General features: G+C 48.4%; 1 long non-coding RNA gene across 1 annotated transcript; it reads left to right on the top strand.

The window, feature by feature from the left end:
- Nucleotides 1–6,449: 6,449 nt before the first annotated feature.
- Nucleotides 6,450–26,802, top strand: LOC102553989 (uncharacterized). Its single transcript, XR_005505825.2, has 5 exons — nt 6,450–6,661; nt 14,221–14,336; nt 17,360–17,436; nt 19,092–19,114; nt 20,413–26,802. It is a non-coding gene; the product is annotated as an uncharacterized LOC102553989 (long non-coding RNA).
- The last annotated feature ends 38,432 nt before the right edge of the window (nt 26,803–65,234 follow it).

Genomic DNA, 65,234 nt, shown 5'->3' with positions numbered 1-65,234 from the left:
CTCTCCACATTACTTTTTGAGACATTTTTTTTTTCTGGTCACCAAACCTATTGCTCACAATTGACTAGAGTGACTAGCCAGCATGCCCCAGTGACCCTCTCAGCTCTCTGCCTCTCTGGTGCTGGGATTACAGAGAGTCACAATCCCAGGCTTTGTGGGGCAGTAGGAATCAGAACTCAGATCTCACGCTTGTTTGACAGGCACTTTACTGACGGAGCCATCTTCTCAGCCCATCATGCTAACCATAATGCTAACCAAGAACCCAGTGCAAAGGACATGCTCACTGAGCAAACACCCTTAGCTGCCTTCCATCCCACAGAGAGAACACCAGGGCTGGGAAGAAGGCAGCCACTGGAGCTCAGATGGCATTTCACGGAAGTTCCGGGCTCCTTGTGAATGCTTGCCCTCTGTGTTCTCCTAAAAGACAGTGGTCATACCTGGGGGTAGTCGAGGCAATGGGCTGGGCCCTCGTGCCCCATCCTAATAGAAACATCTATGCAAGAGCTTTGTGTCAGGTACACCGGACACAGCTGTTTGCACAGTACCCCACTTGTGGTCACCAAGCTCCCCCCATGTCTCCCCTCCTCCTTGTTCCTTTGATCCTTATGAACTCTCAGAGAAAGCGCCTGGTGAAGGGTTCTTGAGGTCTAGCAAATCCAGGAACAAAGAACAACTCCTCCAGAGAAGGGCTTAGACCATCCTAAGTGTGAGAGGTTTCCTGTAGCCGGAGAGCCCCCTCTGGCTTATCACCCGTCCTTACCCCACAGTTGGGCAACCGGATCTTTTCAAAGCCACTTATCTGAGGGATATAAAGCCGGGGCTAAAAGTTTCCAGTGTCAAATCTGAAACTGGAAAACATGGTCACTTTCCATCACAGGCCTACCCAAAGGAGAGTCAAACTTCTCTTGAAGAACCACGACTGTGCAAGTCTACGTGTGCCACCAGCCGGCTGCTGTCCCGTGCGCTGGGCTCCCTGGAATAGCTCACTTGTGTTCTTCCTTAGGTGGAAGGCATCCCCAAGCCTCCTTTCAGAAAAGATTTGGAAGTTAATTAGTTTTCACGAAATAACTGTCTATATGAGGCGGTGGTCAGGTGGATGCTCTCTGACTAGGAGGCCTAACAGTGGCTGTCACTGCATGATGGTACTCGGCCTCCAGGCCTGAATGGCAGTGCAGATATCAGTTCCCAAGAGATGAAGATTCAATGCCAACCCCTTCTCCACCCCTGCCCTAGGCTGGAGGACTTTGAAGCAGCTCTCCCGATGATGAGACGTAGACCCTTTCAGGCCTGGATCCTTCTCTTCACTCCCTCTATTGATTTTGTAAATAAATTCCCTGCAGCGGAGACTTTGCTGACTAACATACCTAGAGTGGTCTCCTTTTCTTCCACAACGAGCTCTGCCTGCTCCATCGACTCTAAGGTCATCAGATCCAGACAACTGGCCCCATGGAAAACCTGTGAGTCTCTTTACTCTTCCCTAGGCTCTGCAACCGGGTCTTACTCACAGCAAGGGGTGCTGATTCTCTCCTTCACTGGCTTCTCATCAGGGAATACCAAGAGCTAGGCTGTGCTGGGCTTCCTCTCACACACAGCAGATTCATCAAAATCATGCTACAGTTTGATCCTCTGTTGAGGAAGGTCTTAGGGGCTTATAAGCTAAAGTGCACCCCAACGTTGGTTGACAACAAAAAGTGCTGGGGTGCCACTCTCCCTCTACAAAATCATGTGACATAACTTCAAAGACAGAAGAAGGCCAGAGACTTCTGTCCCTGATCAATAGAACAAGCCTTAGCCAGGACATTTCCCTTCTCAGGGTCACTATGGGTCACTTGCTGAGTCAGGAAAGAGGCAGAGCCAATGCTGACCAGGACAAGTAAAGAACCAGAACCTCTTTGAACACTATCCAGGTTTGCGGGGGTTCACAGGCCTCCCCACCCGGGCTACCATACACAGTGAGATCACCCTTGGGGCGGGGGAGGGGGGAGCGCAACTACACGTCTCTCAGCCCGTCTGATTCTGTCCCGTCATCTGACTCAGGGACTAATTTCAGATCATCTTCCCATTTCTGCCTCACGCTGTGTCGTCAGAGACACATGCTGGTCAGCTGGCAGAATTAGAAGCGTATGTCAGTATGTCAGCCCCAATAGCAGAGCACATGGGGGTTTCCTGAAGACTTCATTTCAACACCACTTTCTGGATGAGGCAGCGTGAAAGCAGTGACGGCTCGGTGAGCAGATGTTCAAGAGTTGTCTCCTTCCCCCCATCGGACTCCCCAGCTTTCTGCTTCACCCCCTCCCCCCCAACCCCGCAATGGCCTCCACAAGCCATATTCACATGCTCAGCCTTGCCCAGGCTCTAGGATATACCTAGAGAGCCAGCAAGAGGTCCCCTCAACTCCAGTGCCAGCCCAGAACTGTCCCGGTTTGCTGCCCACACACCCACAAGCTCACCACAAGACCTGTGCTCCCCATGCACAGGATTCCCCAGGCACACTCTCCTGAGTGTGCTCCCTTCACCTGGATGTCACACATCCCCCATTTTGCCAAGCTGAAGTATGTCTGTCTGTCTTTCTTTCTTTAAATTGACCACCTTTTCTTTTTTATCATTGAAAAAAAATCAGATAACTGTGCACAGCCAGCTACAAGAACATCATCCCACAAAGGTTATATAATAAAAACACAAGACGCTGTTTTTTCCCAGAGCCCCACATCCTATGCAACTGCTGCCCAGAGTCCCCAGGTCCCCTTCCCAAAAGTCCTCTACATGCACAAGCTGACCAGTGGCTAACTGAGCCAGTTTTTACAATCTCTCCACCCAGGCTTTCATGGCTACCTTCTTGCTCTCCTGGCTTTTCCTTACACCAAGGGATCTATCTTGCCAAAGAGGCATAGAGATGACTTAGACTAGATGGCAGACTTTGGTTTCCTTGTCGGAGGGGAAGGGGTCGAGGAGGAAGAGAAAGGAAGAAGGGGAAGGGGTGGGAATAGAGAAGGAGAGATTGGCCATGCTTGCCTCTCTCCTTATACTCAGGCACGATTGTGTGATTTGGGGTTACAGCAGCCATTTTAGGACAATGAGGGGGAAAGATGAAATGAGAGAAAACAGAATAAAACAAAACAAAGACAAAACAACAGCAACAACAACAACAACAAAACATGTTTCATGGACAGATAGCAGAAGAACCTGAACTTTGAAGATCTTATTAAACAGCAAAACTATGCCCTGACTGCCTGCCTCCAGATGGCACTGCATAAGAAAAACCAATCTTTATGTTCCCTGTCAATCACGGCCCATCAGGTTTTCTGTTAGCCTACATGATGACTACACTGGTTTGAATGAGACTGTCCCCCACAGGTTGTGTGTTTGTATACTTGGTTCCCAGCAGGTGGCGCTGTTTGGGAAGGCTTAGGAAGTGCAGCATTGTTGGAGGAAGGACGTCACTGGAGGGTGGCTTGGAGCATTTGAAGACATGCGCCATTTCTAAGCCACTCTCTCCGCTTTGTGTTAGTGGTTCAAAATATAAACTCTCAGCTTCCTGCTTCACCTGCCATGCCTGCCATTCCCCTAGCATGACAGACTCTTATCCCACTGGAACCTTAAGCCCAAATAAACCCTTTCTTTTATAAGTTGCCTTCTATACGTTATCTATAGTGTTTTATCCCAGTAATAGAAAAGTAACAACAGAGTGGCCCACCCCATGTGAGATGATTGTACTCTACCATATGTGTGGATTCCCCCTTCTAAATGGGGTTTTATTCACTCATCAGTGGGACCTTCAAGTATTTTCTACACAAGCCTATCCACCTCTGTTGTACATCCTCAGAGTATCCCACTATGCAGCTATCTGTCCTAAAGCAAATGGGCAGACATCCTCACTGCCTCCTTGCAGTGTTGACCTGCCATAGGGCAACAGACTTGTCTGGGTCTACGTGTCCATGCTTGTGTGCACTGCCTGAAACAGAAGGAGGCCAGGACCATGCCCTTTCACCTGTCCATATCCCTTACTGTTTACCAGAGGACTCCTCCCTAACTCTCCTGGGAGGAACACGTCTGTGGGCTCATGATCTGAGTTCCCTTTTCCTCTACTCAATCCCATGTCTAACTGAGTCCTGAGACACCCTTGCTTCTGCCCGAGCCTTGGCATTCCCTAACCTGGATCCCACCTGGACTAAGCGGTTTTAAGCTTCTTTCTCCAGGACAGAACCCCATGCTTGCTCTGCTCAGGGCCGCTCTAGCCCCATCCGACTGAACACCCAGGTATGCTCTCCTGTTGTGCCCCTTTACAACATTTCCAGAACCTGCCCCTTCCTGCTCTGGTGGAACTGGCTTCCATCACGTGGAAGGAGACCGAGACCATGACAATTCCTGCAGGAAACAATATGCCCCTCCACATTCCACCATCAGTCAGACTCTGGCTTCTGGTTTCAGTACCTGTAACTAAGCTGGAAAATTCACACCAGAAAACTAAACTGACACCCTAACCTAAATCCCACTCGGTGACAGAAGTTGACGGTTGCCACTGCTGGGAGGGGAGGAGTACATGAGAGACAGATGTCTCATAGCAGTGGGCAAACATGCCGATTTGCCTACCCACAAAGGCAAGGGAGTTAGCACACCATCAGATCAGCCTGGCTTCTTACCACTGGCCTGTGCTCAGTCAGCCTGGTTATGCAAAAAACCTAAGCTTCCAGCAAAGGGCATTGTCTCCAAAGGTCAGTTTCAGGGTATAGTCCTCTCTCCCAGGGAAAATGACATCTTTCCTACCTGCAGAATTACAAAGCCGATTCTAGCCTGTGGCCTTCTTCCCAGCTGCCTCTGTTCTTCACTCACCCCTCTGGGCAATCGTGCCTGGTACTGCCTGGAACATCAGGAAAGAGAGAGGCTTCAAAGCCCATCTGGTCTAATCTAGGTCACAAAAGATCAAAAAGTTACCCAGTCACTTAATCTCAGGACCAAAAACTGGCAGATCCCTAGAGCTCGCTGGACACCCAGCATAGCTTACTGGATGAGTTCTGGGAGATGTTAAGACACCCTGTTTTAAAATACAAGGTAGATGGCTCCTGAGAAATGACGCTAAAGGTTGACCTCTGACCTCCACACACACATCAGAGGCTGCTCCTGAATGCATAGCTGGGGAGGGACAGAAGCAGAGTCCAAAGTTGGCCACCTGGCTGCTCCCTGCCTTCGGTACCCCATGACGCTACTGTTAGGACAAGAGTGAAGACCATGGGTCTGAGAGGAAGAGAGGTGAGGTGTGTTTGGGACAGGGATGGGTAATACCGAAAATGCAAATAAAAGACCCAAGCAGGTGTTCAGCAAAAGTGCCTTTCCCTTGAGTGAGGAAGTGTTCAGAAAGAGAAAGGACCAAGACGTCAGCAGGACCCAAACCCAAATCTGGAACAGTTAGAGGAATGAATAGGGCAAGGACTGTATTCTAGCCCAGAGTATAAAATAAACACCTAGGAACCCATGTCCATGGATATAAACTATTGATAAGTACACAACGGGGAGCGGACCATGTGACTGTCCATGTTTTAGGTGGCTTTGCTCTTCCCTCTCAGGGGTGGAGACCGGCCACCCCCAGCCCCAGCTCAACATTACTTGGCCTCCGGAGAACATATGGAGGGAAGGTTGTGCTACAAGGGAGCTCTGGACTGTGGGGAAATCTGATGAACATGCACAGCTAAGAGACGGAGGTCAACACCAACAGCGATAGGTCACTGGGACGTTGTGTGCTCCCACAGTGATAGGTGACCATGACAGTGTGTGCTCCCTTCATGCTGCAGTGAAGACGTCTCTCCTGTAAGAAAAATACCTGATCAATGCTCCCCCAAACCCTTGCACCATCCAGGAGGACAAAGAAAATCTGAGAAACTGTCACAGGCCAGAGGTCAGGTGATGATACAACCATGGAGGGGGATTCTGGGACAGAAGAAACACTTACGGGGAAATAAGTGAAGTTGAAATAGACTGCCCGATGTTGTCGTGGGTTCCTTGGTAACAGATGTGCTTCAGTGATGGGCTAGAGTGGTGGAGGGTTCCTACCCATCCTCCCTCTCATTCTATAGCTGCGTGACTATTTTGAGAAATGGGTTTGTGGTAAATAATCATTCAGAATAGCAATGTCTCACAGTCACCAGGGAATGGCTGTGTAATTCCTGGAGATACCCTGGGCCTGAGCCTGAGTGTCTGGATGCTGAAAGGCTCCTTCCTGGAGTCAAAGGGAATCAGGAAGAACTCTAGAAGTCTCGGTAGGATGCCAGAGCGCTGCCCTAAACAACCACTGACTCCCTGCCCACTAACCCCAGGCACTTCTACCTAGCCACGGGTGTAATCCGGTGGGCCAGGGGTTCAAATTTCCTCCGGGGTGTGAAAATGCAAAGTGACCTGGGCCAGCAGGTGTACTCTTTCATCCAGCTGGGGTCACTGTCCCCTAAGAGGCCCCAAGGCAGGCCCTTCTGGTCACATGAAGCCTCTTAAACCTCAAACTCCTAGGGACCTGAATGCATTCCAAGAGGCTGACCCAGCAACACTGGAGCTCCAGCTGAGGGCCTGGCAGTCCCAGCCCTACTTTGCTGGGCAGAGGACACAGGCATTTCCAAGGCACCCTGGACTCCTGCCAGTGAGTCCCCAGATGCCATGCAAGACACACCTGACCGAGGTAAGAGAATAGGTGTGTGTAAACAGTGTTTGAAAAAGAAAATAGCTGAACAAATACAGCACTTGTTAACACAGGTGTTTACAGGTGGAATTATTTTTCCTCGGCTGCTATCTCCCAAGCTGCTTTGTGTGGTTCTGTGCACCTGCACCGACTTTCCCATACGGGGAAGGAACAGGGGGAAGTGACTGGTTCAGATCGATTGTACCACACAGGAGGTCAGTGATCAGCCTTGGCCTGAGCTAGTGTGCAGTTTCTGTGACGGAACTTTCTTTTTCTTTCTTTCTTTCTTTTTCTTTTTTTTTTTTCTCCCCCAACGTGCTGGAACAGGGTCCAGCCTGTTCACCACTTCCTGCTCGGCCAACGCAGCTGTTCTGCTGGCCCCAGGGCAGTCACAGTAAGAGGCCCATTTCCGGGGGTAGGAGCCAGCCACTCTCTGGGCATGACAGTCTGACTCTCTGACTCTCTCCTCTCCCCCAAGGGGAGTCTCATGATTTGCATTTTTACAGACGGAAACTGAAGACACTCTTCCCAAATCACAGAAAGTGAAGAGGGATGGAGGTGCAACCAGAAGATTCGGTTGAGCCTTCCAAAGTGTCCCTGAGGGGACGCTGGGGAGCAATGGTGTTCTCTGTGGGACACCCAGAAATATAGATGCATTTGATGTGAAGCAGGCAGAGGGCAGCACCCCAAGGAGATAAGGCATTCAAAACAAAAAACAAAAAAACAAAACAAACAAACAAACAAAAAAACCTATGGAAAGGGTACATAAAGTCACAGACCATAGCACTTCTAAATGGTTACAGTAGTAAACTTTGCTATGTGCATTTTATCAAAATTTTAAATCTACTCATTTAAAAAATGCACAGAAGAGAGGCCTGGTGCCACATAGCCATGTAGGACATGCAGGGGCTACATAGTGAGAGCCTGGAGAGAGTGGAATAAAAATACCAGACCAAAGGTTGGGGATTTAGCTCAGCGGTAAAGTGCTTGCCTAGCAAGCACAAGGCCCTGGGTTCGGTCCCCAGCTCCGAAAAAAAGAAAAAAAGAAAAAGAAAAGAAAATACCAGACCAAGAGATTAGAAAGTCTATACGTAGACCCAACATAAAGCTGGCTAGTTCTGTCATAATTAGATGGTTTCGGTCAACAGCCCAGTTGTCCCATTTTGAAGCAGTCCGGTGAGAGCACTGTGAGGCAGCGTGAGGATTTCCGTCTTGTTTGTGAACGCCTGAAAAGGTGACATGCCCCAAATGCAGATTCATTCATAATGTGTTAAGTCCAAGTAAAAAGTAGGAGGGAGGTGGGCAGGACAGAGAGCAGGCCCTTGACTGAGGGGCAGCAAAGATACGCCCCGCACCAGGACTCTCTGCAGAGAGTATCAGAGGATCCAGGAGAGGCAGGCCGGCTTCCTCCCATGCCTCAGTAAAGCCATAGACACTTGAGATGCAAGACGGGATTCTGTCCCACTTGGAGAAAGCTGGCCAGAGAAAAAAACAAAGAGAACATGGGCAGCCACTGGGAGTCCTCAGAGAGACCTAGGAGGGTCACAGTGTCCTGCAAGAGGGCTGGTCAACTGAAGAAGCAGCCTAACTGTTGACAGTTCGGACGTCAACAACAAGGAGAAAAGAGCATTTCTCAATTTGGGCAGGAAGTGGTCCTGTGCAAGATGAGGAACAATAAGGTTTTCTGGAAACTTCCTCCCAGGACCTTTGCTCCGGTCCAGCCTCCTTTTCACAGACCAGCATAGCCCACTCTGTATTTCATAGGTCAGAGAGAGACTTGTCTCTCTGTGTCTGTCACTCAGAAGTTAAGCTGGGTTTTAATACAGGTGCACTGGCTCTGGCTCTGGCTCTGGCAGTTCCGTCTATGGCACTACCAGAAGAAGAAGGCTCACAGTCAGGAAGGAAGAACCTGACTACCTTCCTAACTCCTCCTGTCTTTTCCAAGAGGCCATATCAGCCCACTTCAACTCCTCACAAAATAAAGGATTCCAGGGCAGACCACCATGGAACAGGAGCAAGGGAGGAAGAAGGGAGAAGGGGGAGGAGGAACCCAGTGGAGAATGAGATTGGAAAGTATGCAACTGAGAAGCTGAAAGGTTTTCTGTCTGAACTCTGACAAGTCTCTAAAAGACGGGACCGTATCAAATTAGACATGCTCATCGTGTCTTTCTAATGAAGATGACCTCATGTCATAACTGCAGATCAGCGCCTTTCGTTGGAAGTAATTAGAAAGACCCTGCTTTCTGCCAGCTAGTTTGGAAGCTCTAGGCTCCCTAAGGACCCCTTCCTTGGCCCTCCACCCTGAAGTGAGGGTGCAATGCAGTTAAGACAGAGCAGGAGGAGCCCAGCTCCACATACATGCCCTCGGTCCGGCGTGCGAAAAAGTGTCCTTTCTCCAAGCACTTAATCCTGTTCTCTTTCCATGGGACTAACAGACCACCAGAGTTACTGCTCGGATCTGAAATGTACTTCACAGGCTTGTGTTTTGAATGCTTATTACCTGGGGAGGAGGAGGAGGAAAATATGGGAAGTATAGAGCCTTTTGTGAGGTAGGTCACAGGGTTAGGGCCACAGGCCTTGGAAGGTTACACTCAGTTCAAGCCAGAAGTCTCTGTGTCCTCCCCATTGCCATGTGAACACACCACAGCTCACCATGCCTTCCCTGCTTGAGGGACTGTGTCCCCCAAAACTGTGAGCTAATATAAACCCTGGCTCCCTTAAGGCTCTTTGTCACATCAATGGGAAAAATGACAAGTACAACCATCAATGTGAAAAATGTTTCCCCTAGAGTAGCAGCCATGTATGTACTGTACACACACACACACACACACACACACACACACACACACACACACAGAAGTTCAATGGCAAGGCTGTTTAGGGGTGAGGCTGATGGTCAGGGTGTGAGTGTATGATGTTGCCTACATACATATAAGTTTACACATGTGATAGTGTATGTGTGTGCATATATGTGTGTAGAGGCCACAAGTTTGTGTCAGGTACCTTCCTTCTTTATTCTCTACTTTATTTACTGAGGCAGCATCTCTTGCTGAACCTAGAGCTTGTCATTTTGACTTGTCTAGCTAGGTCTCTTGTCCCAGAAAGCCTTTCCATGCCCCTCCACCTTCCATGTTCTGGGACTATAGATGGCTCTCCATGGTTGTATATGAATATTAGGAATCACTGAGCCAACATCTCCAGCCCCTCTTGTGCTCAGTTTTAAGTACCTGCACCTACCCAAATATATTAGGCCTGGGCTTCTGACTTATGCCTCTCTCCCCACTGCAGCATATCACCTGACACATCCTAAATGCCTGTAGATATTGATTTGACTGTCAAAGCCTGAAACAGGAGAGTATGTGGGCAAACTTTTGTCCCAATGACACGTCCTTTGCCTGGACACAGGTTCGACGACCGGATACTCATCCTCTCCTGCAGTTTCACCGGAGTTGGCAGGATATGCATTGGCTGCTGCTCAGTGGTCCGCCCATAGCGAACAGGCCCCAACTCTCAGGCACAGCCTGGTGGTCTACCTGACACTTCTTCCTCTCAGTGGTAACTCTATCCCCTGCTCTTGACTTCTCAGGAATGGCCTGAGTGCCCAGAAGCAATCATGAAACCGAGGGAAATAATTGATATTTAGCGCTGCCAGGGGGGAAGTTCAGCACTTAGAGGAAGGCCTTCAGTCCGAGGGCCGATAGCTCATTAGCTGGAGGCAGGCCAAATTAGATGTCCTTGAGGGTTATGGTGACAAGAGCTGAAGAACAGCTTGTCAGCTCCAAAGTCACTTGTCACATGGTGATGCACAGATGCCAAGCCCTGAGGATAATGCTGGGCCTGCTCAAAGGGACACCGTTGTTCCCTGCTCAAGCTTTGGGCTTTGAGAACTTGTGGTTGATCAAGTTTAGAGCCAGGAGATTCCCAGGCCCTTCCTGTCTCTCGTTCCTTTCTCTGAGCTTGCAGTTCCCTTCAGATCATGGTTTCAATCAGCTGGATAGGGCCATGTGAGTGGTGCTCTAAATGCTCCATCTAAGATACTATCTCATTGGGGTTAGATCCCCCACTCTAGCAATGGGGGCTCACTTCCACACCTTTAGCTGTGGGACAATAGAAAGGCTTAAAACGTTAGCCTCCCTAAGCTTTCATTCAAAGGCCCTTCAGCATCACACCCACCCCTTGCCTCTAACCTGCGGCCCACTGCCAGGAGGAAGGGTCTCAGTGCACACGACCATCCTACCTAGAAGCCAGATCGCACACTACACTCCTTTCCACCCTCACCCTCACATGTGCTCTGTCACAGCCTGGAGAACCTGTCATCCTCATTGCCACCAATGAATCCCTTCTGGCTTTCTGCAGTGGTCTCGCTGTGCTCTGTCCTCTGCTCCTTACTATGCATCTCTTCTTTGCCCCCAGATACAACCTCCACATGCCTCTCTACATGCACTTTCCAAAAACACACTTGACTGTATACTTTGTACAGCAAGCTTGAAGCATCCATTTCATGCCAGCTGCATCTTGTCATGGGTCTTTCTGCCCTTTGGGACAATGACCAGGAGCCTTACCACTGGCTTCTGTGTCCCATACTTGGCCCAAATACCAGTCTTCAGTCTTCAATGTCTGTATCTTTATCCTTCTACCAGGAAAGTGACTGACAGGGAGACTTCTGAGACAAGTCACTGCATCCCTTTCAAGGCTCAATTTGCTTCTGGGGGCTATAAGACCTCAAAGGAAAAACTGTGTATGACATCCTTGGGACACCTAGCATATGCAAAGAATTTGTAAAAGATTTGTTTCTTTCCTCAAACACACACACACACACACACACACACACACACACACACGCACAGACACACACACACATCCAGAGAGATCAGCTAGAAGATTTGATGCCCAACACTCACATGGTAGCTTGCAATCATCTCTAACTCCAGTTCCAGGGGATATGATGCCCTCTCCTGAACTCTGCACTCACTGGGCATGTACAAGGAGCATAGACGTGCACACAGGCAATGCACCCATGCATAATGAATAAAATTACATCACAATTTTAAATAATAGCCATGGATATGTTGTGAAGATGGAGTTTATGTCGGGGGAGGGAGATGAAGGCAAGAACTTTGGATGGGGTGGGCAGGGTCAGGAGAAGAGCCAAAGAGCCATTTCCATGAGCAGAATGTTCTGCAAACTCTCACGGAGACTAAGTCACCATCTGATGCTCAGGGAGTTTCCATAGCAAGTGTACTAGAAACAATAGTAAACCCCTTAGACCTGTGTGTCCAACACAGCACCAAATTCAGGCTGCCTCAAAATAAGGAGGAACAAGATAGTGGTTTTCCTTTCCTATAGCCCCATCACTGAAATATGTACCATAGAACAGCAAGCTGTGGGGGGGGGGTGCACTTCAGACACAGCACCTATGGAGACACTTTCCAGGGCTGAGCCACCACCCAGAGGAAAAGGCCTTCTCCAGTGGGAAGTCTCCTTGCTCTTGTTTGCTCCAGTGTTGAGAATCATTAGGAGGTGCCTCTTCCACCACAGTGAATGGTGTCCATGTGCACCCATGTGGAGCTGTCCCTCTCCCAAGGACCCACTCTCTGGGAAAGGAGTATAGGGAAGGTAAGAGATAGGATGAGGGGACTGGGGGAGGGGGGAGCCAGGGTCAGGAAATAGAAGTTGAGAGAGAAAGGGGGAGGGAGAGGGAGGAACCAAGAGAAACTGAGCAGCAGCAAAGAAATAGATTGAAACCAAATAATGGGCTAAACTAGAGGCCCAGAAATATAGACAGAGAGAAAGAAAGAAGTATGAGGTAATGCTTGCTCTTACCCTGGATGACCCTTGCATACATGAAATAAAGGTAATTACAGCTTGAACTCCACTCATCAAAGCAGTAGGCAGTGATACCAAACAGCACTCCATTCTTCCCTGTCACACACATCAGTACCCAACTAGAGCCATGCAGACAGTCCTTAATAAAAAAAAAAGTATTAATTTCACTCTTAATTGCACTTTAATAGTTTGTATTAGAAAATGGAAAAGGAATCCAGGCACTTCTGTTATTCTCTAACATGAGAGGCTGCCTGAGGGAAAACAGTCATTTGAGTTGCAAGCTAAACTAGCCATTTTCATCTCACACAATACCATTTTTACTCAGTATCTTACAAACTATGACTCTTCAGACTTAGGTGTTTGGCAGAGATCCCCTTGAAAATGAACAAAGTGAGCCTAGTAGTTTAGGGAAAACATCTTGTCAATGATAAAATCTGTGATTTCAAGTAAAAAAAAAAATCCGAATTTTGGAAAACTTCTACCCATCACCATGTGCTTGACTGAGTGCTTTCCAAGGCTTTTCTAATGAGATCGATGGTGATGTTAATAAATATGGTTCCTGGATGCTGTACAGTAAAATGTGTCAACATTTGGAAGATTTGCATAACTCAATAAATTAATATTTTCCAAATGATAATCTAAAATCATGCATGGTAAAAAAAAAGACCCTAAGAGCCAAGAGACATTAGACTAAGAAACGTCAAGGATCCTTCTGAAGATCAGATTTTTCTCTGGACAGTAGAACAGCTTCACAAGAAGGTGGTAGTGAAGGACTGGAGAAGTCTGTTATTAAGACTATAATGATGGAAACATACTATAAGGACCTTTATTTAAATGCACACACGTGTGATGACACACTGCCCAGTCTGCCTCAAACATCATCTCAACCCTGTCGGGCTGATTGCCAGAGCCCATTTCAGGGTAGAATTTCAATAGCACATGGTTGAATATCTAAGAATCTTCACTCACAAATGAGTAAGCAACTGACATTTAACTTATCGATGGTAACACTTCAAGGATCGGGCCAGGTGCCCAAATACTTACATTTGGATAAAATGTCTGAGTGCATTTGTCACATTTGAGGAGTTGGGGCCGTGTTTATGCCTGACTACAGAGAACCAAGCTGGATTGTCAAATCTGCTCTGTTAGCAATTTTTAAATTTTTAAGTGAATTGTTATTTATCATAGCCATCATTCTGGGTAAAAAGGAAAAATATGAGATAGCAGACCATTGGTGAGCTCGACCTAATCGCTCTATGATGTAACTATACTCAAAATGTCACGTGGTACCCCCATAAATATGCACAACTGTGACTTTCCAATTAAATTTTTTTTAATATAGAAAGCTCGTAGAGCACACAGAAGGGAGCATTTTTATTAGCCTGGCCTACTTAATCCTCTCATAAGAGATGCTGAGAAATGACCACAGTGTCTTCCTCAAAGCTGCCTCCCTGACGAGGCAAGGACCCAAACCAAGGAACATCCCTTACTTCAGTCAGCTAAGAAGACAACCCAGAGAGTTCATCTACCCCTTCCCCCATGCTCTCAGAAGTCTGGGAAATAGATATTCTGCCCCAGGACATATTTCTACCTTCTAGAGGTAACAGTGTAGGTTAGAACAGGCCACTTTGTAATACCCTGACCCTCAAGAGCAGGGATGTTTGAGCAGAGACAGAAACCATGCCACTCAAGGGCAATGGGTGCAGACTCCACTAATGACACTTTGACCTTAGACTTCCAGCCTCCAGAACTGCAAGACAGTGGATTCCAATGTTTAAACTACTCTCTCCTGTTTCAACAATGGCTCCTGGAAAATGGCATAACTGTCAGGGGTACACCTTTTTATCAGGTAAGCAAACTGAAGTTTGCCCAAGGGTCACATGACTACAATATAAACACACTGGAGTTGGAGCTGGTACCCTACTTAGCAGTTCCTCCTGTACTACCTCACCCTGAAGCACACGAATGGACAAATGGTGATTTATTCTCCATAAACTCCAAGGTCCACTGTAGCATTTCTACCTTGTTGGTTATTCTGCCTTAGCCTGGGCAAACCCAGTGTACTCATGAAGGAGGGAGCTCCCCACCTTTGAACTTAGGCTTTACAAACACGGGCAGCCTCAGAGCCCTGGATTTATATCCTGGATCAGCTTCTTTCTGAAATTGGGGCTCTCCCATTGGTTGTTTGAACTTCTTTCTCTGCATTCCAGTGTCCTCACTGGTCAAACGACGATGCTGATGCTTGTGATGAAGGTGACAGGAGACTGTGGCATAGTCAGGTCCTGTAAGTGGTACTGTAGCTGTTTTTACTATTCTCTCTACAGTATCAAATGTATTTATAATACAGTTACACCCAGCCAGGCAGGTAGCTTCTTGGGAGACTGTGGTGGGGAGATCAAAAAGTTCAAAGCCAGTCTGGACTACACAGTAAATTTAGTGACGGCCTAGGCAATGTCTGAAGATTTAAAAACAAAACAAAACAAAATGTGGGGGGGATGTATGTAGTTTAGGAGTAGAATACTTACCTAGGACGCTTTAAACCCCAAGTTCAAACTCTATTAGTATTGCTCAAAGCCTCTACCAGCTCCAGCTTCCCAGAACCACTTCTGTCCTTTACACAGGACCCTCATGATAATGAAGGTGGGAAGGGAGCCCTCTGGAAAGGACTTAAGGATGGGGCCTAGAAACTAGCCTGCCCTACTGCCCATTGAGGGGCCTTCTTTCTGGGTACTCCCTATCTGAAAATAAGGCTCCAGTGGTTGTGGCCAAGCTGGAGAAATAAGTGTAACAGAGGAAGGGGACTTAATGAATGCTCAAGGTCAGGAGAGTGAAGCCCTGGGTCCAAATCTTTGTTCTGAAAGGAATAAAGAAGAGACACAAATATCAGCCTCCTTCTTCTGGAGTTGGGGTCTTCGCAAGTACCTTCAGTTCTTATGGAGAATGCATTCAGATAGACAAATCATCTAGGGAGCTACTTCTGTTTCCAGGGAAAAAAGTCTTTGCTAAATTCCACCACTAATCAATGAAATCCAAGCAAGCAAGCACCACAGTGTATTAACAGCCATTCCCAGGTGAAACTGTCGTTACCTACCCAGAAGCCCCTCATAAACAGCAAAGCTCCAGGATAGGCCATCATCATACCACTGATTACAAACTCAGGCATGCCATTTGTCACTTGACCTCCAAAAGCCTTGGTCTCTAAATAGGAAGCATAAAAGGCAGCTGGGAAAAGCAATTGACCCCTGACCAGACTCAGTACACCCGCCACCACCAGCAGCATTTGCAAGCTGTAGAAAGAGCTGAGTCAGCAGTGAGGAGGAGGGGTCTGGAGGGGAAACCTGGGTCTCTCTGAAAGGGGTGGAAAGGGAGACAGAGGCCAAGAGCCCACAACACCATTTGAGCAAGAGAACTGGGAACTAGAACCCCAGCTGTGAGACTTCAACTTTGACTACTTCCCCACTTGTCTCCCTCCCCACCCTTCTACCCTGTGTGGCAGATGATTAACCCTTCCAGCAAGCAGGGCATCCAAGACACCAGCTAGGGAAAAGTTCTCCTTAGACTAAACCACCGAAAGAGAGAGAGAGAGAGAGAGAGAGAGAGAGAGAGAAGGCTCCAGGCAGAGAACAGGCTGGACCCCTGCTTCTAAGCTCCCTTAGGGCTCCTGAGAACCAAGTAGCACTGCACAGCAAAGGCTTATTGAAAGACTGTCACAGCCTCAAAGAAAAAAAGAGGTGTGGCTTTGAACCAAGACTTCTGCTTTGCTGAGTCATGCTGTCTCTTAGGTAAAAGCCCTTGCCTCCTTCATCTATGTCCACTTGAGTAATAAGCTGGAGAGACCAAGGCTATGGGGAACCACTCACATGGCTCCTAGTCTGATGTGGGAAGGGCCTGTGAGAGGTGGTGAGCTCAGGGAGGGCACAGGGACATTGAGAGGTTCCTCCAGGCTCAGAATATCAGGTCCTGTATGCACCTGCCTGGGAGGCAGCACGTGCGCGATGTTTCGAACTGAAAATACATTTCGTTTTGTTTACCCACATCATTCGCCCCCATGAAGTAGACGCTCTGTGTCAATAATTCAGATAGAGAAACTGAGGCTCAGACTGGCTCAGGACCTAGACATGATTCTTCCCCCCAGCCTACGGGGCTCCAAGGATCACCTCCAGACATCACGTGCTCTTCAAGACTGGCCAAGGCAGCACCCACCTAACTCCAAAAGTTTGACAGTAGCATTTATGAGGCAGCTGTTTTGCATGATGAACCCTCTCCTTCAACAGGGGAATCTTCTTTCTGCCCTCTGGTTTGGAGGCCTCAGCCTGTGGACTGAGCCACCTTCCTGATCTTTGTTCAGAACCCAGAGAAAGGGGCAGCTGGTAAATACCATTCTGAAAAAGTAACAATCCAAGAACACATTCAGACCTAACACCTGTTCGCATCTCCCCTCCCCAAATTCTCCTCTGCCGTCCATGTTTTCCACTTTCTCATCTCTGGGCTGACAGCCTGGGGCAGAGGGCTCAGCGCTGCTGTTGAGGTTGTCTTTGACCTATACCAGTCCAACCTCCACCTTTGGTAGATGGAAGGAGAATATCTACAACCCAATCTAGTGCTGGGCAATTAAAGGAAGGGAGGGAGACAAGAGGGAGGGAGGAAGGGAGGTAGGAGGAAGAGATGGAGGGGGGGAGGGGAAAGGAGGGTGTAGGAAGAGAAACAAGCGCTCCAGACTACAGTGCCCTGGGCCCCTTATTGGGTTCCATATACTATTGCTTCTATGGACTCCTTAGACAACATGGGTCAGGATGCTCTGTCTTTGCTGAACCCTTTCCCCATCACCCTGGTTGGGCTCAAAGTCTGATAGTTCCTTATTCTCTGTCCCAGGCTCGATGACCCCATCAACTAACCCGAACTTCAGGAGACCACTCTGTGAGCCTTCTCTGTGCGGGTGGGCATTTGAGGTGCTTGTCTATGCCAGCTTGTGATCCAGAGACTTGGACAAATCTCTCCCATTTCTGGGCTTGCGGGAGGAAGGGAGGTCTCTCCCCAAGAGTGAACAACGGCCTAACGGAACTCAAGATAGGTGACAACTATCGATGCCTCGAATCTACACCCTTGCCACTCTGTCTACGAAGATTAGATAGTGAGAGCTTGGTCACTGGACTCCAGACACTTAATATCTCCTTCCCCCTTGTCTGTGTTCACAGTGTGTGAACAGTGTTTGTGATACAAATGACTGGCCTGTTCTCAGCCCCTTCCACTGATTCCTCCACAAGCACTCCCATCAGGCAAGTTGACAATATGGTGGCCCGGGTTTAGCTCAAACTCTCTTAGGTCTTGAATGCCCCAGTTCCTGTTTTTCACTCTGGCTAACTAGTGGCAACCGTCAGTGCCCCTGTATTTTCTAGAGAGAAGCCCTGGTAGCTGAAGGGCTTTTCTCCCCATTTCCTTGCTGTTTCCGAGCAGTTCACTAAGCAGGACAATATAATTACACTATCCCATGCACCCCAATATCTAATCTCTGGAACCTACTATAGTAAGAGTAACTGTAGTAAGTGTGCTATAGTGAGAGTTAAAAGGCTGGTTGCTTCCAGCACAGTTTGCATAGAGGTGGAGGATTAACAGAAGTATGGAGTCTTAATGAATGGGAGAGCCTTTAGCTGGCGGCATAGCTGCACCTGTGAACAATGTTTGCAAACCATGTTTCATAAGTTAGCATCTGGCAAACAGGACCCAGACCCAAACTATAAAGATTCCTATCCCTAAAAGGTCTTCCAGCCAGTCAACCAATACCTCAAAGCTACAAGTCTCAGGAGAAAAGTCCTTCAGAACTGCTTCCTAAATGAGTGCTCTCTGGATGGGAGCTGATGCTCTGAGGGCTGAAAAGAGTGAATCCTGACTATTCCTCCACTCTCCTCCTGCTGACATCAGCCTCACCTGCCCGGGTCCCCAGAACTTCTCTCCTACTAAATTTTCCTGTCCACCCTAACCAGTCTCAGCTTTGGAAAAGAGGACCCAAACCTCTTCGAGTATGCTGCTGCAAACCCTACATGGTCTCCACAAAGCGGGAAGAAATGAGGGAGAAGCATGAGTTAACTGACAGGGCTGGGATTCTGAGCAAAAGTTCCCAGTGATCAGAGACTCAGCCAGACAGCCCTTCATGTGTGTGTTGGGAGTGTGGGGTGTCAAGAACATGTACAAATGTGTGAGTGCCTGTGTGGAGGCCAGAGATGTGGGCTGAATGTCTTCCTCAATCACTCGCCACCTTAGCCTTTGAGAAAGGAGCCTCGAACTTACTGATTCAGCCAGACTGGTTAACCAGCAATCCCCAGTGATTCACCTGACATCAGTTCCTCCAGCAAGGATTATAGGTCCCTATCTCTGCAATCAGTCTTTTTTATGTGCATACCAGGAGTTGAACTCAAATACTCATGTTTGCATGGCAAACATTTTGTTCACTGAGGCTTCTCCCCAGTCTCTAGACAACGACTTTTGCCTGGTGTCCCCAGGAAAAAGGAATCCAGAAGGATTCAGTGCAGAAGCAACTTAGTCGAGGTACGGCTGGAAAGTTGTATTTTAAAGTAGCATAACGCTTTTTCTCTGCTTTCATTTACAGAGTTTGTGAATATCCCAGACAATGTAAGTATCAAATCTAAGGCATATCACTCTCCTCTCTGCCCCTTCCCTCAGTCCACCTCTTTCTTCCCCTTTTCTGTTTCCACACTCACCTTGCAGACTGGGCTTGGGGTCCTCACCTCAACTAAGTCTCTCAGCATCTACAAGTGAATTTTATTAATTTGGAAAAGATTTATCAGTGCAGAGGTTAATTGTCTTTCCCTGACATGAATACTTCTGGGTGACAAAATTAATTTCCTCATTAGCTATTTTTGAAAGTGGAACATGCTGGGGCGGGGGGGGGGGGACAAGTATAGGGAGACTATGGGCAGTACACGAGGCTCTCCCTGGGTCAGTACACGAGGCTCTCCTTGGGTCACCTCCCAGCACTCGCCCCACCCAGCAGCCAGGGCACCCAGGCCAGAGGTCAGTGGTCCAAAAATGACTCCCAAGGATGACTAGGCTGAGGTAAGTGGAGGCTTTGGGGAAGGGACTTGAAGTCTACCTGACCAGCCCCTCACCCTTCCTCCCCTGTACAGGAAGCTGCCTTGTGCTTGAACAACCCAATCTTGGCTCTTTCGAGCAGAGCAGGAGTTTCAGAAAGAGATGATGCCCTAAACAGGCCATTTCTGAGATCTGTCTAGCCTGGTCTAGAAAGAAAAGCCAAGTTTATTCCGAAGGCAGGGCATCTATGGCCTCCCACATACCCTCCCATGGAAACATCCCAGAACCCTGCACTAAAGCCAGTCTCACTGGGAGAGAAAATGGGGTAAGAGGTGAGCCAGCCCTGACTCAAAGTGGAGATCAGTCAAGTCGTCTGTGAAAAACGATTACCCGTGAGTGGGCAGCAGATTGGGTTCTTGGGCCACGACTTACCTTCTCTAGGCCTGTTTATAAAGCAGTAATCCTCAACCTATGGGTCTCAACCCTTCTGGAGGTCTAATAACTCTTTCACGGGGGTCGCATATCCAGTATCCTGTATATCGGATATACATTACAATTCATTACAATAGCAAAATTACAGTTATGAAATAGCAAGGTAAATAATTTTATGGTTGGGGGTCACCACAACCTAAGGATCTGTATTAAAGGGTCACAGCATTAGGAAAGTTAAGAAGCACTGACGTAGAGGGAATGGCTGCCCAGAGACCCAATTCCTAACCCCACAGACCACCCAGACATGGGAGTCTCTGACTACCTCAACCTCTCCTGCTCTCCTCTTCCAGAGACACCCTGTAGATACTTTCCAGCCAAGACTGTCCAAGAGAGAGATAATGAAAATATTCAATATACAGTGTACAGATATTCCCATTTGTTTCCAGGCAGCCACATGCTACTGCCCCATTCTCTCAGAAAAGGAAACAGAAACCCACTAGGTCAGAAGACTGTCATGGGTCACCAGCAGGGACAAAGTCCAGACTGACCTCTCCGAGCGTTCCCCATGCTATCTTGATCTCCGTGGGAGACTCCAGGCGCCTGTGTCATGCCAGACCTCTCTAAGTAACCTGGAATTCCTGTGCAATCCCTACTCTCTTGGAGAACCCCAAATCTTTGTGTCATTCCCAACCTTCAGGAGATCTAATTCCCCATGCTATCCCTGATTTTCTGAGAAACCTGGACTCCCTTGTTATCAATGATCTCCTTGGAAACCAAGCCTCATTCCTCCTTTGACCTTCTTATTGATCCCAGTTCCCATACCAGAAGCATCAGACCATCATGTTATCTCTGACCCCAGCCCCCAAATGATATTCGTTCTGTGTGGCTGTCCCTGCTTGTCCAAACTGTCCTCCAGGACCCTCCCCTCCACAAGCAGGAGTGCCAGGCTTCCATTTCAAGGGAATTGTGCTGAGCCGTTCTTTGACAGTTCTGTCACTCAGCCCCCATCTGCTTTAAGCCCTGCAAAGCCATCTGCACAGTTCCAGGCTCTGTGACAGGGTCACTGCCATCACTAGTCTGCAGGGTGTCTGGAACTCCAACTTCCTTGTAGACTCTACACTGTAGAGAGATGGGACAAGGAAGAAATGTTCTTGGTCCCCCTAAGTAGGAAGCGCCTAGCTTTCCCACCTACTGTGACCAGGAATGAGACTCAGGGAATGAGCCTCACACCTCAACGAAGCCCATGGATGAAGGAAATGACTCATGAGACAAGGGAAACTATTGAAGGCTTCCTGGAGGTGCCATTGTGTAGCTGGATTCACGAAGAGAAGTCTGCCATACCAAAGAGGCAGAGTATGACAAAGGCCAGAAATCCCAGCAGCCCTGGGACTAGTCCATTTGTGGATTCGTTGCATTGCTCCCCCATAACTCGGTAGGCATCTGAAATGGGAGGTTGAAAATGGGGACCCACAGAGAGAGGACTCCTGGGTCTGTGCAGAAGCCCACTCAGTTGTCAGAGCCACAGTGACACCTCACCTAGAAGGAACACCCGCGAGCAGAGGCTTTCTAGTGGGACCGTCTCCTCAAGAAAGAAGCGTGGAGTTCGGTCTGCAAAGTGCTCACGGATTTGGAAAGCCCGAGGACCTAAGTTTGAGTCCCCAGAATGCTCGCATTTGCAATTTTTAAAGCTGGGCGTGGTGATGGGTTCATATATTCCCAGTGCTGAGGAGGTAGAAACTGACAGATGCCCAAGGCTCACTGTCCAGTTAGTCTAAGCTATTCGGTGAGTACCAGGCCAACGAGAGAATCTGTCTCAACAAAGATAAAAGAAGCTGAGCATAGTAGCTGCTACCTTTAACCCCTACACTCAGGAAGCAGAGGCAGGTGGATCTCTGAGAGTTTGAGGCCAACCTGGTCTACACAGTGAGTTCCAAGCTAACCAGGGCTACCAAGTAAAACCTGGTCTCAGAAACATAAAAATTGTTTAAAGCACAAACAGTACCTGAGCAACAACAGATGAGGTTGTACTATGGCCTCCATATGCATGTAAATGCATGTACACACACACACACACACACACACAGAGAGAGAGAGAGAAAGAGAGAGAGAGAGAGAGAGAGAGTCATTGGAGAGAAATTGGCAATTGGCAACCATTGGCAAGTGACTTCTTAGACTTCAGAGAGGAAATTGGAACCCCAAGCCCAGTGAGCATATGACATCCTGGGCAATGAAGTGGCCCAAGAGATGTTATGGACCCAGAAAAGGGTAGATGGTAAAGGTGACCAGCCCAGACAAAAGCAAGCATAGTATCACAGAGTACTGAGGGAGTACATGGGGAATAGCATTAACTGCCCAGACCACATGCCTGGATCATACAAATCTGACTGACGATTCCACGGATGTCTCTGGGAATGCACCTGGTGGCCTACATCAACTCCATTCGTGGGCATCTGGATGCTTCTAGGTGACCTGGGACACTTCCGTTTCAAAGCCAGCAGAGGATGAGCCGCTCAGTGAGAAACCCAAGAAGAGGGAAGAAAACATGTGGACACTGAGCATGTTGCTAAGAGCCATTGGTTGCTAAGAAAAGGCAGCCAGGTGGAGAGCTAAAACTACACCTGGACCTATAGCGGAATTGCAGTGCCGAGCCACTAGTGGTTACAAGTACCTTCTCAGTGGCCCAGAGGCACAGCTGCCTAGGACACCACCCCTGGTAGTGTTTATTCTTCACAATTCATATCTACTAACAGATTAATAAAAATCTACTAATGGTGTCATAGAAAGGGCCAGCTGAGAGGTATGTAGAGGCCAGATGGCTGGCCCGATCCCCCAGGCCCTGGGCCTGAGGCTTCAAGCCAGGCCTTGCATCCCACCCCTTACACAAGTTCCTAGGTGACTGTGCTCCCTCTAGTCCTTATTCTACTGTCTGGGGACTCTGCTGTCCACACAGGGCCCCACCCCTGCAGAGAAGCCTCTGGATAGAGAGACACCCTCAAATAGTGATTGCTGGCTTGGGAGCAGCTCCAAAACACGATTCCACTGCATAAAGCGAGAATACCGAGTAGACACGTCTCAAGCGTTCGGTCTGGAGGAGTAATTTGCTCCAGTGGGGGAATTTCCTTCTCTTCATTTTTGGAAATGCCAAGAAACAACATTTTAAGTATGATCAGATAGCCCAGTTCAGTGGCCTAGCACACTCACCCACCACACCTCAGAGAACAAGAGCCCAGGGTTCCCCGTGAAAGGAACCAAGCTCAGACTTCTCAAAACATGAAACCATTTATTTTGGCTTCAGAAAAAAAAAATCCCTTATGTCACACATATACACACGCATACAGCTTTCAGTTCATCATGTGTATGTGTCCCAGAACCTCTTCTGTGTCACTCATACGGGCCCAGGGGACAGACCCAGGCTGGGTGGAGGTGCCCGTCTCTGTTCGACACAGGGTATGCCCCAGTCTTCACGTCGCGCCTGCCACAGCTGGTGAATCACTTGGACTGTGCACTTTCCCAGTTACTGTAGTTCTAGAAGCTGACTGAAAAAACCAGTAGCAGCTGGCAGGAAATGAGTGAGAAAACTGACCACAGATAAAATGCAATGCTCTACAGGAGCGGCAGATAGACTCCAGACCAGGAAGTTATGCTAGCAGGACTCAAGGCTGAAAGGACACAGACCCCAACAGGACCCCAGAACCCGCTGTGGGGACTGGTGCTATGACTTCACAGTGGGACCGGGCTCTATCCAACGCGAGCACATCCGGGCACAGCCATATCCACTGGAGGAGAAAGGGGACTTCAGAAAAGATAAGCACCAAGCCGAGTCCTGGCCTCTGGGGTTCCCAGCATCCCAAACAAAGACCAAAGCTACAATGACCTGGATATGATCTAACAGGCTGGGTTACCATTACCTATGAACTCTCTAATGAGGGTCCCTGGAGGGGAAAAAGAAAAAAAGACCTGTTCTAGAGCTCAAGAAGTACATGAGAATGGTGACAAGTCCAGAGAGTCTGACCTTCCGGATCTCTACATCTTCTTGACAGACTCAGATGGCACAGCTCTGTGTGATACAAAACATGATCTCTGGGCAGCAGAACAGACCCTTCCCATGTGTGGCCCTCCTTCAGACTTTCTGGCATCGTTGATGGGTCAGATAATCCTGTGTTGTCTCACATTTCAGAAGAGCAAGCATGGCCTGTAAGCCAGATGTGTAAGCAGGGTGCTCCCTATGCACTGGATGCTAATGGCCTCTCTTGAGCAATGAGACATTGGTTGCTAAGAAAAGGCAGCCAGGTAGAGAGCTAAAACTACACCTGGACCTACAGCAGAATTGCAGTGCCGAGCCACTAGTGGTTACAAGTACCTTCTCAGTGGCCCAGAGGCACAGCTGCCTAGGACACCCTGGTAGTCCCTTTCCTGATAGCAGCTACCTTTTTCACACCTAAAGTAGACCCAGGAGTTCTTCTGAGAGCTGCCACGGCAGGAAGTGACCAAGCTGTGAGCCACCAGCTTCACTGTGATGTGCGCGCACTTTCCGATGAGTTGCCATGACAAGGGGCAGTAGCAGCTGCGCTTGAACTCGTGACTGGCTGCAGTCCCTTGGAAAGGGAAGGGGCACATCTGGAAGGCGGGTCCAAGTGCCCATGAGGCTCGGGGTGAGATTCCTTTCCTGTGTGGAGAGGTTGCAGGGAACACCTGCCCTGTGAGCAGGTGGTCCCCTACGCTGGGCCCCTGGGCTATTGCTTGGGTTAGCAAGACATGCTTCAGCTGAGGCTGACTCACTCTCGTTCCTGGAACCGTCTGAAGGCGGGAGAGGATGCTGTGGGTAGGCTCCAACTGTATCATCTGGGCTGGGGCCGGTAGCAGATGGTCCTTATTTAAAAAAAAAAAAGACATGCTTCCATGTGGCCTTAAAATAGCACAGTTTTCACCATCAGTCGAATGGGGAAATGTACGAGCTAGTTGTTCACATGGGAGTGGGCATTGTGGACTTGGAAGCAGGAATGAGGGGCCTAGGCATCAGCTGTGGCCAAAAGAGACTGTGGTGCCCACCTCATGCTTGGCTTCACTTTGTCAGGTGGCTTACCAACCCAAGTGAAGCCCATAGTAATTTCAAAACCTCAGGATCCTTCCAAACGCCTCCGTGAGCCTTGGAGAAGCCACAGACCTGATACACAAGGCTGGACATGGGGACAGCAGCACTTCCTACTGGCCTTTCATAGGCAGCTGGGGAAACCCGTTCATCACCCAGCAAGTGGGAAAGACATGGATACCCAACAAGGGGTCTGAAGATAATGCTGGCTGGCCCTGAGCTGATCTCTGTACTTGAGTCTAGAGAAATGTGGAAGCCAGCCTCTGGTTCTGCCCCAGAGAAGCTCTCGCGTCCGTCCCTCACAGTCTCTGTCTGTGGCAGGTTACTTCCTCTTTGAACCTCAGTTTCCTTATCTGTCAGATGGAGCAAACATGGGGACCTGCCGTGGGAGAACCCCAGCACAAGCAGGTGCTCTACACAGGGAACCTGTCGTGGCCTGTTCTCTCTCTAAGGGAGAAGGGAACCCTTAGCCTTTCCTGTTACTTTAAATGATACCTCTATCCATACTTAAATCTCATTGTGTTTTGGCAGGTAGAAATGTCAGCTCTGAGGTCCTTGGCCCTATGCTACCCTCCCTGGGCTGCTGCTATGTGGATGTGGAGGGAAAGAAACAGAAGTTGCTGCATCTTACTCCACCCTAAGAAAGGCTGTGGTGGGCAGCCTGGTCTCCTCCTGCTGTCCAAAACCTGAGAGCCCAGTAAATAGTAGCCTAGGTCACCATGGACTTTGAAAGACAGAATACTTCCAGACACATGGCAGAGATGAGAGAGCTGCGAGGAAAACAGGGGCCCCCTGACATCCAGTCGAGACAGGGGCTTGTCTGAGATTTCCACTGAGCAAGCCCCAGACATCTTAAAAAGTCTTGGATGTATGGCATTCTAGTAGATGTGCAACAATCAGCTCCGGGAGGTAGGGAAATTAGAAGTAGCTCTGGTTGTAGCTTGTGCCGATTTGTATGGTGTAAACATCCCCCTGCCTTGGCCAATTTCATCACTAAAGGCAAATTCAGGAAGAGCAAAGCATAGTCTGCTGCCCTGAGCACCAAGTCTCACACTCAGAGCATATGAGAACAGATGGCCCTTCCCACAAGAGTCTTTCTATCTGCTCCGAAGATCTAGAACAGACAGTGACCAGTATCAGCAAGAAGGCAGAGGAGCAGAAGGGTTGTGGAGTGTTACAGGTTGGGTATGGAAAGTCCCCCACAGATGCACATGTTTGAACACTTGCTCTCCGGTTGGTGGTGCTATCTGGGAAGTTTCTGGAACCCTTTAAAGGTGAGGCTGTGGTGATTTAAATAGGAATAGTCTTCTTGGGCTCCTAGTTGGGAGTACTTGGTTCTCAGATGGTTTGGGGAGGATTGGGAGGCGTGGCCTTGTTGGAGGAGGCGTGTCACTGGGGGGTGAACTCTGAGGTTTCAAAAGACTCCTAGTGTTCTTCCTCTGCCTTATTGTTGTGGATAAAAATGTGAGTTGATCTTCCTTCCTCCATCGTATATTGTAGCCCTCTGAAACTGTAAGCCAAAGTAAATGCATGGTGTTTTATCACAACAAGAGAAAAGTAACTAAAACAAGGGCCTATGTGGAGGAAGTGGATCTCTGGGGAGGTAGGCCTTGAGGTTTACAGTCCTGCCCAACTTCCTGTCCCCTCTCACCTTTGTAGTCCAAAAAGATATGAGCATACAGCCATGCGTTCCTGCAAGGAGGCTTTCTCTATTATGACAAACTCTTCCTTCAAAGTCTCATCCCAAATAAATCCTTTCTCCCTTAAGTTGCCTCTTATCCAGTACTGGTCATGATAACCAGAAAAGTAACTCTGACACAGGGATGAATAAGGGTTCAGGTACAGGCTCTTGGGCTGTGCACTAGTTGGCTGTGACTGGATAGATCTCCAGCCTGTTGACTTATGTGGCTTTGGGTACTTTGGCCTCTACAAAAACAGAGAAGATTCGTATCTAGTTTATCATATGGATAAACATGGTGGTTAATGGTGATTATCAACTGATTGGGTTGAGAGATACGTGGGAAGTTAATAAAATTTATTAAAAATTCATAACATTCTAGGTATATCTACTAGGGAATTCCCAGGGAGGACTGACTGAAAACAGAAAGTCTTCCTTGAATGTGGGTAGCATTGTTCAACAGGCTGTGGGCCCAGCTGGTGTCAAAGGGGAGAGTCCAGCATCATCCTGCTGATTGTCTCTGCTTCCTTCATATTATAAGTACTGTGTGACTACTCATTTGTGTGGCAAATTAACACCTGGCTCTCCCACTGGCGAGGCGATCACAAAGGCATGGTATTTTTAACAAGGTCACTTTTTGCCATGAGATACTGTGAACTACAAAATGTCCCCAGCTTTTACCAACTGATTGCTAGGAGTGCTCCAAGTGACTGAGACAAGTATCCATGCCCTTGTCAGTTCCATTTCATCCTAGGAGCTGGGACTGACTATACAGAGACCTGTCATCCTGGATACTGGGATCCATGAGTACAGGAGCTCTATCTTGGTTTGCTCAACCCCTCTCTGGCCAGTGGGATCTCAAAACAAAATATAGACGCTCAGAAATGCATGCTGATACATGAATCTGCAGCCCCTGCTTACGGGCTGCTAAGCAAGCTACTGTGACTGCAGGGTGAGAATTTGATAAGTAGGGCCTTAGGAACACAAGATTCCAAAATCGTCCTATCTTCCCAGGGCCCAACTGGGCAGGACCCAAAGCCAGCCCTCCTATCATTTCACCTCCTCTAGCATGCCAAAGCCCAGGAGACGATGTAGCTGCTGCTTCTGCCCTGTAGCAGGAGGTGGGGCTGCTGGTATTACTCTTTGGCAGTTAGTGTCCTTGTTCTCCCTGTCTACTGCCAATCTTTTTGAAGGCCTGCCCAGTGAGCTACTGTCCAGTGAGAAGCAAGCTGGAAAGCAGGAGTCATGCATAGACAAGCAAGTGAGCACAGCTGTGGGGATGTGGAGACATAAATGTTCCAGGGCAGTGTGCATATTCTTAATTCAAACCCTTTCCTCGGGCTTCTAGCTCTCTCTGTCCACCACACTGTTGAGTTTCTGTTCCGTTATCCAAATGCTGGCCACTTCAGGGGTCCACAAGGAGCATCTGGCTTTGTGTTCCACTAAGTCAACAAGCACATAGCCAACACTCACATGTGTCATGCTGTTTGCTCCAGAATTGACATCCATACTCTCCTTCATTGGCCTCACTGTATCCCTGTCTAGTTATCCCATCCAACTTGACAAGATGGCTTTGCACTTGATGGTGCTAGGCCCTGTTCCCACAGCATTCAACTGGACCCCCATGCCCAACCCTGATCCTGATGAGCTCACAGCAGCTGCTGTCTCTTGTCATCAACTTGTTTGATTTGACTGAACCCCTTAGTCTGTGTCGGGTGTTCTTCAGAGTCTTTCTTCCAGCCACTGTTCAAGAAAAGTCCATGAATCTGAGACCTTCAGAGAACAAGTCAGTGTTATGCATGGCAAGTATGGGTATGAAGTGCAAATAATCCAACAAGTGTCAGAGGCCAAAACAGCCTTGCATTAATTAGGCTGTGTTGGATGTGGTAGTGATGACAATGGCAAGTGCTTTCTTAGTGCTACAAAATCCCAAACGATTTCTATGAATTTCTCATTGAATCTGCCCAAATACTACTCCTAATTCCACTTTACAGAGGAAAGGATTGATACACATACAAATTAAACCTGCTTGAGGCCATGTGCCTTTCAAATGGCAAAGCCAACATTTGAATCCGTGGGGTCCAATTTTAAGGTCAATACACTGAAATAGCAAAGATAATTCAGGTGTGTCAGTTATCTATAGCTGTGTAACAAATGTCCCCAAACTCAGCAGGCTAATACAAGATCATCTTGTAACAGGAGTCTGGAAGTAGTTGGCTGGTCTCTCTAGATGAGGGCGTTCATGGTCAAGACAATATGAGGTCATCTCTGAACTATATAGGAGGAACATTTGGTTTCTAACTCATTCATGTGGCTCTTGACTAAAGACCTGGGTGCTTTACCATGTGGACATCTCCACATGATAAACTTAAGAAGCACAAACAAATGAGCCAAAAAAGAAGTCAGAGCCATCGTGCAGCCTTATCATAGGACCAAGTGCCACTTCTCTCATGGTCTGTTCATGAGAGGTGAACCTGAGTCTAGCCATAATCAGAGGAAGGGGATGCAAGATGAACAGTAAATGTGGCGTCTCTGAGAGGGGACCAAGATACCCTGAACGTGTCAAGCCTGACCCAAAGACAGAAGTCCACAGAGAACAGATGGAAACTCAGTCCTTAGTCTCTGCAATCCAACTCAGGAATCCCAGCCCTACAGACCTATGAGTGCATGTGTGTGTGTGTGTGTGTGTGTGTGTGTGTGTGTGTGTGTGTGTGCGCGCGCGCATACATGTGTATGTGTGTACATGTATGAGCCTGCACATGGAAGTCAGAGCTTGACCTCGGCCATCAGGAGCTGTTCACTTTGTTTCTTCAGACAAGGTCCCTCACCGGGACTTGAGGCTCACACATTAGGATAGTCTGGCTGGCAAATGAACGCCAGAGGATTTTCCTGTCCCCAGCTCCCTCCCAAGCACCGGGATTATAAGCACACACCACCACATTTGACTTTCTATGTGGGTGCTAGGGATTGAATTCAGCTTCCAAGCTTGCAAGACAAGTAAGTACTCACCATCGTGGTGTCTCCCCAACCCTCAGTCATGTCTTAAGTAAGAATAATGGGCTCAAAGTGAACTAAGCTCGGACAGTCCCTCCTCTGCCCTTCCCACAAGCCAAGTGCTGAAGAAGATGCAGGTTCCTTCTTTTGTTTTCTGTTTGCATGTTTGTTTGTATGATGTGTTTCATTTGGTTGAGTTTGAGTGGTTCATGCTTCTTTTGATATGAGATGTACCGTCTGACTACACACTCACAACGATCCTGCCTCAGCCTCCTTTGTGCTGAGGTTACAGCTGTGCCACACCACGCTGTCAGCCAAGCAATGGTGGTACATGCCTTTAATCCCAGCACTTAGGAGACAGAGGCAAGCAGATCTCTGTGAGTTCAAAAACAGCCTGGTCTACAGAGTGAGTTCCAGAACAGCCAAGGCTACACAAAGAAACCTTTTCTTGAACCATCCTCCTCAAAAGGCACAGACATACTTCAAAAAGACTATCTACACACGTAGCTATGTTGTTAAAATCCAGCACATTCATGCTGTTCTAGCATCAGCTGGAGGCTTAGCACCATCCTTACCCCTCCATTCATTCCCCTTACAACTTGGTCCACCCCTCACTCTCTAAACAGACTCCTGTACCGCCTTTACCCTTTATTCCCTGCTGTCTGTAGTGAAGACACACCCAAAGGCTCCTGTGAGACTGAGCTCAGACAGCTAAGTTACTTGCTCAGAGATCATGGCTTCCTGTGGGCAAAATACAAGATCCAAACTGGAAACATTTAAGACCACCTACCCTGTAGACCAAGGGTAAGCCTAATACAACTTAGTCATTTAAACTGATCCACATGCCTACCAAATTCCTGTTCCCAGGCCTTTGCCCACTCTTGTTCCCTAACTTCCGGTCCTTTCCTTGACCCTCTTTTCTCTCTTGGGTTCTGATCATCTTGGGTCCTTAGGTCCTTAAATGACAGACCTCATCTTTTCTGGGCCTATGCAGAACACTTCAGCTCGCCAGTGCTGGACTTCATGAGACCCAAGGTGTACTCAGCTATGTCATTTAAGCCTCAGTCCTGTGAACAGACCAACAGAAGAGTCTGTGTAAGCAAGCTGTCTTCTGTCTGTCCTGCCTTCATCTGGCTGCCCAGATGAGTCCCGCTGTGCTTGAACACCCAGCCCTTCCTCAAACAGCTCTCAATGTTTTTCCTTCTGAATGCCTGCTTCTCTGCAGCCTGAGCCTGGACAGGCAGACTTCTCTATAACCTAGCCCATATTCTCACCCATCACTCACACCGGGCACAAAGACAACTGGTCAACCATGACTGTAAACCCCAGAGCACTCACAGAGTCTGAAGAACAATAACACGCCATTGCTAATTTTTTTTGAAGAATGTTGAAGAACAGTGCCATAGAGTTCAGCTGAGTCCCTTGCCTCATGCAGAGAAGAAACAGCTCTGTAGTCAGGACAGGTGCAGGTAAACAGGGTAGAGGTTGAACAGATCCACAGTGGCCCTGTCAACACGGCGCCTTCGGTCACCAGCTTCAGGAGCCTCCTACCTACCAGGCCCTTCTAGATAACACTGGTGTTCTTCATTGACAGAATGCTTCTGACCCTCATATTTGCACATTATTCCACAATAAACACTGGTGCCTGGCACATTACATTTGCTTTTTTATATTTTGCCAAGGAGGAGACCAGTCCAGTGGTTCCTGAGTCACATCCCACCAGACCCGAGCTGTTTACAGAAAAGGCAGAAGTTGGGCCTGGGAAAGCTCACAGCTCATAGCAGATGGGGCCTGCCTTGGCTCCTGGAAAGTCCTCAGCAGCCAGGTGCCTTTCTGGAAGTCCCCTAAGTGTTCAAACGGAGGCCGTCAGCTTCTCCCACAGGGTTTTGGTATCAGGACTTCTTAACAAAGCTCTTTAGAACACTGGGCAGCCCAAAGGATTCTTGTTCATGTGGGATGTAGCTCATGATGTTTGTTGAGAAAAATAAATAAATATATGTCAATTGGACCAAAATGATAATAATTAGAAGGAGGTGTGGCTCAGTTGATAGAGTGCTTGCCTAGAATGTGTAAGCCCTGGACTGTCTCCAGGGCTGTATATGCTAGGTGTGGTGGTGCATGGCTGTAATTTCAGCACACTGGAGGTGGAGCTCAGAGGTTCAGAAGTTCAAGATCATACCTACCTACAAGACAATTCCAGGCTGGCCTGGGATACATGGACCCTGATTCAAAAATAATACATTAATAATATTAATAACAATAACAACGATTAGAGCTGGGCCTGGGGTATAGGTCTGTAATCCCAGACACTTGGGAGCTTTTCACAGGGGCATAGCAACTTACCTTATCTCAAATTAACAGTTTTTTAAACGATGAGCCCAGGGAGGAGGGATGTAGCCAAGTGGTAGCTTGCCTGTTTAGCATGTAAAGACCCTAGGTTCAGTCTCCTGCACCCCCAAAATTAATTGATCATAGCCATAATTAAATCCATTACATATTTAAATACATTTCATACTTCCAGAATAACTCTTCTTCAAAGCACTGGTGTGAACAAAAATGGCCCACACTTATCCAGAGCTCCTAGCCATCTCACTCACTAGCAAACAGCTGGTCCTGGCTAAGCTCAAGCTGGTCCATTTACCTGCAGTGTGTGAAGAAAACTGAGCCTCAGACAATGCTGAGTTGAGAAAAGACAATAGACCTTTTTAGGTATTTGTGGGTTTAATTCTTTATCACTACACTACCACTTGGAAAGTGGTAGTCTCTTACAAGTTAACGGCAATCCATCATCCATTCACCTGTTTCTGTTGTTTAGACGGGGCCTCAGGTAGCCCAGGCTGGACTTGAACTCTCTCTGTTGCGAAAGAAGACCCTCAATTTCTCATCTTCCAGCCTTCACCTCCCAGGTGCTGAGATTACAGATATGTGCAACCACACTCAGTTTTATGCAGTCTTAGGGGACCAAACTCAGGGCCTTCTGCATACCAGGCTGAGTCACAACCCAACCCTAATATTTTTATGCATGGTGACAGTAAAATCCACTAGCCATTATGCACTGTGAATAGACTGGTTTTATCCATTCATGATTTTGCCACATTGTGAGTTAGTCATTAGGCAAATATTGATTCATTGAGTTATGCAGATCTAGGGGAATGTTGACACATTTCACCGCTCAGTCACAGCATGGACATAGCCACTGGTTTATCAGGGAAGTCTGTGTGTGCTAGCAATCTCTCAAACTCACAGGAGTGAACAAAGGCTTTCTAAAGGTCAGATTTTAATTGGAAAGCTTCAGTTTTATGATTGGCAGATGGTACTGCTAGCTATTGGGGTTTTTGGTTTTTGGTTTTTATTTTTGTTTTTTTGCTTGTTCGTTTTGTCTTGTTTTTTGTTTTTTGTTTGTTTTTAGCATTAGGCTCACTTTCTTTTCATGAAAATGCCTGAGCCGGGCCTAGTGACTTCTATCCCAGCCACCTGGAAAGCTGTGGTAGGAGGATTGAAAGCTAAAGGCCAGCCAGGGTGACTTTGTGAAACCCTGTATCAAAATTTGAAGGTAGGAACTAAAGAAGTTGTTCAGGGGTTAAGAGCCATTGCTGATCTTACAGAGGACCCAGCACTCACATCTGGCAGCTCACAGCTGACTCTAACACCAGGTCTGGGAGCCCAATGCCCAATTCTGGCCTCTTGTAGGCAACTGCACGTACATGAACACACCACCACACAGACAGACGGACACTCATCAAAATGAAAATTTAAAAAGTCTACGGATCTACCCCAGTGATGGGGTACTAGCCTAGGATGCAGAAGGCTCTGAGGGAGGAGAAGAGGGAGGGGAGAGCAAGAGGAGGAGAGGGAAAGGGCTGGAAGGAAGTAAAAGGGAAGGGAGAGACAGGAAAGGAAGAATGGCGGAGAGAAAGAAGAGGTAAGGAGGAGTAAAGAAAAACACTGGGTTTGAATAACCTGGCTTGTTTTCTTTATTGTTGTTGGGGTGTTTTTGTTTCGTTTTGTTTGAGTAAAGATAGTGGCCCGTGGATGGGCACTCTCTTGGCCACAGTTGAGCTCCTACCACTGGAGAAGCTGGGATTCATCCCCTAGACCCCTGTCTCCAAGACACATAGATTAATCTTGGAGTAGAGGTCTAAAACAATTGTCCCTCACCAACAGGGCCATTCCTGAGGAAAATGTCATTGCTCATCATGGCTGTATGACCACAAAATGTACAGTGAGAATCCATAGTGATTGTGAGATCAGCACTGGGCTCCTGGCCAAGGTGCCTACTGTCTACTGACCATGCCTCATAACACCAGGACGGAGCAGAGCAGTGCAAGCAGGCAGTGTCCTGTGCTAGTAATTTTATAACAACAGTTCTCCCTGGTGGCACCTCAGGGAGCCTCAGGTGTACACAAGGCACTCCATGAAAACATCCCTGTAAAATAAAGGAGGCAGCTGAGCTGGGAAGGCCTTCAACTCTAAAGCTAATCTCTTCTGGGACATTCCAAGAGGTCAGAACAAGGCAGAGGTCACAGCTCTGCAGAGGATTCCTGTGAAGAGCTCCTGGGAGATCACAGTTCACCTGCAGAATCCTCAGAGCTACAGGGACAAAGGCAGCAGACAGTATGTTCTTCTGCTAGATGACATAGTGCATAGGCCAGAGCAGCCACCAGAACACAGACTGCGATGGAGACACAGAGGCTGAGACAGCCTTCAGGTTGTTGGAGCCCTGAGCTCCAGCTCCAACACTACATGGAAAAGTCTAGATATAGAAAGAAACCTTGTCCTTTGGAGAGGACCAGTGAGACCAGCCAAGAGTAAATCCATGCTCCAGGAGCCATTCCTCTTGCGCTAAGAAAAGCCAGGCCCTGTTTGATATCCAGGGCTTTCTTAATGCATCCACACATTGATTGTGGTTTTAGGAGAACTACCTCAGTCTTTCATGGAATTCAGAACCCAATAACAATGATAATCGTTTTTGTCATTCTTCCTTTTCATTTAATAACATCCAAAAAGTAAGCACAATGTTTCTTTCTTTCTTTTTTTTGAAAGTCTCATTCTGTAATCCAGGCTGACCTCGAACTCTTGGCAGTCCTCCAGCCTCAACCTCCTCTGTTCTGAGATCAGGAGCATGTAGCAGCACACACAGTTGATGCAACACTAGGGCTAGAACTTGGGGCTTCTTCATGCATGCTAGGCAAGCACCCTAACGACGAAGCTACACCCCAGGCCTACTCCTGTTGTCTATATTTGGTGCACTGTAGAACAGCATGGTGGATAAAGTCAGGCCCCAGAGTCAACAGAGTTTAGGTGCTGGTTTTCTTACCAATGGGCAGCTCTATTCTCCAACAGTCTCAGTTGTGAATGAGACAATATTTCAGTTCAGTGTCAGGACCAAGTAGACAATGGAGCGCTAGCACAGGTAGTTCTTGTTATGATCATTTCCTACTGTGCTCATCTCTGCAAGAGCCTATCGCCCACAGCCTCGAATGCCATGAGTGGCTGTCTGGTTCTTCAGCCAGGCAACGTCACGTGGCCCCTGTCTCAGAGGACAACATGCCCAGGAATACATGAAAAGCTTAAACAGGCAGTTCCTCCTGGCTTCAGCTCCCTGATTGAGGAGCAATAAGCACAAGGAGGAGAGCATTGCCACGGACGTACAGGCAGGAAGAACACGGGGGCTTCGGGGCCTCTGAGCACCTGCGTTTCCCCTGCCCCAGATGGTCTACAGCTGCCTCCCTCGACATTATTACAGGTGCTGGATAAGGCGCTGAGGCAAGTTACAGACTCCCAGCCACAGCTCAGCTGGGCTCTCAGCCCAGACACTCCCCATTTGTGGGTGCTGTGGGGCAGCTCACACTGCAGACAGCATGATGTCTGTGACACAAAGTGGAGATCCTCCGGACTGCCAGCCAGAGCCACACTGGCATGCACCACACAAGTGGGCTCTTAGGCTGCTAGCAGAGAGCTTAGAAGACTCTCCTGAGGTGGGAAGACACGCTGTAGAGACAAGGCCTGCCCCGAAGCATGAGATATAAGACTCCGGAGACAGGTGCATTAGAAAGAGGCAGCTGGGAGAAGTGCCAGCTGTCTCAACCTTAGCCTCTCAGGAACTTGCAGAGTGACGACAAGAGTTGACACAGGTGATGCACACGGAAGTCACTCCAGATTCCAAGTACATACCATGTGTGCAAAGGGACAGCTAAGTGGTCAGACAATCATACTCCCCAGTAAGGCCCTTCCGATGAACCCTGTTTAGGTTTATTTGAATGGGTTCTATCCACCCCACAGGTCATCATCAGTGATGCTGGTAATGGCCCCAGCTCTGTCCCAGATTTCTTTTACAAAAGGTCTGTATCAACGTCGCTCACTTTTATTTCCAAGGTTGGGAGCCGAGGAGGTGACTCAGTAATGGAGCACACATTTATCAAAGACAGTAGAGGAGGAGCGGGGAGAGAGGTTGAGATGTGAGAATGGAAGAGAAACGAGAAAGAACAGGATGTGGGTCCTGATGGTGCAGCGTTAAGTAAGTGCCAGGAACTATATACACACACGCGCCATCTCCATTATCCTGAAGAAACCTGAAACCAGAGGGTTAACCAAAGGGACCTGTGCTAAGTCACAAAAGCAGGTGGCTTCAGGCTCTAAAGAGCTTCCTCCTTCCTCTGCACAAAGCTCCCTAGTGAGACCAGGGAACAGGAAGGATGATCAGAACCTTCTGGGCAAAGGCACTAGGGAACTATGTTTGCTCAATGCTATACTGCCGGCATTGTATGCACAGGTCACTGAAGCATTTGCCAACTGCTACCAGCAGCCATTGTTAGAGAACAAACTACAGCCAAGGCTGTGCAGTCAAAAGTCCAGCTGGACGGCATAGGCAGATTATACAGGGAGAGCCAAGTCCCCGGCTGCTCTAGCCCAGCATGATAGGATCCAGGCTCAAGCCATGCACCATTTCATGTGCTTCCTTGCCCTCAAATACGGTGAAAGAGGGCATAGCTTCCGAAATCCCCTAAGCGCAGATATAATGAGACATGGGGCCATTGATTGTGTTTACCTAAAAACCTTTCAATTCCAATGATTGCACACATACATGGGTACAGACACACACTCATACATGCACATATATATACACACATGTGCTCACACAATAAGAGGGTTTCTGAAAGCTTTTGGAAAAGAGAAATCCTGCCATCACTATGACAATCCTGATGAACTTGGAAGACATTTTGTTCCTTCTTCCTTGCCTTCCCTGACACAATGGTGGTATCTCTGTCAAACCGTGACCCAGTATAAAGCCTTTCCTACCTTAGGGCTCTCTTGTCGGGTGTTTCTCTCAGCAGTGAGATAAAAAATTAATTCGCTATTAATATATGACAAATTGTATCAAGTTACAATCTGCTGCAATAAGGGTATCTATGTCTGATTTATTGGATAGTTTTTATTTACATTTCAAATGTTATTCCCTTTCCCAGTTTCCCGGCCATAAGCCCCCTATCCCATTCCCCTCCCCTTCTTCTATGAGGGTGCTCCCCCTTCCCACCCCCTCTGACATTCCCCTGCACTGGGAGGTCCAGCCTCAGCAGGACTAAGGGCTTCTCCTCTCATCTATTGCTGGAATGAAGATCATCATCAAAGGTAAGTTGAGGAGGAAAGGGCTGATTTGAGCTGCATTTCTCCATTGTAATTCATCACTGAGGAAAGTCATGGCAAGAAAACACCCCGCAGACTGTTCCCTCTTCCCAGATGGCTCTGGGTTGTGTCAAGATGACCAAAAACAAAACAAAACAACAAAAAAAACCAAAAAAACAAAAAGCAAACAAACAAACAAACAACAACAAAAAACAACCACCCTAGCCAGCACAGCTACTGTACCCATAAAACTCACTGTAATTATGTTTACCTGGACATAATCAAGCCAAGATCAGTCTAGCAGGCAGCTCTGGTTAGACTCAAGGGGTTATAAAAGGGCAAACACATGAAAACAAGAAGGGGCTATATTGAAGGGGTGTCAAAGGGATAGGAGGGGGATATTGGGGTACATATGGCCAAGACATATTTTATATGTATATATGTGTGTATATGAAATGTATATATAATAATACATATAATATGTAATATATGAGGTAAAATATGCAAGCAAAAGCCTTTGGGAGGCCCTGAAACTGTCCATGGTAAAGACTGTGCTAGACATTTCACAGATTAATACCTATCTCCTAACCTGTCAAATTACATACGCTAAACACACACAGCCTTGCTATCACAGCACACCTCAGGTGTATGGTAAAATATCAACAATTACTATTATGGTGACAGTAGTCAGCAGGCATCTGATATTCCCATTGGCCCTCGGAGTGTGGCTACTGTTGAGTCTTGCTGTGACTTAGGATTCTGTTAAACCTGCAGAACAGGTGTGGCCATTGAACCGTAAGAATGTTCTTTCTGGCCACAGGTAGGCTGTGGTGTGACCTTTCACAGCACTGCCTTGCAAACCACGTCGGCTGCTCTGGGGCCTGTTGACTCCAGATCTGTGAGTCAGAAATAACCGGCGCGACTTCACACGGGCTGTAAGGCAAGGCAGCTGGCAAAGGTGTGACCACGGTGTAGCAGGTAGCCCAGCTCTGTGGTGAACAGCCAGCTGCTAGGAAAGTCTGGGTACCTAGGCCAAAGCCCAAGTGCTAGAAGATTCCCTGTGACTGACAGCTCTAAGACATCAGTGTACTCCCTACAATCCTGCAGCAAGTGTCCTAAAGAGAGCAAGAGCTCTATCGCCAGGGAGCAGGGCTTCTTCAGGGAGGACCTGAACTCTCCGTGGGCCTTTGTAGCTATAACCAGGAACCCAGTGACCAGGAGAACAAGCCCAGCTTTGCCCTGGGACCTAGGGAAGAGTAGACTCACCCCACATACTGTAGGGATAGGGCAGACACAACTCAGCTGAGTCCAGGCTGCTGTTGGAGAAGAAAATCCATGTCCTGGTTAGGTTTTTGTCAACTTGACACAAGCCGTTGCAAGGGGTCTGTGAAGTGTGGCAGAAACCTGCCAAGCCCCAGGGAAGAGAGTACTGTGCAAGTGTAGGAGTGTGGAGGATGACGTCAAGGGAGTCATTTTCGAAGAAGAAAATGCCCTCACTAAACTGATCTCTGGGCAAGCATGTGGCACATTTTCTTGATGGCTTGATGGTTGATATAGGACGGCCAAGCCCCCTGGGGACAGTGTCACTCCTTGAACCCATAGTCTTGGATGGTATAAAAAGAAACGATGAGGGAGCCACAAGGAGCAAGCCAGAAAACACCCTTCCATGACCTCAAGTTCAGTCCTTCCTTGAGATCCTGCCCTAACTTCTCTGAATGGTGGAGTGCAAACTGTAAGCTGAAATAAACCTTTTCTAAGTGGTGTTTTATCACAGCAACCGAAAAGCAAACTAAGACAGTTTACCAGACAGTGACAGGACCTTGGGCCTATTTAAAAAACAAAAAATCGGGGCTGGAGAGATGGCTCAGCGGTTAAGAGCACCCGACTGCTCTTCCAGAGGTCCTGAGTTCAATTCCCAGCAACCACATGGTGGCTCACAACCATCTGTAAGGAGACCCGATGCCCTCTTCTGGTGTGTCTGAAGACAGCTACAGTGTACTTATATATATAATAAATGAATAAATAAAATCTTTAAAAAAAAATCACCAGGACCCATGGACAGTTAGGAGGGAGACCTAGGGACATACTTCTTGAAGATGAACTCCACCCCTGTCCACATGCCTCCTCAGAATGTCTCGATTTGGAAGTCAGAGGCTCTCATCAATGGCAGCTGTTGCTGGAGTCTGCATCATGCGGCAGAAACCTGCTGAGCGTCAAGGAGGAGCTGCGCTGCAAGCGTAGGTGCAGAGAGGGTGAGGTCATGGGAGCTGTAAACCATGATGGATCAAAAAGCAAGCTAGCAGGAAATACGCCTGTGTGACACTGCTAAACGAGGGAAGGAATGGTTTCAAACCATACAAAGATTATGACCCGATGCTGCCCAAAGACAGTAAAAGTTACAGATGGACACAGAGGCTCAGAGAGAAGAACGCTGGTTTATGCTACAAAACAAGAGCCATGGAGCTGGGGAGGTGGCTCGGTCAGCAAGGAGCTTGCCTTGCAAGGAGGGGGACCTGAGTTCATTCTCCCAGAACCCATGTGGGAAAGTTGAGCATGTAAGCACGCAGCTGTAATCCCTATGGAGCTGGGCAGACTCGGCCAAATTAGTGAACTCTAGGTTCAGGGAGAGATCCTGCTCCCCCAAACAACGTCAAGGGATTGAGGGATGGCCCAGCAGTTCTGTTCCCAGCACCCAGGTGGAACAGTTCACAACAGCCTGTAACTCTAGCTCCAGGGGATCTGATGCCTTCTTCCAGCCTGTGTGGGAATCTACATACACATACACAAACACACACGTGCATACACAAGCACATAAACAAACTGAAATGAATCTTTAACAAAGCAGTAATAATAAGGTTGAAAATGACTGAAGAAAACCAGTACTGACCTCTGACCTCCATATTAGCACATGTACTCACCCATACGTACACATGTTTACACACAAGTAGTGCTGTAGCAGATTAGTGTTTCTCTCTCTCTCTCTCTCTCTCTCTCTCTCTCTCTCTCTCTCTCTCTCTCTCTCTCTCTCTCCAGGATGAATGCTATGAACATATACCAATCTTAGGTTCTAGGATCAAAAGTCATGTTTTGGTTTCATCTTTCTGATCCCATGGAACTGAGTCATGCTCTAGTTGGCAACTCCTCCTGTGGTTAGTTACCCTGGGTGTGCCCAGGCATCTTGTGTAGGACTTCATCCTCACTTTGTCTACAGCTGGGGAAGGTGCAGCTCCTCTCCCAGGATGGACAGGCACAGACTCTCCGCAGAGCCCTCCTCCCAGTGTGGAGAACCAAGTGCAGGGAACCAGAAAGCAGAAAACCAAGAGATTCTGAGGTGAGGAGGGCCCTGTGTTCCCCACAGTATACTCCACCACAGGTTCGGGGGTCCCTAGAACTGAACAAATTAGTGTTAGCTGATGTTGGGTCACATCACAGAGATTCTGGTACATTATTGTAGACTTCCAGGGGCTCCAATGAACACATACGCTCTTTCCAGAATGTTCTCCGGACGCTCTCTACCCTTCGTGCTTCTTGTACTCCTGACTGTCCTCTCCTTTTCCACTCTCTCCTAGCATGTGACCATCAGTCATTGTTTACAGTAACCTGTGGACTCTAGGTTTTATATCAGAGATGACAAGGTGCTGTGCCATCTGTCCTAAATATTCACAGTGGTTTCCTCACCTTGCCTAACCACCAAAGGCACAAAACAAACTCATCTTTGTGAACACAAGCCCCAGAGGAGGAAGATCCACCAGTAAAATGTTCTGGGTAGGGATGCTGACGGTCGTCTCACTTACATGGCCATAAATTGCAGGTCAGCTATCTTTCCCATTGCTCTGTATTCTAACCAGACAACTTGTCACCATGGCAACCCCCTCAGTTGCCATACTTCAGAAAGAGAGCACCTTTCCAAAGGAATCAACTTAGCAACATGCCACATTAACTTCTGTACTTGTTACCAACCTTCTTGAGACTCAAGGCCTGAGAAGAACCATCTAGAAGATATTACCATTGTCAAACACAACTCCACCTGACCCACCTGGCTCTGGGTAAGGTTCCAGATGCTGCGGCTGCCCTCAAGCTTAAGTGTTACAGGGCCGTTAACAAATGTCCATTGTTAAACATTTAAAATGATAAGTAGCTTCTGCTTTGTATGCATGATCTCACATACCCCAGAGAAAGACAGCCCAATATGCCAAGCTTCCCCTACAGTGCCCATGCACTGTAGTCCCCACAGCACAGGTACTACTCCTGAGTAGTTCCACAGCATCCCCCTCCCAAGGTTCAGCTCCTTCCACTGCAGCCTAACACACAGCCACACACGGCTCATGTCAGGCAAGACCCATACTGCCAATCTGACCAAAATGAGATTGTTTTCAACAGCTCCAGATGCTAAAGGGACACCTGCCTTGGAGAGCCGAAGTACTCTGCCCAAAATGAAACTGGTGGGGATGTGAACCGGAGTTACCCTTCTTGGCAGCACCCTTGGCTGGTGCTCTCACTTTATCTGCATTTGAGCCTTCCCCCTGAGCCCCAGAAGAGTGGCCCAGGGCCTCCCTGGCTGACTCAGGAAAGAGTCCAACATCTCTCACCAGTGCCCTACAACAACACTGTCTCAGGAAGGCATCTCAGAGGCCAAGCTGTAGATTTCTCCTGAATCTTATGAGAAACACTTCTGGATTCATTCAGGGGGATTAGAATTCCAGAGGCAGGGTCTAAACGGGATGTCTTCTTGGTCCTCAGTCCTGACTTTAAGAGGAAGAAGCCAAACACATCTGTGCAGAACAGCTACATGGTAGAAGAACAAGGTGCTTTGTGGGGTGCCCAATGTTATCAAAGGCTGAGGGTTAGTGCCTGGTGTGCCAACGAAAGCTTAGGCAGGAAAGAATCCAGTGGCTCCAGATCTGATGGAGACATCCATCTCCGTATCTTCTCTTGGATTCTAAGCTCATAGCTGGCTGCAAAAATGCCTTCATGATTTCATGTTGTCCACTGTTTGAGAAAATTACTAGGTATCAAATACATACTGATGAGTAGAGAAGAAAGGGGAAGGGAGGGAAAGAAGAGAAAAGAAGAGAGAGGTTTAACTTTAAAAAATGAGTTTGCATCAAGGAAGAGAAACAGGATAAATGTTTATAAAATTATACAAAGCTCACTCTTGTCTAAGAAAGGTACAAAATGGGGACTCCATATCAACTCGCTAATGGACAGAGAGAAACTTGGCTTATTCGTGAAGGTCTGTGCCTTTCCTTTCTGTAGCCACACAGGCCTCGTGGGTCTAGACATGCTTATGAATATCAGAAATATGAGATTTTAGAGGTTGTGAAAGTCCATTTAATGTGCTAGCATAGCTTGCCCAAGGTACCAAGATATTTGTTTCTGAGTCAGATATATATGCAAGTGACTAGAGTCTGCATGGAGCAGATTGCCCTCTCATGAGGATAGACCTCTACTGGTCAGCTGACAGCCAAGACAGGGCAGCCCAAACTCCATGAACATGAGAAGATCCAGCACAACTTCAGGGCTTGGTCTGTGGCTTCGACCTGCTCTGGTCTCCATCCCACAGACTTGGGATATACCAGTCTCCAAATGTGCACTGCACACACACATACACACACTGTGTTAGTCTCTCCTCTGCAGACTCCTGACTAACATAGACACAAACAGGCATCATATATTAAAGGAGATTCCACCATGCATACCAGGGTTGACCAGAGCATAGCACGCAGACTCCAGCAGAGGATAAACATACAGTGGGCTGATGCCTAATGAAGTAGAAAATTGTCTGCCAGGAAACCTATGTTGTGCCTACAAATGCTATCAAACTGCAGCATGCATAAACACTGCTGGAACTTCATCTCCTAAACACCCACCCAGAGTGACCATTAACACTGTTAGAACTGCATCTACAAAGTCTTCATATAAAGACTGATTGAGAAAGTGATCCATTGGATGGTCCTTTAAAACTCCACTAACAGCCTCAAATGAATCAAACACCCACCACCCATCTACATACTTCAGAGAAGGAGAAGGAAGAGGAGGGTCATACAAAAAAAGCCAAGGACAAGGAAAGGTAAAGAGACAGGGAGGTAGGGGAGGTTTGTGGGGATGAAGGTGAAGTGAGCCTCACCAGTCCTCTGGGAAACAGCATTAGCTGGCCCATCCACTAGCCATCTACCTGCAAGCCAGGCACCCTGAAATGGCTGCTTTAAACCACAGAGGAACCACAGCAGCAGTACACTCCTGCACCCCTTCCACACAGCGGCTCCCACGGCTCTTACCACCAGCACAACCCCAAAATTGCCTATGGTTGTACCGTGCCTGCTGCCACCCCGAAGTCATGTTGGCATGGCCTGGCTTTTCTGATGCTGCCTGCTTGTGTTCTGGCCAAGGCTCTGGGTGCACAGGGGAGTGTAGGAGACAGCTCTGCCTCTGACACCCAGCCTTCTAAAGCCTTTCTGGGTGCCGTACACCATGGGCCATGTCCCTCCTGCAGACACGAAGACAGTCAACTGAACACCCATGCCGTCGTCACTTTGCAGTGAGTTGTCAAGGCAAGAGTGAATGTTTTGGATGTAAAACTGGGCTCAGATTCTGCAGTGCCTTTGTGGGGCACCTGTACTTTCCGGGGGTTCTGAGGAGGACAAGACGAGATAAATTGACTGTCTTCCTGGACAAAGGAGAAGAGAGCAGAGATGATGCTACAGCATGGCCCCAGGGAAAACTACCCTCTGGCCAGGCAAGTGCCAGGCAAGAGAGGCCATTCAGCTGCAAATAGATTGTTCTGAATCCTTTAAAGAAATCAGACCCGAGCCCTTCAACACCTCAATTTAAGAGAGTGGATGAGGCAGCTACTTGCAAAGAACACCCCAGAAGATTGATTGCTATTTAGAGAAAGTCATGACAAAACTAAACGAATAAAAGCAAACACCAAGATTACGAGTTTTAATATTACCCATGGAAATACTAGATAGCCAAGTGCGATATTCTCCAAACTTGGTTTAAATGACCTCAAATCTCAGGGCTGGCCTCCTGGGCATCACTCCCTAAGAGACGTCCGCAACAGAAAGAGCCCAGAGTAGGTTGCTCCCCGTAGACACGGTTCAATTTATTTCCTTTCGTGCCATAAGAGTGGAGGGTAGAGTTCTACTCACCCCTAAGGTGACTCATCCCAGCAGGAACACCGAGTGCTCAGGTGTGACCCTGAGCAGGGTGGAGGAGAGCAGAACCCTTACAGGAATGAATGGCGTGCGAGGGGGAGAATGGTCCTGACTACGCCCAGCCTGCAAATGCAGGAGAGTTGACTGTGCACAGGAACGGACGGTGACAGAGTAGAGAACGCTGAGTATGGAGCCTGGCCTGCAGCAGGAAGGGAGCAGGCCGCATGCAGGAATGAGTGGCACATGCTGTGGAGAACAGCAGAGAGTACAGACCTGGCCCATGGGGTGAAGAGCAGACAGCACGCAAAAATTGTCCAGCAAAGGCACAACCCACCCCACATCTTGAGTCCACACCATAAGTCCTTCTAGAACAGACTTCTCTCTCATGAACATATCCAGAACAAAAATCACAACCACTTCCTCTTCACTTAATGCCCAGAGAGTTGACATCATGGAAGCCCTTGAAAGAACCCTGAGTGTACTATCCCAGCCATCTGAGAGCTAGGCCACGGGAGCTTGAGAACTTTGGACCGGATACAAAGGTCAAATTGCCCTGCATCCAGCTGCAGGACTGAGGTCCGGCTCCATTAGACACCATGACACTTTGCACACATGGCCATGGGTACTTGTTTCCAGCAGCTACACCACAAGATTGGTACAAACCCTTCATGTCACCAAACAGTGACTTGGCACCTGAAGCAAGTGTTTGTTTTCTTTCCTTTTTTAGTTTGGTTTTGTCAAGACAGGGTCTCGTATATAGCCTAGGCTATGTGGCCCAGGATGTCCTTAAACTCCCATCCTCCTGCCTCTACCTCTCAAGCACTAGAATTGCAAGTGTGTATTGCTACACCTGGCCAATTCACTGCTATAGATGGAATCCAGGGCTGGATACATTCTACCAACTAAGGTACATCCCCAACACAAAAGCACGCCATTAAGCAACACAAGCACACTTCGGAAGCTCTGAATTCAGCAGATCTGAGGGGCACTCACTGGCAGCTTAGACCTAGACCCTCATGTCCACAGGGAAGGCATAAACAAGTTTAAATGAAGCGACAGTTGAGAAAAAGCGTTCCTATTCCTCCTTTTGTGTCTTCCTTGCAACATTTCACCCCATTTCAAGTTTAGACTAAAATCATATGTTTTTATATGTATAACCCATCCCTCCTGGTGTGGTAGTGCACATCTCCGTGAGTTCAAGGACAGCCTGGTCCACACAGTGAGTTCCAGGATTGCAAGGCAATAGAGTGAGATCCTACCCCACTAATAAAGACAGTAACGATATAATTACTTTGAATTTCTTTCTCCAACAAGAGGGATATGACAAAGCTAAAACAAAATATAACAGGACATAAACTATGAGCTGTCAGCTACGCCTGACAGTGAAAGGAACCAGGATCCAGGGAGCTGACTCTGCATATTTCTTACCTGCTCCTCATGGCTTCAAGCAGGACTTAGGAAAATGAGCAGTGCAAAGACACACCTCTTGGGGCCACTTATACAACTATGCAACTTCTGCGTGGACTTCTAAGGGTCTCCAACTTTTGGTGTTTAGATGTCCTTCTAAACACCTGTAGTTGCATTTTCTAGGAATCTCAACCACAAAAATCCCATAAAAATCAAAGGGCGCATTCCAAGGTCCCACTGAGGCCACTTTTGAGTGGGTGAGGCCAAGAAACCATGAACTTCCTTGGGAACTTCAAAAAGTAAAGAAGCCAAGAGTACAGAGGCTGGACCTTCTGTCCTCTGACAGCAGCTGTCTCGTGATGACAGACTCTCACATCCCTAGGGCAGCTTCCCCACAGCAACCATGCAGGGCCTCCTTCACCTCCCCAAGCAGCACCTGTGCCACCTGGAGCCTCAGCTGCAGACCTCCTCTCTGACATCTGCTTCATGGCCCTATGCTGCTCGCAGTCCCTCCCTGCCCTATGCCCCAGTGCACTGCCAAAGTCTTCCCACTCTAGCCTGAGGCCCTCCTGGAGATCCGTGCTAGCTATCCGGCACCCTCCACGACCTCATAAAGGCCTTCGCAGAGCCACAAACAGGACGGGCACAAGGAAAGTAAATGTTTGATGAGCAAACACACCATCTTGATTTCTTTCCTCTAAAGCCCTCAACTCATCCAAGCACACAGCCTATGACAAAGTGGTGGCCCACAGGGCTCCGGCCAGCTTGTAGATTGGCAACCATCTGCCTCTGGTTAGGTACGTCATGTTTCTCATCTTGACTCTCACTGTACCCTCCTCACTGCACTCCAAACAAGACCCATGCTGTGAGTCTCAGCTTCCAACTTGTACGGTGTCCTACTCGTTCAGAACATGTATCCTGAGTACCTGCCCTGTAGCTCTGGTATTTGGTGGACCAGGCATGAGCAGCAAATAAGACAGACGTGGTTGTCATCAGTGTTCTTACCACAGCCAGGGAGGGCATCTGGCACCTGTAGCCTCTGGTTCCTTGTCAATTAAAAGAATAATAAGTGTGTCTTCCGTGCCATTGTGAGAATTCTGTGCCCATTCAGTGGGCTGCCTCTTGGGTGATCTACAGAACAAGGAGCAGAAGCCTGCCTGAGCCATGCTACTACAATTCTTCTGTTCTCATTGAACTGTTCACCTTTTTATTTTTGACAGCTACACACACACACACACACACACACACACATATACATATACATACATATAACCATATGAACCCTTTCTTCTCAGTTCATCCCCGTGGCTACACCATTAGAGAAAAGGACCCACACACACACAGTATCATTACTAGTTATCAGCTCCTTGAATAGGGTTGAGACCCCCTGGGTGCATCCTTTATCCTTGGGGGAGTCTCCAGGAGGCATCCACAGGTGCCGTGTGTTGGGGGTTGGAGTGGATGTCTCATGCCCTTACACCCTGGCTACCATCCCTACCTCCCAGTGGTGGAAGCAAGACAGATGCCCTGTTTAATTCTTAACTGCACCATGGCAAGCAATATCCCACATTCTCCATCCTCCTTCCTCACTTGGTGCCCTCACACAGACTCTAAGTACTTTTTCCCCTTGTGTTCAAATGAAAGAGTCCTCTTGACTTTCCCAAAGCCATCTGTGTCATGACCGGCTTTAGACCCAGGACTCCTGGGACCACCAAGCCCTGTCATGTAGCTCTGCCCTTGCAGGTTAGAGTTTCTGGGGGAATCCCGTGCCTCATGCAAAAGCTGGGCATTGTGTCCCCAGTAAGTAGCAGTCCTGTCAGACACTAACATTGAACAAGTGGACACCCCTGGAGAGAGCCTCGGTCCACTGGGTTTGGGAATGACACCCTCCTTGGAGGTGGGGGAGGGGTGGGCCGGACAGAAAAGGCCCAGGTAATGGAAATGGTAATTCTAACCACCAGCCTGCACCTGGTGTTTTTGAGTCTCCCAAGGCAGCTGAAGGGAACTGTGTGTGTGACTTTGCCAGCATCATCTTCCCAGCATAGCCAAAGGTGGCCGGGAGGAGCCTTATCCCACTTCACAGAACGACCACTCCTATCTCAGCCTAGGTTTGTTTCTATGATAGCACTATTTAAATATATCCCTGGGGTGCCTTGGAAAACACATGGGGTCACCCCTGACTTCAGCTCGAAGCCACACTACACTGCCCATTCCTGAGATTTCCATATCTGTATCTCCTGCCAGACTCAGGGTTCTCTCTTGGCTCTAAAGGAAAAAAATGGGGCTCCTGGCACCCTGAAGAGAGACTCAAAGCCACTTGTCCAGGCTGTGGACCACAAGAAGGCCACAGGCCCTTCTCCAGCACCTCCTTTTCATCGTACTGGGATCTTGAGCAGCTGGCTCATCCTGTGACAAACACGTAAGTACAGCCCCAGACACGGACATCACCGCTTCTGCAGGTGTGTGACTCAAAGACTCCAGGGCTTTGCACAAGGTCACAGGGAACTAGAAGAACAGGACGGGGGTTGTCTCAAGTCCAAGCCTCTGTCTGCATTCTGGCCAAGCCTTACTGCACACAGGCTGCAGCTGTGGAGAAAGCAACCTGACCATGTGACCAGGCACTGACTGTCCTCTAGGGCAGGGCACAGGCCTGGGCCCTGGGGAAACCCCAAGTACGAAGAAGGTCCTTGGCCTTGAGTTACAGTCAGTGAGGCAGAGCCGACACAACTGTGTGCAAATGACCACAGCCAAGCCCTCACTTCAGTAGAGCTGGCCGCAGCTGCATAGACAGAGCACTAAATGTCAAGGACCCTGCCTGACACCAGCACTAGTGGACAGGAGGTGACTTGTATCAGTGTACAACAAGTGTTATAGGGTGGCCAGTCTGGCCCACACCCAGACAGGTTCCAGAACCCAGCATGGATGTTGGAGAAGTGCCTGGAGTCTCCTGACATGGCTTGGGCACATTTTAGAAGACATAAACCACAAGCAGCCTGAGTAAAGCCTGTGGCAGTCCGAAGGAAGGGCCTGGAGGCAGTCTTCCAGGGCTGGGCCTGCAGTCTGCAAGGCCTGGGTGCAAAGGCCTATCCCTAGCACCTAGGAAAGGCAGCACCACTCTCCAAAACAGGCATCTACTCAGGCTTATAGTTTGCGCATCTACAGCGTGTTAGCCTAGGCTGACATCTCAACTGCCTGCAAGTCTGAGTCCTTGAGTGGTTCCTTCGTGATTGTAATAATTCATCACCCACTCTCGGGAGCTTGATATGTGGCTGACCAATATGCAACCGGACTCACGGGTAAGCTCAGGCAATCGTCGGAGCCAAGTGGACACCTTCCTCATCCTCTTGGTGTTCTTGGAACACCTCCACCAGGAGAATCCTGCCTCCGCAGTTCGAGTTCAAGTCATCCTGGGATGCCAAGGACACAGCTCCCCGAAAACAGTGACCCTGCAGTTAGAGGGCAGGGCCACATGGGGCTCTGACACCACCCTATGTGCTCAGGCAGACTGCCAAGAGCTGCACCCACAGAGGAAGTGGCCCGTAACACAACAGCAAAGGCCGAACCGAAGCAGGGGGCTATTTTTATCTTCAGAAGAATCTGCAGCTGGGACCCGGCAGCTACAGGGCATCCTGAAGCTCTGAACTCATTTTTCTCCAGTCCTCCAACAGTGCCCTGTCATCCCTTGACCTCCCCCAAGCCCTCCCCAGGGAGCTAAGAAAGTGGAGCTGGTCAAAGTGACACAGTCTTCATCCTGCTATCTCCAAGGGGCAAACTAATTAGTCTCCAAATATTCCAAATGGATAATTGCTACCTGCATTAAAAGGGCAAACAGCCAGCAAGAAAACAGTGGTGGACCGTTTCTGAGAACTCATGCCCTCCTCTCCCCTTCACCACAGCATTTCTGGATGCACATGTGTTGGGTAGCAGGTCTCCCACCAGCGGCCAGTGAAACTGAGGAACAGGACAGTCTAGGGCAGCCCCACACCTGGCTCAAACTCTTCTGCTTCGGTCATCTCCTCTTATACTCAAGTATAAACTCGTGCACTCAAACATGTGCATATTCATACAAACCACACACCAATCCATCTGTGCACCTACTTCATATATGTGCACATGCCACACAGGCTAAGTATGTGTACACCTTAAGTGCACATTGCATCTTATGTAGGTGTCGCTTTCATTTGCGTATGAGCACAATACACACACACATACACAAATACACACATACACACATATACATATATATATACAAACACACACATATACACACATACCCATACATACATGCATATACACATACACACACATATATACACACAGACTACACATACACATACATACAGACATACACATACATACAGACATACACATACACATATATACACACATATACACACATATATATATGCACACACATATATACACACATACACATGCACGCACATACACACATACACATGCACACACATACACATACACACACATACACATGTACACATATACGCACATACACACATACACACATACACACATACACATGCATACACATACACACATACACATGCACACACATACACACATACACATGCACACACATACACACACATACACATACACACACATACACACACACACACACACACACAAGCACACACACATGAGTTCTAAGGAGAATGCTCGCCCACGATTCCAACAAGCTGCTCAAGATTCCTAGCTCTAACACAGGGTGTTAGGAGTAAAAAGAGCACTGTAGGCTATAGGGAGAAAGGGTAGGAAGAGTAAAATGAGGAGGGGTAAAAGCGGGCATAGGAAGACTAAATGTAAAATGATGAGGCAGCCAAGGGTATAGTAAGACTAGGAAAGAGGCCTCATCTCTACCCTATCTGCCTTGAGACACATAGACTTCAGAGTGCCCCCAAGAGAGGCCCTAAGACCTACCCCAGTCATTCACTTGCTGTGTGACCCAAGACAAACTTCATTTCTCTGAGCCTGACTAGGCAAACACAAACAATTAGGTTGTTCAGTGTGGCCATTTGAAAAAGTCTGAGGCAGTGGCCTTCAAGAGGCTTTGGTTTGAGCCTGGGGCCACTGCCGCCACCCTGCCTAGCAAGCCCCATCCTCTGTCCTCCCAACAAACCCCTTATTTGAATTCATGCCAATGACACCCCCACCCCCACCCCCATGGGGCAGCCTGAGTAACCTCCTCTGGCCTTAGCTCTCTGGAGGCATCCAAGGTTATCAGCAGCATGGCTCAGAGGAATCTAACTACTAAAATTACCATTGCCCCAACATAGGAAACCCTGGGCTGTATCCCTGTGTGCTGCCCATGTAGCCTCCACTGAGGGGCAGCCACAGAACGGGCTTCCAGGCCTGTGCAGAGGGCGCTTTGTACTTTTGCAGTAACAAAGGAACAATTTCCCCAAACATCTATATCCTGATGTGTCATGCTGAAGCCCCAAGGAGGGATTGCCCTGTGTGCCTGTCTTGGCTTCCACAGACATGGCTGCTGCCAATACTGTGCATGCTACATAAACCTGATCCTGTAGACATCGACGCTGAGACGCTGCATTCAACGATCTTGTTTGCATCAAAACAAACCCCGAAATGTGCCAGTTACTGATTGGGTGACTTCTGAGAGGTGGCTCGAGAAAAAGATTTTCCCTGACCCAGTGTTTGAAAAGGGATCAAGTAGAGGGGAAACCCCCAAGATGACCCACGAAGGCTTCCTGGAAGTGACTTTGAAAGCTGGGTGACAGCCATCAGAAGCAGAGCTTAGGAAATACAGAGTTGGAGAAGAAGGTGGCTGTGTCCTACAGCAAAGCCATGAGCCCTTCCCTCCAGGGCCAGCTCCCCTAGGAGGACAGAAAATGACTAGGTATCCTCATAACCCCAGCTATATCTCCTCTCCCAGGGCTGAGGTCTCCATATGTCAGACCAGAAGAGCAAACATAGCAGCCTGTGATATAGTGTCCATGACCGCAGGTGAGACAGGGCATGTGGAATTACACAAAGGCCATCGTCCACACTCTGTCCCTTTTTCCTCATGGGTGGCAGAGAACACTTCCTCCCAGAAGGAAAGTGGAATCAGGTCCTCGCCCTTTCCCACCTCCTCACACTGGTTCCTCAGGAATGAAGCCAGAGTAGAGGATGGCAGGCTTCACCCTTTGTTGCTGAAAAAGCTTCTAAGGATTGCACAGCATCTGCCACAGACTCAAACCTGAAGATCATTGATAATTACAAGAAAAACCCGATAAACTGGAGAACACAGAGACAGCCTCCTTGGGATGATCTTAAATGGGGCCCATGGGGTTTATGAAGCCAAGTGGTTAGCCCCTAGCTTAAGGGGTCAGAACTCAAATGGATCAAAGGGGGACTCTGAAAGGTCCCAGGGGGCACAGTACAGTGGACCTCATATATTTGACCAAATGCTATTCACCACACACAGCCCCAGGACCCCACAGGTGACCTCCATGGATTGGCAGATCAGTGACCTCAGTCACACTTGGCTCACTGTCCTCCGTTATGGGAAGAGGCTCCTTCCCTATGGCTGTAGGGACGGGGAGCAGAGCCAAGTACAGTCAGAGATCCAGGCATAGAAAGGACACTATCCACATGTTGCCCCAGGTCTCAGGGGAACGTCACTAAGGTCAGAATGTCCTGTGACTCGTCAACTATGCAAACCCGCACACACCTCGTGCAGCACTAAGGACTTTGCTCTTCACTGAGAGCCAGCCAGCACTATGACCCTAATCAGCCAGAATCCCCAAACTGGAAAGGAGCCATTCAGAACCACAATGATCCACTAAAGCCTCAGAGACTCCTTTATCCACACTCTTGACCTTCCTCTCTAGGCCCCTTAACCAGCCCTCACTGCTGTCCTTCCCTATCTGGGCTTCCCAGGCGTACTGGGAGCACACTTGGCCTCTCTCAGGCTGTACTTCGGAATTTCAGGTGTCCTGCTCCTGGAACATCAAAGACGGTACTTGTCCTGCCTCCTTAACCCAGTGGCCTATGGAAGTCCAGCCAGCCCAGGGCCTGTAGGTCATACTCCACGAAGCTGGCTTTGATCAGAGACTCCTCGGTCTACCAGCCCCTATGCCCACGTTCACTTCTCAGGCAGGTGCAATGGCTCTGTCGCTGCAGGCAGGTGGCAGCTGAGAACTACAGCGTAGACTCATTGTCCCTGTGCCGTTTTACCAGCCCTGCACCTCCAGGAGCCGCAGCCCATGTGATTACGGGTTAACGGGTTAACCGCTTTAATTTTAGAAGCAACCTCGAACAATGGCGTAGCAGACACTGGCTGTGTGTCTCACGATTCACGTTCTCTCCATACAGGGACAGCAATATTTTTAGGCTCTATTCAAGTAACCCGCCCCGCCTGCAGATGAAATATTAATTAAAGGTTACACTTTCAGCCCTCAGAAAATGATTACACAAGATAGCAATTATATTTTCTGTATATTAAAACTGCACCTTGCTGTGCACAGGAATTAATAATTGCAAACCCAGTTGTTACAGTGGCACCATCAAAGCTGGAAGAGGCGTGCCTGAGAGGGGAGAACAGACCCACAAAGAAAGTGGGTGACTTCAAAGAACAGAATCCCACATTCAGAGCTGGGATTGCTTCTCAAGGTCATTAACGATTCAGGATGTCTGACAGAGTGGCCCAGTTACAGAGTACACGGAGAAACGGAATTTAGAACAGAGTGCAGCTACTGCCTGAATTCTGGTGGTTAGACTGTCTGCAACCTGGCATCCCAGGGACCAGTAAGGCTGTTCTTGGAGCCTCTCCCAAGGGACTTTGAGACTCAAGATAGCCCGTGATCAGTGTTTGGAGGGCCAGCAATTCAAAGCTTCCCAGTTCTCCCACTAAAGAAAAATGGCAGCACATAGACAAGTGGCAGCTGCCTTAATCAAGCACCTACCGCAGCCTCCTCTGTGAAGCAGAAATTTCTATCCCCATTTTGTAAATAAAAGCTAAGACCCAAACAGATTAAATGAGTTGCCCACTGTGACACAGGAAATGTCAGAATTAGGATCCAAACCGATTGTCCCACAAGTCTATAAGTGTCAGGATGCTAAGTTTTTTCAGGGTGGTGTCTCCCACAAGCCACCTAGCATCATGACCAGCACAGAATAAATTTTACTAGTGTGAATGAAAGAATGAATCTCTGAATTAATCGATCATCTGTGCTTGGGAAGTTAAACTCCACAAACCAGCAGAGTAGACTTTTTTCTTTCTACTTCTCTGACTTTTGGTGGGTCCAGGATTCCAGTGAGTAGGTTAGGTGGTGGAGGAATGGGAGTGCCTTTTGTGTACAACAGATAGGCATGAGTACTGCCCCCTAACCCATGGCCTCATTTTTCCCTTCGAGACATTGTCAAACATTCTCCACAAGACAAAATATGGCACTGGTGGCTTGTGTCATGAAACAATTATGGTTTGTTTGACTCTGTGACAATGAGAAAATCAGATAGTTTCTACGAAGCTCCCTAGAGAAGCTCTTAGTGACCATGTCAAATCTCACCCTGACCCTGAGCAGACCCTGAACAGAGGTCCCATGACCCTCTCTGCCCTTCAAGTCTGAGAATTGGTCACACAGAGAAGCCTTATAGCTTTTCATGGAAGACAAGCATTCAGGTCACAAAGGGGTGGATGCATGGGGGAACTGTGGCCCCACTGGAATCTCCAAACATTGTGACCTGGAGGGCTGACTAAATGCGAGGGACAATTTGCTCCTAGAGATTGGAAGAGTGGGGGTACTGTAAAGCCACTCAGCTAGATCCCCTGTGGAGGAGAACGCCCACCTCTGCCCCCAGGCCCAAGCCAGCTCCTAGGAAGACAAAGACCAGCCTAGATAAATGAATTCTTCTAGGCATTCTGGTAGATGCTTCTACAGTGTGGGCAAGCTAAGAGGGTTGAGAGGAAGCCACCCAGGGAATCCAGCAGCTTCTACACAAAGGGTGCCACTCAGACTGAGTTCCTGGACACGGTCTGACAGAGCGCCAGAAGCCCATCGCCCTCACTGCCCATGCTGATGAGGTGTCTGTTTGGCAGCAGCCATCTGCCTACCCAGCATGCAGTGCAGCTGGCACTGGTCTCGGGGCCAGACACAGACGTAGAAAGATGCAAGCTGAGTGCAGTAATGCATTAGAGTCCCGGTCACTTGGCAGCTAACACCAAAGAATTGCCCGACTCCAGCAATCCAAAGATAGCCCCAGTGGCACTGAGACCCTATCTCAAAAACACATTAAAAGCTCACAGACTTCACCCTTGAGAATCACGCAGCACACAGGGAAGAGCAGAGCCACGAATATTGACTTCGTTGTACACTGTGTAGAAACCCGGGCCAACCAGTTTGTGTTGGAGCCTTAACAAGTTACCTCCTCAGAGGGAATGTCCCTGAGGCACCTTCCAATCCAATCCAACAAAACCGTTTTTATCAGATTGCCCTCTGTGCTGAGGACAGCCTAACGGGAAACTTGGATCACACCAAGGCCATGGGCACCGTGGGAAGGGACAGTGGGAAGGAGGGAAGTTCTGAAGTGCCTTGGCAGTCAGAAAGCTCCATAGAACTAGGTCACCGGGCTCTGCTCTGGGGGGTTGATTCATAACTGCCACAGACACATTTAACAAGGGTGTTGTAGAGGGCAGCAGGGGATCCTTGAATTTCCATAGCCAGGCCAGGCCCCAGGAACCCAGCTCTGCGTCAAGCTGAGGCCCTTTCCCCATTGCAGACATTGCATGACTAGAACCCTACTAAAGGTTCCAGACCCAGGGAGGCAGCCTCTAGGGAATCTTTTAACTTCATAGAGATTGAGCCTCTCACAGTGGAGGGGACCAAGATGGCCGGTCTAACGCATCGTGCCTCTGTAAGGCTATTTGGGTTTCTTTCAACATTTCATTTCTTGCTTGTAAGTAGGGAAACCAAACTGCCCAGATCAAAACCTCTGTGTTTCTCAAATCCCACCGTCTTCATTAAGCAAAGGAACCCCAAAACCACTTATTCTAAATCCACATTCATTCGCTTGAATAGGCCTCCTTGGGCGCACAAACTTCAGAACCCAGTGAGTAGCAGGTACCCTACAAACCAAGGCCTACCTCCCTCACACCTGACTTCCCAGCGCTTCCCCTTTAAGCTAAGGCCTCTCCTGGGAGTAGCAAAGCCTAAGTAAGGCATGGATGAGCATGGGTGAAGGAGGAACAGGCATGCTCAGAGGCAACCACAGGTTACAAGAAGCTGGTCCCGGTCACAGCAACCCAGAAATTCCACTTTTAGCTTCAGCAAAGGCTCCATTCCCAGAGTTCCTCAAAAAAAAACCTCCGAAAGTTCCTCGTGGGGTCTCTGTGGCTGCTTTAGGGTCAATTCTGAGTGGTAGGAGGCAGAAGTGATGGCAGCCCACAAAGTAGGGACAGGAAAACTCCAGTTGAGATTCCAGCAGGGTGGGGTACCTTCCTGACCCCAGGACTGGCCTCCTTCAGTGAGAGCTGCAGGCCTCCAGCTGGGAACAGGTAATTCTGGTCCAGTCCAGTCCCTGCACAGGACCACAGGGGCTCAGACGAGAAGTGGCTTGCAGGCTTCCAGGAGAGTGCAGCATTCTAAGAACTGGGTCCTCCTCCTGCTTCCTGAATAGGTGGGAGACTGGGAGACTTTGTAAATAAACCGGCTGCTTCTCACAGCACTGAGAGGCAGGAGCAGGCCAGTGGGTCTCAGTAGTTCCCAGGGCCCTGTTCTAAAGACAGGGGCAGGCACACAGGCATAGATGCTCAGAGAGAGGAGGGTGCCCTGGGCTTCTTGAGACTCTGCAGACAACAGGAGTAAACCGAGTTTGAGGTCACATCCAGCATGAGAGAAGGAATGCCCTGAGAACACACAAAGGTCGCCATTGCTGAGGCATGAGCACTTAGCAGCCCAAGGTCTATGAGAAGGGAGGCCAGTAGCTCACCTCCTCAAATTGGAAACACATACTATACTATCTTTTCTACAGGGGAGAAGCCACAGCCTAGCCAGGAAGGGTCAGGTTCTGCCTATTGCCTGCTCTGACAAGTGGGTAAGTTTCTTAGTCAGTTATACTCTGACTTCCTAGAGACTGACCCTATAACCTCCTGGACCCTGCTGGGAGTATGGTACACGGGAGATCACAAGAAGCAAGCAGAGAGAGAGGCTCTGTCACTGTGGGGAAGGCACAGAGGAACCTGGTAGCAGCCTGTGACACAGACGTGGACCTAGAGAAAGTAAAGTTGGGATGGGGTGGTGGCCACTTGCAAATCCCCACACAACCAGGCCCAGGAGCCTCTAGATGTGAATGTATGGCCCTGCCCTGGGTGGTCCTATGGAAGCAGGTACCCAGTTTACACAGGCAACTCTCCCTAAGCATCCGTATGAGGAAGTGGGGGTCAGAGCTCCAGACTCAAGTCCTTCTTGCTGAATTCCCCTGCCAGACATTGTAGGAAAAGAGGAACCCTTATTCACCAGCCACCTGCACCAGCACTTCCGGGCTGGGTCACAGAAACAGGTTGTCCTAGTTTGCCAGCACAGAACCTCATGCAGGGTTCCTCTTCTGGGCCTCTGTAGCAGGCTGACGCCTTGGGGAGGGTGCAGGAATTCCTACAGAGTAGATTTCAGTCACATCACCCCCCATTGCCCTTGTTAATGCCCTCTGCAGCTTTCTCTACTTCCCCTAACCCCTCAATATTTAAGTCCCACTCAGCTCCACTCGTGTGTGTCGTCCCCCCCCCCGCCCCACCTCCTCCAAAACCTGCTACTGTCTGCCCGCACCCTTCCATCTCCTCGCTGCCCTCGTCCAAAACACCTGTCCTCCAGCACGCAGCCACATAACTTTCCATTTGGGCTTTTTGGTTCTAGGGATGGGACGTTGCACCTGGGGCATGCTGGGAAAATACTTGACCAGTAAACTAACTACATCCCTACGCATCAGTCTCCCCTTTCTGTTTAAGTCTAAATCATTGCTTAAGGCTGCTCATCACTTTAGGGCCTTGACAGAATCTTTCTCCCCAGCCCTGCCCTCCCTCTGTGGCTGCCTCTAATCCCACCAAAGAGAGATTCCCACAGCTACAGGGCCTTCGTGTACATCGATAATGCGTAACCCTCAAAGAGGTCATGGGTCGGCGACTTCCCATGAATAAACTGTGTGACATGTGAATGCATCTCACTGAACTGCTTTTCTTTTCTTTTATCTTTTCTTTCTTTTTATTTTGTTTGTTTTTGTTTTTTGTTTGTTTTTGACACAGTTTCATATAGTTCATGCTGGTCTATTAATCTGATGCCACCACTGAGGGTGACCTTGAGTTATCTAACCCTGTTACCTCCACCTCCCAGGTCCTAGGATGGCAGGTCTGTGCTGTATACCACAGCCGGGTTATATGCGCCTGGCTTTGTGCACACTAGGCAAGCACTTTACCGACTGAGCTATGTCCCCAGTCCTGAGAATTTCTAAATGGAGACAACGATGACCGCTGAGCTATTCAGAGTCCTAGCAGGGCTTCAAAGAGCTTCCAGAATCTTCCAGACCTGACATGTCTCTGCATTTCCCCTTTCTAACAACCCTGTAGGGTTAAATCTACATGTATGTATCTTTGTTAGTTTTATAAGACACAGCCACATTTTCAAGGAAGGTGCATAGGCAGAAGGTCAAGCCTGAGATGATATGACAGATACTGGGAGCTCACTGAGGGGAACAAGCTGCACAAAGAAACTAAAGGACACCCAGAGTGGAGAATTCTGTGTGTGACCATGACAATTTGGGGTAGTGAGAGACAGCCACAACCACACCTGCAGGCAGGGGACAGGCATGGGGTTGGGTAGATGAATGGCCTTTGGAATTATAACTTCCCTGATCTGTCTAGGAGCAAAGAGACAGACAAGGTACTGGTGCCATGGCCCCTCCACGGGCAGAGCACTGAAGACGTCTCGTCTGTAGCAGAAGGAGGAACATACAGGGAGGAAGGAGAAGCCTGGTAGAGTTGCAGACCCGTGAAAGCTTGGGTTTTCTGGGGCCTTTTGCAGTTTGTTTTAGGATCCCTTTTTTAATATCATTATACAAACCACTAAAAACGTCTGAACTTTCCACCCCAAAGTTGACTCAAGTCACCTCATGCTGATGTCACTGCAAATGAATTCGAGTTCTTGACATTTGAGAAGCCGCCCTGTTCTGACACTGAGGAAAAGGTCACTGCGGAAAGGATGCCCTGCGAACCATTAGTAACCCAGCTCCTGAGTGCGCACGGAATGGTACTCACAGTGATGCCCTCAAGCTTGGGCAGATCTCTGTCACATAGCCACGCCCCTTCCTTTAGCACAGTCCCAGGCATCCCCATCATGAAACCTCACCTTCAGTGCACCACAGAGAGAGCTAAAGTGAGAAGTCAGATGGGCCCCACCGTCTCTTCCTGAGGACGAACTCACTTAACCTTGAGCAAGGAGAGACCGGGGTTTGTGGTGCTCAACAACCACAAGTGCATGTCTAGGAGTGGGCCTCAGACCTGGAGCCAGAGGCCAGACCTGGGCACACAGTAAAGAGGGCTCAGTTAGTTCTTTTCATGCTCATGGCAGCCTGATGGAATGAGGGATATGGAGATCATGGTGGGCTGAAGGGCTGGTGTCCAAGAGGACCCTGCTTGAGTGGATTGAGAGGTAGAGAGAGTGTACAACACGTCTAAGCAGAAAGAAGAGGGCTGGCAGCTCTGGAGCAGCCAGGCACATTCACATGTCAGAAGCAAGAACTAATCCAAGCACAGGTCATGTATGAATTCAAACCTTGAGGCAACACTGTCTGTGGATCCAGCTTGCTTTTAAGTCCAAAGGCTGGAGTTTGGAGGCTCAAAAAAATTCCATGTCTACACGGGGAAAAGGGGGACTTGAGTTTAGATTCTGCTAGATCTAAATCTTGAGTTCAGAACCTGCTATGGGGACTGCATGAGGCTCGCTGAGGACTTTACATTGGAGTCTGAAGGCCCCTTGCCACCTCGGGACTCATGTTTCCCACAGCACAGTCCCCTCCCCAGCCAAGAGGGCAGGAATTGTGCACAGAGAAACTCACCTTCTTTGCACTGGGCCAACTACAGCCATGCTGTCCAATGTCAGCATTTTACTCAAGTCCTGCTGGTCCAAGATGGCTACCCAGACATGCTATTTCCCTCTCCAATACAAGTCTCCCTTAAGGCATCTGAAGAGGCCTCCTGATTACAGTAGAAGAGCCATCAGGGCTGCCAGCATGTGCCAGACCGTCACCATATCTCTGTGGCCAGTCCAGGAACAGCCAGGTGGAACTCCTTACCCTATGCTCCCATCTAGACAAGGTGTCCATCCTGATTCATAGTCCTTCCTTCCTTTTCTCTATAATACTGACACATTCCTTATGCTACAAGCACTGTAATAGATACTGATTGAGTGACGAAAGAGATGTAATACAGGCAGGTATGCAAATGTCACAATAAAACCATTATTTTGTATACTAAACTACAAAGGAATTAAAACTGAACTAAATAAGAAAATAAAGATAGGCCGAGGGCTCTGCACTGAACGCCCTGTGCCCAGCATAGAGGAGCAAATTGTAAAGTCAGATCCTATGGATCAGGAAGCAGGAGCTCAGGGGTCTCGGCAAGGGAAGTTTGTGGAAAAGCTGCAGAGACCGGGTCTGCCTCACTGTGCTTTGGATCCTACCCTGAACAGTCCACACGGCTGTTTGTGTTTGGGCTTTGCTAGGAACTGGCCATTCAGCTTCTACACAGGTCCTGCAGAGGACTCCAGCAAAGAAATCTTCCAACCAAGTACCATTCCAGAGAAGTACTGCAAGTCGCCGCCATACGTGCTGGATCCCTTCCTCTCAAAGCCAGGTCACTGGTTCTTTTACTAAACAACCTGTGGATCTGTGCTCTGGCTGCCCAGAATGACCGGCAGGGCCACCTCTCTGTGGTCATCTCCACAGGGTAAATGAAGCCACAGAGGTCTCATGAAGTGTCATCTAGCACTAAGTGATGTTGGAATCTAAGTCCAGGGCACACATGCAGCTCCAGAGTCTAACACACACACACACACACACACACACACACACACACACACAGCATTGGTCACCTGGTACACCAGATCTCCATCACCACCTGGATCTTCACAGAGCCCACTCACCCTCCTCCAGCTGCACTGAGCTGGGCCATGTTGCCCATCAGAGCTCCAGGAGAAAGGAGACAGCAACGGGGACATGATGTGACAACAGCCAGTCTCCAGGTCTCTCCTTCTGTTCCTTAAAGAGCGGGTCGCTTGAGGCAGGGATGGATGGCTCATCCCCTCCTGACTCGCATGCTCTGGCAAGTGATTTTGAAATACGGCCCGGTAGTGGCCTCATGGGTCATTAGGACTCACAGCCCAGAATGTAGCGAGTGATGAAGTGAACAGAGGAGAAATCTCCACTGGTTTGCTCTCGCCCGCCAATCTCCATAGACTTCTGGGTTTCAGAGGACACAAGGAGGTGTCAACAACCCAGAAGAGCACAGAAGGAAGGTGCCGGGAACCAAGAACAGATGCCACGGGATGGACTTCTTGCCAGGAAGTGCCAGCAATGGGTAGTCAAAGAGTTAAAGTCATGGGACCAGGCACTGAGGAAAAGTAAGTATCCTTTCAGCTGCCCTGTGATGGCACTGAGCATTCAGTCCCCTCCTTCCTTCTACCCTGCCTTGTGACCATTATAACAACCTATCCTAACTCTCGAGGTGTCTTCACACCACCATTTTGGAAGGTTCCGGAGGAGTTGTCATGTGTGCTTCATATGCTGGTAAGGGTGGTAGCACCTTTATAAAATAACTGTGGCTGTTTGCTTAAAATGCAACTTTCCTTAAAATTGCGAGAGTCCTTTTCTCGCAAACGGAATTAGTTCTCACAAATATTTTTGACGAATTAGCTGTTCCCTCTGAATAAATACTTTCTGCTCCATCTTTCTGGTGGCTAACAGTTTGTGGAGCTGATTTTTACATCCCATTGTAAGTGATACAAGGTAACCCATTAGCCGATGGTTGGGATACAATGCAGGTGAACAAAACAGACTGAATTGAACCATCCAAGGTGATTAGTGCAACAGCCTGTAGAGAGTGTGGTTTTCATTGGGAGCAAGGAGGTTAGCTTGTAACACTGAAGTCTCATACAATCTTCATGACCAAGTTTAATCATAAATGTTCATGCGAAATCAAACTCTTCACCTGCCTGCATTCACACCTCCATACACTGTCCAGAAGAGATCTCTGCCCCACAGCTCTCTGTTGTCTGTCCAGGAACCTTCTGTCTACACAGATAAAGACAAATGTCTCCCTGTAAACCTTTCTGTGTATCATCATGATGGTTTTGGCCTTTTTGTTTTCGTTTGGTAAAATACCTTGGCATCTCCCAACAAGCCCTGCCTCATCCTTTTAAAGGGCAGTGTAAGCTTCCATATGTAGATGTTGGGATTCATCTGCTGCCCGTCTAGTCCACAGCTATAACAAATTTTGCTGTGGAGTGAGGCTCATTATTGACTTAGTTTTGTTTGTACCTCTGCGGTACACCTGAAGGGCAAATTCTTAGAAGGATCGGCATCCACAGTGTGCGTGCTCTTGTGTGTTAATGTGCAATGTAAAATTGCCACCGAGTAACACGGGGTCTATGCTGGAGTATGGTGCTTGCTTCAATGCTCAAGAACACCATTCCTTCCTGCCATGATCATCACAGCAGATGACCCCGTAATGGTAGACACCTGGCACCTCATTTCGATTGACCTTCTCATAAATCCACAAGGTGTGATGTCTAATCTCCGTTGTCGACTTGACTCCATCTGGAATCAACTAAAACCCAAGCTACTGGACAGGTCTCTGGGAGATTCTCTTGATCAAATTATTTGAGGTGAACCGATCCTGAATCTGAGCCACACCTTCTGGACATGGGACACATCCATGCTAGCTTGCCCTCACCCTCTTGACAAGTTTGAGCATCCTGTTGCTGAAGCATCCCTTTGACTGTGTTAAAGCCAACTCCTCTGGGCTTCCAACATAGACTGAGGAGCAACAACTCTCCAGGAGTCCTCCAGGACCCCAGCACCAGACCGTGACTTCTAGGACATCCAGTTTAGAGGACCGATCAGTCTTTCACTGATGAGATAGCCATTGCTGGGCTACCTGGACCTCAACCTGTAAGCCAGTCTAGTAAGATAAGTCTCTCTCTGTGTGTGTGTGTGTGTGTGTGTGTGTGTGTGTGTGTGTGTGTGTATGTCTGCCTGTCTGTCCATCCATTTATCTGTGTGTATATGCATATGCATTGTGTATGATATGTTTATGTATATGATATGCATATATACATGATTTGTGTATGTGTATATATATACTTATTTATTTACATACACACATACACACACACACACACACACACACACACACACACACACACACATTTATTCTATTGGTTCTGTTCCTTAGAAAACCCTGAGTAACACACAAGACGTTGGCTAGTTGGTACGAGTGAGTCAGATTGGGCAGGTGTTAGTAAAATGAAAGGGGCTACATTATGTATATGTTACTATGTGTACGGTTGATGTGAGTATGCACCGCATGTACATGCACATATGTGAATGTGTGTACAGAGGCCAAAGTTTGGTGCTAGCTGTTTTCTTCTTCCTCCCTAGTGCTGGTATTACAGACGCAGCCTGAAGCTCCTGGCTTTTTACATTGGTTCTAGAGATCCAAGCTGAGGTCCTTGCATTGCATAACAGACACTTTAACAACTGGGCCTCTTTTGCCTTCAACACATCCCCATGTACATAGCTGGTGCATTGCCTCATAGGTGAGCTTTTCCTTAGGCTACTGCACCCTTGCCCAGAATTTCCACAGTCGTGTATTCAGGGACATTTCAAAAGCAGATTCGTCTCTTCACCAGAGTATTTTCTTGAGCAGCACTAAGGGCTTCCTGAAGGGCACAGGCCTGGTACCCATGTGTGACCATTTGAGATATGTCCCTCACAGGCTCACGTATTTGAACACTTGATCCCCAGTTGGTGGTGGAGCTGGGTAGAGCCTTGCTGGGGGAAGTACATCACTGGGAGTCATGTAGCCTTGAGAAGTCACAGCCTCTCACCCCACTTGCAGTTTGCTCTCTCTGCTTGTATATGTGGTTGAAGACGTTCTGCTGCTGTGCCTGCTGTACGGTGCCACAGTCCCTCGCTGTCGTGGACTTTACCTCTGAAATCATCAAGTTCAGACAAACCTTTCTCTTAGCTGTTTTGGTCACGGTGTTTTATTCTAGCAGCAGAAAAGTCACTAGTGCTCTGTGGTATCTGAACAGGGCTTGAGCTGGCTGGGATGAGTCCTAAGACAGCCCCAGGTCCTTCCTCAAAGGACACCTCAGCTTCTAACATAATTAGGGTTACTCTTGCTCAGATGAAACGGCATGACTAAATGCAACTTGGGGAGGAAATGGTTTAATTTGCTCACCCTTCCACAGCCCTGTTCAACATCAAAGACAGCAAGGACAGGAACTCAAGCAGGACAGGAGCCTGGAGACAGGAGCTGATGCAGAGGCCATGGAGGGGAGGAGCTTACTGGCTTGCTTCCCATAGCCTGCTCAAACTACTTTCCTATAGAACCCAGGCTATGAGCCCAAGGGTGGCTCCACCCACAATGGGCTGGCCCTCTTTTATTAATCATTAGTTAAGAAAATGCCCTAAGGACTTGCCTAGAGCCCAGTCTTGAGGAGGAATTTTCTCAGGTAAGGCTCCCTCCTCTCTGACAGCTCTAACCTGTGTCAAGTTGACACAAAACCAGCCAGCACAGCTTGTTAATGCTCAGAGCATTCCTGGGGATTCATATATCCTTGGGTTTTAAGGTTGTACAATGATGGTTTCCCAAGGTGCAGCTACCCTGGAAACAGACTTGGAGATAGTCACAAGTGGATCACACACACACACACACACACACACACACACACACACACACACCATGAGCCACTTAGCTATGGCTTCTGCTTCTTGTACTCTTAAATTAACATTCGATCCTATGTGAAGGGGCAATAATGAATTCTTTCTTCCTTTTTAGAAAGATCTGCCTGAGGTAAATTGTCTCTCTACTCAGTGAAAACCATTGGAAAAAAATTTATGACAAGCCCAGTTTTATATATTTTGTTTTTGTTTTGTTTTGTTTTCGAGACAGGGTCTCACTGTGTAACCCTGGCTGTCCTGGAACCCTGTAGATCAAGCTGGCCTCAAACTCAGAGATTCAACATGCCTCCGTTTCCCAAGTGCTGGGAGTAAAGATGGGTGCCACCACCACCCAGCTGACAAACCCAAGTT

The sequence above is a fragment of the Rattus norvegicus genome, chromosome 6 (genome assembly GCF_036323735.1).
Source record: "Rattus norvegicus strain BN/NHsdMcwi chromosome 6, GRCr8, whole genome shotgun sequence".
Taxonomy (NCBI): Eukaryota; Metazoa; Chordata; class Mammalia; order Rodentia; family Muridae; genus Rattus; species Rattus norvegicus.
Note: the sequence above shows the minus strand (reverse complement) of the source record. Positions and strands in the feature narration are given on the sequence as shown.